Source organism: Tachyglossus aculeatus, chromosome 16 (assembly GCF_015852505.1).
Source record: "Tachyglossus aculeatus isolate mTacAcu1 chromosome 16, mTacAcu1.pri, whole genome shotgun sequence".
Lineage (NCBI taxonomy): Eukaryota > Metazoa > Chordata > Mammalia > Monotremata > Tachyglossidae > Tachyglossus > Tachyglossus aculeatus.
Genome location: NC_052081.1, coordinates 32321305 through 32373262, shown reverse-complemented (window position 1 = coordinate 32373262; position 51958 = coordinate 32321305). Strand labels below are relative to the sequence as shown.

At 41.1% G+C, this 51958-nt stretch overlaps 1 protein-coding gene across 1 annotated transcript; it reads left to right on the top strand.

Moving 5' to 3' along the window:
- Positions 1-11099: 11099 nt before the first annotated feature.
- SMC3 (structural maintenance of chromosomes 3) lies at positions 11100-51717 on the top strand. Its single transcript, XM_038757768.1, has 29 exons — positions 11100-11213; positions 22719-22794; positions 24236-24274; positions 24439-24506; positions 24947-25018; positions 25379-25458; positions 25781-25859; positions 26397-26514; positions 27420-27595; positions 29214-29294; positions 30758-30922; positions 31947-32068; positions 34483-34696; positions 35727-35830; positions 36011-36110; positions 36496-36656; positions 37140-37281; positions 37807-37957; positions 39847-39999; positions 43734-43885; positions 45092-45250; positions 45483-45590; positions 45860-45968; positions 47056-47303; positions 47417-47629; positions 48200-48391; positions 48591-48768; positions 49547-49653; positions 51244-51717. The coding sequence occupies exons 1-29, from the start codon at positions 11199-11201 to the stop codon at positions 51313-51315; spliced, it is 3654 nt and encodes a 1217-aa protein (XP_038613696.1). The 5' UTR covers positions 11100-11198; the 3' UTR covers positions 51316-51717.
- The last annotated feature ends 241 nt before the right edge of the window (positions 51718-51958 follow it).

Here is a 51958-nt window from a genome sequence, read left to right as displayed (position 1 = left end):
CCCCTATCTGTAATATATTTTAATGTCTGCTTCCTCATCTAGACTGTAAACTGCCTGTGGGCAGGAATCGTGTCTACTAACTCTGCCAAATAGCTGTGTGACCTTGGGCAAGTCACTTAACTTCTCTGTGCCTGTTACCTCATCTGTAAAATGGGGATTAAGACTGTGAGCCCCATGTGGGACAACCTGATCACCTTGTATCCTCCCCAGCACCTAGAACAGTGCTCTGCACATAGTAATAATAATAATAATAATGGCATTTATTAAGCGCTTACTATGTGCAAAGCACTGTTCTAAGCTCTGGGGAGGTTACAAGGTGATCAGGTTGTCCCACATGGGGCTCACAGTCTTAATCCCCATTTTACAGATGAGGTAACTAAGGCACAGAGAAGTTAAGTGACTTGCCCAAAGTCACACAGCTGAGCCCACTGTTGGGTAGGGACTGTCTCTATATGTTGCCAATTTGTACTTCCCAAGTGCTTAGTACAGTGCTCTGCACACAGTAAGCACTCAATAAATACGATTGATGATGATGACAAGTGGCGGAGCCGGGATTTGAACCCACGACCTCTGACTCCAAAGCCTGTGCTCTTTTCCACTGAGCCACGCTGCTTAGTAAGCATTTAACAAATGTCATCATTATTATTATTATACTTTCCCAAGTGCTTAGTATGGTGCTCTGCATACAGTAAGCAGTAAATAAATACTATCAACTGTTTGCTTGACTTCCCTGCAGGTAGTTGTGGAGACGTGGGACCAAACCTAATCAATCAATCAGTGGTATTTATTGAGCACTTACTGTGTACAGAGCACAGTACTGGGCCGATGGGAGAGTCCAGTACAACAGAGTGAGTAGACGTTAATGTAGGACAGAGAACTTCTAGTACTGGAAGTCCAGAGACCTGGGTTTTAATCCCAGCTCTGCCTTTCACCTGCTGCTGTGTGACTGTGGCAAGTCACTTAAATTATTTGTGCCTCAATTTTCTCATTTTTAAAAGGGGGATTAAATACTTATTTTCTTTTCCCCCTCAGACCGTGAGTCCCAAGTAGGACAGGGATTATGTCTGACCTGATTATATTGTAATTACCCCAGCATTTACACCAAGCTTGGCGTATAGTAACTACTTAACATACACTTCCATTTAAATAGGTGTTGACCGGACCATCTCCTTCCCACCTGGTTCTAATCCTCCCCTTTCCCCAATTTCCACCCCTACTTCCCATTGCATCATTTTTTTTTTAAATCCTGTGCATTTCAGTCAGAGGATAACCATGAAATCCTGACCAGGAATTAAGAACAGTACCTGCTTCTGAAATTTCAGGATTTTCAGCTTTAAAAAAAAAGAAATATGAGTCTTGACTCACACTTGTTTCTAATCTAAACTGATCTCTGTTTATTATTGGGACACAGTTTATTGTCTTTATTTATATTGAACCTTGGAGTGAGTTAAAATAACTCACTCGCAATGGACAGAAAACAATGGAGTAGCATTTGGGTAATTCTCAGTTGTTCTAGTTCCTGGAGTGGGGGAACATCAAATCAATGGAATTTGCTGATAAATAAGCCTTTTCTGCAGTGCTGCAAATTGCAAGAGTTCCTCTTGTTCCTCTGCTGAAGGTCTTCAGCCTGAAGTTCACACGCCTTTGGAATCTCTATTTCTTGTGGCCAGAAAGAAAGCCTTTTCCAGCCAACTCCTAATTGAATGGAGACTGATTATCCAGTTTTTGGAGTATCCAGAGTCTTTGTTTCTCCTCCTGCTGCCCACCTTTCAGCCATGTCACTGCTCATTAGGGAGAGAAGAGGAAAATCAAATCATTCAATTTAGCTACCGGTTAGTGAGTAGAACTAAAGGCCAAAATGAGGTTTTCGGATTATTTAAATGAGATTTCAGAATCTCCCCCCGGGGCCATAGATAATCACGAATTGGTGTCTTTATAAAACAAACCCCCATCCAGAACAACCGCACTGTAAATTCACCAGCCCTGTTTCCATGCCAAATCTATCTTGACCCAATAGGAAGTGTTAGGGAAGTGTGTGCTTAAACAGGGATAATGAGAATCAAACACTACATTTCATTTTTCTGATTGCCCATTTAAACCTGGCTTGAAAGCAGGGATTATATCTGCCAACTGTATTGTATTCTCCCAAGAGCTTAGTATAGTGCTGTGCACACAGTGAGCACTCAATAAATACCATTAATTGATTAACTGATTGAGAACAGCCATAGTTGGGGCCAGGAGGCTTGCTGAGATCACTGCTGCTTCTACATAAGTGGTGGTATGGGTGTTGCTGGGGTTTAACTCACTCATCTAGGCCACGACCACTTTCCTCCAAGAAGGAGAAAGGATAGAAAATAGAAATAGGAGAGGAAAACCCTTAATTCTCTTTTTCCTCACCTCTCTTTTCTCTCCCTTTTGCTTTCTCACTTTTCCTTTTTTTTTTCTTTAATTTATCTTCTACTTGCCTCCCCCCATCCCTCTCATTTCTCTGATTGTGTCCTTTTGGGACTAGCCGTGGTGACCAGAATGCTGACTGATTCCAGGTTCCTACTGTCCTCACAGACTGTTCCTTTTAATAAATATAATAATAATAAAAATCCATCCCTAATGGGTTGGACAGACTCCATTTCAGGATGGGTCAACAACATAGATTAGCTGAATGTGGCACTGTTCTAGTGACTTGGGGACAGGAGGCCATTTTCCTCATGACAAAAAGAGTCTTTTCCCTTAGATCATCAAACTTGTTGGGACTAGAAGAAAAGATGCATTGCTGGCTGTGAGTTGCTATGTATTTTGTTGGTTTTTTTTTTTTTTTTATCTGGGTTAAGGTTTACAAATAAGTGTTCTTTAAGGATAAAGTGCAGTGCAAATGATGATAAAGCTTGAAAATCCTGGTAGTTTAGCATTTACATTTTCCAATACTGTTGTGACATTGCTGAAATACTCTCAGGGCTAAATCTCAGTCAAAACAGCCTGTGCCATTTAGGAGAGCCCAGGTCCCTGATAAAATAGGAGGTTGAGAAATGAATGCCTGTGGAGAAGTCTCAAAGTGTTATATTCTTTCATCATCAGTCGTATTTATTGAGCACTTACTATGTGCAGAGCACTGTACTAAGCGCTTGGGAAGTACAAATTGGCGACATATAGAGGCAGTCCCTACCCAACAGTGGGCTCACAGTCTAAAAATTTATGTGCAGACTTCCTGTCTATCCTGTTTGAAACTTGTAGCAGATGATTAGTAAAATTAGCTTATCTGTACTATATTGTAATCAGGATCCCATGACTATCCACTATCTCATTAATGAAATTAATATGGAGAATAATTGCCTGGATTCTGTCTTCCCTAATCTCTAGTTAGCTGGCTGTGGGTAAAATGTCCATTAACTACTTTACGCTATTCATCGATACCTACATGTAGGTGATACCCACCAGGAGAGCAGGTCTAGGTGGGTGAAATATACCTGGCCAAGTCAGAATAATTGTACTGGTTGAAGAAAATGCACAGAAAAGCACAAATGGTCAAATCAATTGTTTATCGGGGGGTGTAGAGAGAGAAGAATCTAATGATGCCTAATTTATATTTTAGAATCTAGCATAGTGTCAATGTTCCTGTGTCATAATAACTAATAGTAATAGTAATATTTATTAAGTGCTCACTATATGTTAAGCACTGAAGTAGATAGAAGATAATTAGGTTGGACAGAGTCCTTGAACCTCATGGAACTCACAGTTTAAGTAGGAGGGAGACCAGGTGCTTATCATCATCATTATTATCATCATCAGTGCTTATTGGGTACCTGCTGGGTCTCTGTGCTAAAACCAAAGGAGCATTTAATAAAAGTAGAGGACAAGTCCCTGCTCTCAGAGAAATGTATGATCTGTGATAATGATTTGGATTCTAAATAGACAATGACTCCTTAGAGTCTATTGTTCTGGGTGGTGATTTTAAAGTCCCCTGCATTTGTGATGCCCGAAACAAAAGTTTACCAGTCAAGGTGTGCAATAGAGGTACATTAAGAAGCAGAGGGCAGTCAGTATCACTACTGTATCTATTTCTATTTTCATATTTGAAGATGTTGCTTCTGACGATGGTCTGTGTATGTAGAGTGTCCTTTCCTGTGCTGATGTGTAGGGTACTTTCAGCTTCTATCACTATTTAAAAATCTGCTTATTGGTATCTTGAGATCATCCCACAGCCGGTACTCAAGTTCCCTGATGGCTGCAGGCTAGTCTGGTCTGTTGGCTGCTGTTAGCATTCAAAAGCAATCAATGGTATTTGTTGAGTGCATGCTATATAATGGTATTTGTTAAGCGCTTACTATGTGCCAAACACTGTGAGTGTTTGGGAGAGTACAATAGTTTGCTGCAGATGAGTTTGAGTGAGTATAGTATGTTTTGTTTTGTTCTCTATCTACCCCTTTTAGACTGTGAACCCACTGTTGGGTAGGGACTGTCTCTATATGTTGCCAACTTGTACTTCCCAAGCGCTTAGTACAGTGCTCTGCACACAGTGCTCAATAAATACGATTGATTGATATAGTGGAACAGATCAATTTCACTACAGATTCAGGTCAAGAACAGATTCTTGACCTGCGTATCACCAATCTGCCATCTACTGGTGGCAGATCCCGGCCATGGCTTATTTGGGGAGAGTTCTTTTTTTCTTAATGCTATTTAAGCGTTTATTGTGTGTCAAGCACTGTGCTAAGTGCTGAGGTAGATACAAGTTAAGCAGGACAGTACAGTCCCTGTCCTACATGGAGGTCAAAGTAGGCGAGAGAACAGTTTTTGAATCCCCATTTTGCAAGTTGAGGAAACTGAGGCACAGATAAGTGACTTGCCCAAGGTTACACTGCTGGGATTAGAACCCAGGTCCCATGACTCCCAGGACCCTACTTTTTCCATTAGGCTGTGCTGAGCACTGTACTAAGCTACTGGGGGAGTATGATAAAGTTAATAGACAGGATTCCTGACCTCAAGGAGCTTACAATACAGTGAGGAAGATCCACACTACTTTTCAGATAAGATGAAGGAAATGGGGCTATGTAGATGAATTAATGCAGCATGGAACGGGGAATGTAAAATATGTACAGAAGTGCTACGGATGGTTCCAAGTGCACGGCACATAGCAAAGAAGGCCTGAGTTCAAAGTTGAGGGGTAATAGAACCTGGGGAAAAACCGAAGTGAATCAGGGAAGACTTTGAGAGATGTTCTATCAGAAGGGTTTGAAGAAAGAGAGAGTAGCGGCTTGGTGGATACGGATGGGGAGGGAGTCCGAGCAGGGAGAAGGACATAAGGAAGGAAGAGGTTGGAGGTGTCTACCCCTCAGTGCCAAGCCCTTAGACATCTGTCTGCTGCTAGTTACTTTTGTTGCAAGGTAGCAAAAAAGAGTTTAAAGTGATTAGATTTAGTGGTAGTGGCAGCATTTGAGTGCCCATTTGGTGCAGCACACTGAACAAGAGGTTTGGGAAGTACATGTTTCCTGCTCACGGGAAGCTGACGCCAACATGTAAGTAAATTCTTAAGAGTTGGAGTTTTTGTTGGGAAATCAACTTGGGAAATCCTTTTGGAGGTAGTGTAATTTTGAGGACTTCGAATGTGGAAGTGCTGTGGTCCCTCTGAGGTGGGGAGGGAATTCCGAGCACGAGCCAAGAGATGGAAGTGGAACAGTCCAACTTGAGGCATGGCTAAAAGGGTTGACTTGTAAGGGGCAATTGGGTGAAGAGAGCAGAGGGTTATCACAGAATTTTATTCAGTAGTCTTTATTGAGCACCTACTGGGTGCTGAGTGCTAAAGGTACATCTCCAAGAAGCCTTTCATTCATTCAGTCACTCATATTTGAGTGCTTACTGCGTGCAGAACTCTATACTAAATCCTTGGAAAGTACAGTTCAGCAATAGAGACAATCCCTGCCCACCCTGGGCTTACAATCTAGAAGGGGGGAAGACAGAAATTAAAACAATCAATCAATCAATCGTTCATTCAATTGTATTTATTGAGCGCTTACTGTGTGCAGAGCACTGTACTAGGCGCTTGGGAAGTACAAGTTAGCAACATACAGAGACGGTCCCTACCCAACAGCGGGCTCACAGTCTAGAAGGGGGAGACGGATAACAAAACAAAACATATTAACAAAATAAATGGAATAAATATGTGCAAGTAAAATAAGTAGAGCGATAAATATTCATTCAATCGTATTTATTGAGCACTTACTGTGTGCAGAGCACTGTACTAGGCGCTTGGGAAGTACAAGTTAGCAACATATAGAGACGGTCCCTACCCAACAGCGGGCTCACAGTCTAGAAGGGGGAGAAGGACAACAAAACAAAACATATTAACAAAATAAATGGAATTAATATGTACAAGTAAAATAGAGTAATAAGTACGTACAAACACATGTACATATATGCAGGTGCTGTGGGGAGGAGGAGAAAAGGAGGGGTAGGAACCGTCTTTCTCTGTTGCCGACTTGCACTTCCCAAGCGCTTAGTCCAGCACTCTGCACACAGCAGGCGCTCAATAAATACTATTGAGTGAATGATTGAGCGATTTTATTTGTACATATTTATTCTATTCATTTTATTTTGTTAATATGTTTGGTTTTGTTCTCTGTCTCCTCCTTCTAGACTGTGAGCCCACTGTTGGGTAGGGACTGTCTCTAGATGTTGCCAACTTGTACTTCCCAAGCGCTTAGTCCAGTGCTTTGCACACAGTAAGCGCTCAATAAATACGATTGAGTGAATGAATCCTTCCCAATTCCCCTTGTCCCCCCTCCACCCCCATCTTACCTCCTTCCTTTCCCTGCAGCACCTGTATATATGTATATATGTTTGTACAGATTTATTACTTTATTTATTTATTTTACTTATACCTATCTATTCTATTTATTTTATTTTGTTAGTATGTTTGGTTTTGTTCTCTGTCTCCCCCTTCTAGACTGCGAGCCCACTGTTGGGTAGGGACTGTTTCTATATGTTGCCAACTTGGACTTCCCAAGCGCTTAGTACAGTGCTCTGCACACAGTAAGCGCTCAATAAATAGGATTGATTGATTGATTTTATTTTGTTAGTATGTTTGGTTTTGTTCTCTGTCTCCCCCTTTTAGACTGTGAGCCCGCTGTTGGGTAGAGACTGTCTCTATATGTTGCCAACTTGGACTTCCCAAGCGCTTAGTACAATCAATCAATCAATCATATTTATTGAGCGCTTACTGTGTGCAGAGCACTGTACTAAGCGCGTAGTACAATCAATCAATCGTATTTATTGAGTGCTTACTGTGTGCAGAGCACTGTACTAAGCGCTTGAGAAGTCCAAGTTGGCAGCATATAGAGACAGTCAATCAATCAATCAATCGTATTTATTGAGCGCTTACTGTGTGCAGAGCACTGTACTAAGCGCTTGGGAAGTCCAAGTTGGCAACATCTAGAGACAGCCCCTACCCAACAGTGGGCTCACAGTCTAAAAGGGGGAGACAGAGAACAAAACCAAACATACTAACAAAATAAAATTAATAGAATAGATATGTACGAGTAAAATAAATAGAGTAATAAATATGTACAAACATATATACATATATACAGGTGATGTGGGGAAGAGAAGGAAGTAAGATGGGGATACAGTGCTCTTAGACTGTGCTTTTAGACTGTGAGCCCACTGTTGGGTAGGGACTGTCTCTATATGTTGCCAATTTGTACTTCCCAAGCGCTTAGTACAGTGCTCTGCACATAGTAAGCGCTCAATAAATACGATTGATTGATTGCTCTGCACACAGTAAGCGCTCAATAAATACGACTGATTGATTGATTGATTAGTCCAGCACTCTGCACACAGCAGGCGCTCAATAACTACAGCGTGGCTCAGTGGAAAGAGCCTGGGCTTTGGAGTCAGAGATCATGGGTTCAAATCCCGGCTCCGCCACATGTCTGCTGTGTGACCTTGGGTGAGTCACTTCACTTCTCTGAGCCTCAGTTACCTCATCTGTAAAATGGGGATGAAGACTGGGAGCCCCACATGGGACAACCTCATTACCTTGTTTCCCCTCCCCTGCGCTTAGAACGGGGCTTTGCACCTAGTAAGCGCTTAACAAGTGCCATCATCGTTATTATTGTTGTTCAATACGATTGAATGAATGAATGAATGATTGAGTGAATGAATGAATGATTTACCCCGGTTCACAAGTGCCATCATTATTATTATTATTATTATTGTTACATACGATTGAGTGAATGAATGAACGATTGAATGAATGAATGATTTACCCCGGTTCACAAGTGCCATCATTATTATTATTATTATTGTTCAATACGATTGAGTGAATGAATGAACGATTGAGTGAATGAATGAATGAATGATTTACCCCGGTTCACAAGTGCCATCATTTATTATTATTATTGTTCAATACGATTGAGTGAATGAATGAACGATTGAGTGAATGAATGAATGATTTACCCCGGTTCACAAGTGCCATCATTATTATTATTATTATTGTTCAATACGATTGAGTGAATGAATGAATGATTGAGTGAATGAATGAATGAATGATTTACCCCGGTTCACAAGTGCCATCACTATTATTATTATTATTGTTAAATACGATTGAGTGAATGAATGAACGATTGAGTGAATGAATGAATGAATGATTTACCCCGGTTCACAAGTGCCATCATTATTATTATTATTATTGTTCAATACGATTGAGTGAATGAATGAATGATTGAGTGAATGAATGAATGATTTACCCCGGTTCACAAGTGCCACCATCATTATTATTATCGTTCAATACGATTGAGTGAATGAATGAATGATTTACCCCGGTTCACAAGTGCCATCATTATTATTATTATTATTGTTCAATACGATTGAGTGAATGAAAGAACGATTGAGTGAATGAATGAATGATTTACCCCGGTTCACAAGTGCCATCATTATTATTATTTTTTCTATTGTTCAATACGATTGAGTGAATGAATGAATGAATGATTGAGTGAATGAATGAATGATTTACCCCGGTTCACAAGTGCCATCACTATTATTATTATTATTGTTAAATACGATTGAGTGAATGAATGAACGATTGAGTGAATGAATGAATGAATGATTTACCCCGGTTCACAAGTGCCATCATTATTATTATTATTATTGTTCAATACGATTGAGTGAATGAATGAATGATTGAGTGAATGAATGAATGATTTACCCCGGTTCACAAGTGCCACCATCATTATTATTATCGTTCAATACGATTGAGTGAATGAATGAATGATTTACCCCGGTTCACAAGTGCCATTATTATTATTATTATTATTGTTCAATACGATTGAGTGAATGAAAGAACGATTGAGTGAATGAATGAATGATTTACCCCGGTTCACAAGTGCCATCATTATTATTATTTTTTTTATTGTTCAATACGATTGAGTGAATGAATGAACGATTGAGTGAATGAATGAATGATTCACCCCGGTTCACAAGTGCCATCATTATTATTATTACTATTGTTCAATACGATTGAGTGAATGAATGAACGATTGAATGAATGAATGATTTACCCCGGTTCACAAGTGCCATCATTATTATTATTATTATTATTGTTAAATACAATTGAGTGAATGAATGAACGATTGAGTGAATGAATGAATGAATGAATGATTTACCCCGGTTCACAAGTGCCATCATTATTATTATTATTATTATTATTATTGTTAAATACGATTGAGTGAATGAATGAACGATTGAGTGAATGAATGAATGATTTACCCCGGTTCACAAGTGCCATCATTATTATTATTATTGTTCAATACGATTGAGTGAATGAATGAACTATTGAGTGAATGAATGAATGATTTACCCCGGTTCACAAGTGCCATCATTATTATTATTATTATTATTATTATTATCGTTCAATATGATTGAGTGAATGAATGAATGATTGAGTGAATGAATGAATGATTTACCCCGGTTCACAAGTGCCATCACTATTATTATTATTGTTAAATACGATTGAGTGAATGAATGAACGATTGAGTGAATGAATGAATGAATGATTTACCCCGGTTTACAAGTGCCATCATTATTATTATTATTATTGTTCAATACGATTGAGTGAATGAATGAATGATTGAGTGAATGAATGAAGGATTTACCCCGGTTCACAAGTGCCATCATTATTATTATTATTGTTCAATACGATTGAGTGAATGAATGAACGATTGAGTGAATGAATGAATGATTTACCCCGGTTCACAAGTGCCATTATTATTATTATTATTATTGTTCAATACGATTGAGTGAATGAATGAACGATTGAGTGAATGAATGAATGATTTACCCCGGTTCACAAATGCCATCATTATTAGTATTATTATGAATGAATGAATGATTTACCCCGGTTCACAAGTGCTATTATTATTATTATTATTATTATTATTATTGTTAAATACGATTGAGTGAACGAATGAACGATTGAGTGAATGAATGAACGATTGAGTGAATGAATGAATGATTTACCCCGGTTCACAAGTGCCATCATTATTATTATTATTGTTAAATACGATTGAGTGAATGAATGAACGATTGAGTGAATGAATGAACGATTGAGTGAATGAATGAATGATTGACCCCGGTTCACAAGTGCCATCATCATTATTATTATTATTATTGTTCAATACGACTGAGTGAATGAATGAACGATTGAGTGAATGAATGAAGGATTTACCCCGGTTCACAAGTGCCATCATTATTATTATTATTATTGTTCAATACGATTGAGTGAATGAATGAACGATTGAGTGAATGAATGAATGATTTACCCCCGGTTCACCCCCGCCCCCCGGGCTCCCTCACACTTGGCTTTGGCGCCGAACCTTTCCCCTCGCGTGGATGAGACCACCCGGCCTGCGCGCGCGGGGGGGGCCCAGGTAGGCCGGCGCCGTTCTGGCCACTAGATCCCGGCGGGGGAGAGCGGAGCTCCGCCCCCGGCCCCCCCCCTCGGAGGGCGCGCGATGGTTGAGTCCGGAGCGGGAGGCTCCGCCTCCTCGCCCGCCGCCATTTTGTTTGGCTGACTGGAGGGAGCGGGGCGGGGGGGGGAGGCCGCCCGCCTCGCCTCGCCTCACCTCACCCGTTTATCAATCAATCGATCGATCGATCGATCAATCAATCGTCTTTAAGGCTCGCCGACGGAGCGGGCGGGGCTCGGAAACATGTACATCAAACAGGTGAGGCCGTCGGGGCCGAGGGGAGGGAAAGAAAACAGGTTTTGTTGGCCGTGTCCCCCTCCGTTGTGGGGTAGGGGCCGTCTCTACATGTGGACTTCCCAAGCGCTTAGTACAGTGCACACAGGAAGCGCTCAATAAATACGAGCGAATGAAAAGGGGGGGGTGTCCCCGCGTGGGGCAGGGCGAGGGCCCGGGAGGACCTCCTCCTTGGGCCTCGCCTGTCAATCAATCAATCAATCGTATTTATTGAGCGCTCAATCAATCAATCGTATTTATTGAGCGCTTACTATGTGCAGAGCACTGTACTAAGCGCTTGGGAAGTACAAATTGGCATCACATAGAGACAGTCCCTACCCAACAGTGGGCTCACAGTCTAAAAGGGGGGGGGCAGAGAACAGAACCAAACATACCAACAAAATAAAATAAGTAGGATAGAAATGTACAAGTAAAATAAATGAATAAATAAATAAATAGAGTAATAAATATGTACAAATATGTATGCTCACTGTGTGCAGAGCACTGGACTAAGCGCTAGGGAAGTGGCGCCGGCCTGGAATGCCCTCCCTCCACACAGCCGCCAACACCGTACTGAGAGCTCACCTCCTCCAGGAGGTCTTCCCTGACTCAGCCGCCTTTTTCCTCCCCAGTATGTTTGGTTTTGCTCTCTGTCTCCCCCTCTTAGACTGTGAGCCCACTGTTGGGTAGGGACCGTCTTTCTATGTTGCCAATTTGTACTTCCCAAGCGCTTAGTACAGTGCTCTGCACATAGTAAGCGCTCAATAAATACGATTGATGATGATGATCCCCCCGCCCTACCTCCTTCCCCTCCCCACAGCACTTGTATATAATTCTACGTATTTACTACCCTATTTTACTTGTACATACTTATTATTCTATTTACTTTGTTAATGGTGTGCATAGAGCTATAATTTTGTTTGTTCTGACGGCCTTGACACCTGTCTACATGTTTTGCCCCCCCCCCCCTTTTAGACTGTGAGCCCCCTGTTGGGTAGGGACTGTCTCTATATGGTTCCCAAGCGCTTAGTACAGTGCTCTGCACACAGTAAGCGCTCAATAAAGACGAGCGAATGAAAAGGGGGGGGGGGGTCCCGCTTGGGGTTGGGCGAGGGGCCGGGAGGACCTCCTCACTGGGCCTCGCCTGTCAATCAATCGTATTTATTGAGCGCTCACTGTGTGCAGAGCACTGTACTAAGCGCTAGGGAAGTGGCGCCGGCCTGGAATGCCCTCCCTCCACACAGCCGCCAAAAGCCTACTGAGAGCTCACCTCCTCCAGGAGGCCTTCCCAGGCTCAGCCCCCTTTTTCCTCCCCAGTATGTTTGGTTTTGTTGTCTGTCTCCCCCTTTTAGACTGTGAGCCTGCTGTTGGGTAGGGACCGTCTCTATATGTTGCCAATTTGCACTTCCCAAGCGCTTAGTACAGTGCTCTGCACATAGTAAGCGCTCAATAAATACGATTGATGATGATGATGATCCCCCCGCCCTACCTCCTTCCCCTCCCCACAGCACTTGTATATAATTCTACATATTTACTACTCTGTTTTACTTGTACATACTTATTATTCTATTTGCTTTGTTAATGATGTGCATAGAGCTATAATTTTGTTTGTTCTGACGGCCTTGACACCTGTCTACATGTTTTGTCCCCCCCGCTTTTAGACTGTGAGCCCCCTGTTGGGTAGGGACTGTCTCTATTTGTTGCCAAGCGGTTAGTACAGTGCTCTGCACACAGTAAGCACTCAATAAAAACGAGCGAATGAAAAGGGGGGGGTCCCCGCGTGGGGCTGGGCGAGGGGCCGGGAGGACCTCCTCACTGGGCCTCGCCTGTCAATCAATCAATCAATCGTCTTTATTGAGCGCTTACTGTGTGCAGAGCACTGTACTAAGCGCTAGGGAAGTGGCGCCGGCCTGGAATGCCCTCCCTCCACCCAGCCGCCAAAACCCTACCGAAAGCTCACCTCCTCCAGGAGGCCTTCCCAGACTCAGCCCCCTTTTTGCTCCCCAGTGTGTTTGGTTTTGTTCTCTGTCTCCCCCTTTTAGACTGTGAGCCCGCTGTTGGGTAGGGACTGTCTCTATATGTTGCCAATTTGTGCTTCCCAAGCGCTTAGTACAGTGCTCTGCACATAGTAAGCGCTCAATAAATACGATTGATGATGATGCTTAGTACAGTGCTCTGCACATAGTAAGCGCTCAATACATACGGTTGATGATGATGATGATCCCCCCGCCCTACCTCCTTCCCCTCCCCACAGCACTTGTATATAATTCTACCTATTTACTACTCTATTTTACTTGTACATACTTATTATTCTATTTGCTTTGTTAATGATGTGCATAGAGCTATAATTTTGTTTGTTCTGACGGCCTTGACACCTGTCTACATGTTTTGTCCCCCCCCTTTTAGACTGTGAGCCCCCTGTTGGGTAGGGAGTGTCTCTATATGTTTCCAAGCGCTTAGTACAGTGCTCTGCACACAGTAAGCGCTCAGTAAATACGAGCGAATGAAAAGGGGGGGGGTCCCCGCGTGGGGCTGGGCGAGGGCCCAGGAGGACCTCCGCACTGGGCCTCGCCTGTCAATCAATCAATCAATCGTATTTATTGAGCGCTCACTGTGTGCAGAGCACTGTACTAAGCGCTTGGGAAGTCACGCCGGCCTGGAATGCCCTCCCTCCACCCAGCCGCCAAAAGCCTACTGAGAGCTCACCTCCTCCAGGAGGCCTTCCCAGGCTCAGCCCCCTTTTTCCTGCCCAGTGTGTTTGGTTTTGTTCTCTGTCTCCCCCTTCTAGACTGTGAACCCACTGTTGGGTAGGGACTGTCTCTATATGTTGCCAATTTGTACTTCCCAAGCGCTTGGTACAGTGCTCTGCACATAGTAAACGCTCAATAAATACGATTGATGATGATGATGATCCCCCCGCCCTACCTCCTTCCCCTCCCCACAGCACTTGTATATAATTCTACCTGTTTACTACTCTATTTTACTTGTACATACTTATTATTCTATTTGCTTTGTTAATGATGTGCATAGAGCTATAATTTTGTTTGTTCTGACGGCCTTGACACCTGTCTACATGTTCCCCCCCCCCCCTTTTTTTTAGACTGTGAGCCCACTGTTGGGTAGGGACTGTCTCTATTTGTTGCCAACTTGGACTTCCCAAGCGCTTAGTACAGTGCTCTGCACACAGTAAGCGCTCAATAAAGACGAGCGAACGAAAAGGGGGGGGTCCCCGCTTGGGGCTGGGCGAGGGGCCGGGAGGACCTCCTCACTGGGCCTCGCCTGTCAATCAGTCGTATTTATTGAGCGCTCACTGTGTGCAGAGCACTGTACTAAGCGCTAGGGAAGTGGCGCCGGCCTGGAATCCCCTCCCTCCACACAGCCGCCAAAAGCCTACTGAGAGCTCACCTCCTCCAGGAGGCCTTCCCAGGCTCAGCCCCCTTTTTCCTCCCCAGTAGGTTTGGTTTTGTTCTCTGTCTCCCCCTTTTAGACTGTGAGCCCACTGTTGGGTAGGGACCGTCTTTCTGTGTTGCCAATTTGTACTTCCCAAGCGCTTAGTACAATGCTCTGCACATAGTAAGCGCTCAATAAAGACGATTGATGATGATGATCCCCCTGCCCTACCTCCTTCTCCTCCCCACAGCACTTGTGTATAATTCTACCTATTTATTACTCTATTTTACTTGTACATACTTATTATTCTATTTACTTTGTTAATGATGTGCATAGAGCTATAATTTTGTTTGTTCTGACGGCCTTGACACCCGTCTACATGTTTTGTCCCCCCCCTTTTAGACTGTGAGCCCCCTGTTGGGTAGGGAGTGTCTCTATATGTTGCCAAGCGCTTAGTACAGTGCTGTGCACACAGTAAGCGCTCAATAAATACGAGCGAATGAAAAGGGTGGGGGGGTCCCCGCGTGGGCCTGGGCGAGGGCCCGGGAGGACCTCCGCACTGGGCCTCGCCTGTCAATCAATCAATCAATCGTCTTGATTGAGTGCTCACTGTGTGCAGAGCACTGTACTAAGCGCTAGGGAAGTGGCGCCGGCCTGGAATGCCCTCCCTCCACACAGCCGCCAAAACCCTACTGAGAGCTCACCTCCTCCAGGAGGCCTTCCCAGGCTCAGCCCCCTTTTTCCTCCCCAGTATGTTTGGTTTTGTTCTCTGTCTCCCCCTTTTAGACTGTGAGCCCGCTGTTGGGTAGGGACTGTCTCTAGATGTTGCCAATTTGTGCTTCCCAAGCGCTTAGTACAGTGCTCTGCACATAGTAAGCGCTCAATAAATACGATTGATGATGATGATGATGCTTAGTACAGTGTTCTGCACATAGTAAGCGCTCAATAAATACGATTGATGATGATCCCCCCGCCCTACCTCCTTCCCCTCCCCACAGCACTTGTATATAATTCTACCTATTTACTACTCTATTTTACTTGTACATACGTATTATTCTATTTACTTTGCTAATGATGTGCATAGAGCTATAATTTTGTTTGTTCTGACGGCCTTGACACCTGTCTACATGTTCCCCCCCCCCCCCCACCCTTTTAGACTGTGAGCCCACTGTTGGGTAGGGACTGTCTCTATATGTTGCCAATTTGCACTTCCCAAACGCTTAGTACAGTGCTCTGCACACAGTAAGCGCTCAATAAAGACGAGTGAATGAAAAGGGGGGGGGGTCCCCGCTTGGGGCTGGGCGAGGGGCCGGGAGGACCTCCTCACTGGGCCTCGCCTGTCAATCAATCATATTTATTGAACGCTCACTGTGTGCAGAGCACTGTACTAAGCGCTAGGGAAGTCACGCCGGCCTGGAATGCCCTCCCTCCACACAGCCGCCAACACCGTACTGAGAGCTCACCTCCTCCAGGAGGCCTTCCCAGGCTCAGCCCCCTTTTTCCTCCCCAGGAGGTTTGGTTTTGTTCTCTGTCTCCCCCTTTTAGACTGTGAGCCCACTGTTGGGTAGGGACTGTCTCTATATGTTGCCAATTTGTACTTCCCAAGCGCTTAGTACAGTGCTCTGCACATAGTAAGCGCTCAATAAATACGATTGATGATGATGATGATGACCCCCCCGCCCTACCTCCTTCCCCTCCCCACAGCACTTGTATATAATTCTACATATTTACTACTCTGTTTTACTTGTACATACTTATTATTCTATTTACTTTGTTAATGATGTGCATAGAGCTATAATTTTGTTTGTTCTGACGGCCTTGACACCTGTCTACATACTTTGTCGTCGTCCCCCTTTTAGACTGTGAGCCCACTGTTGGGTAGGGACTGTCTCTATATGTTGCCAACTTGTACTTCCCAAGCGCTTAGTACAGTGCTCTGCACACAGTAAGCGCTCAATAAATACGATTGATTGATTGGTTGTCTCCCCCTTATAGTAATAATAATAATAATGGCATTTGTTAAGCGCTTACTATGTGCCAAGCACTGTTCTAAGCGCCGGGGAGGATACGAGGTGATCAGATGGTCCCGTGTGGGGCTCACAGTCTTAATCCCCATTTTACAGATGAGGTAACTGAGGCACAGTGACAGTGAGCCCACTGTTGGGTAGGGACCGTCTCTATATGTTGCCAACTTGTACTTCCCAAGTGCTTAGTACAGTGCTCTGCACACAGTAAGCGCTCAATAAATATGATTGGTTGTCTCCCCCTTATAGTAGTAATAATAATAATGGCATTTATTAAGCGCTTAGTATGTGCAAAGCACTGTTCTAAGCGCCGGGGAGGATACGAGGTGATCAGATTGTCCCGTGTGGGGCTCACAGTCCTAATCCCCATTTTACAGATGAGCTAACTGAGGCACAGTGACGGTGAGCCCACTGTTGGGTAGGGACCGTCTCTATATGTTGCCAACTTGTACTTCCCAAGCGCTTAGTTCAGTGCTCTGCACACAGTAAGCGCTCAATAAATATGATTGGTTGTCTCCCCCTTATAGTAGTAATAATAATAATGGCATTTATTAAGCGCTTAGTATGTGCAAAGCACTGTTCTAAGCGCCGGGGAGGATGCGAGGTGATCAGATTGTCCCGTGTGGGGCTCACAGTCCTAATCCCCATTTTACAGATGAGCTAACTGAGGCACAGTGACGGTGAGCCCACTGTTGGGTAGGGACCGTCTCTATATGTTGCCAACTTGTACTTCCCAAGCGCTTAGTACAGTGCTCTGCACACAGTAAGCGCTCAATAAATATGATTGGTTGTCTCCCCCTTATAGTAGTAATAATAATAATGGCATTTATTAAGCGCTTAGTATGTGCAAAGCACTGTTCTAAGCACCGGGGAGGATGCGAGGTGATCAGATTGTCCCGTGTGGGGCTCACAGTCCTAATCCCCATTTTACAGATGAGCTAACTGAGGCACAGTGACGGTGAGCCCACTGTTGGGTAGGGACCGTCTCTATATGTTGCCAACTTGTACTTCCCAAGCGCTTAGTACAGTGCTCTGCACACAGTAAGCGCTCAATAAATATGATTGGTTGTCTCCCCATTATAGTAGTAATAATAATAATGGCATTTATTAAGCGCTTACTATGTGCAAAGTACTATTCTAAGCACCGGGGAGGATGCGAGGTGATCAGATGGTCCCGTGTGGGGCTCACAGTCTTAATCCCCATTTTACAGATGAGGTAACTGAGGCACAGTGACGGTGAGCCCACTGTTGGGTAGGGACCGTCTCTATATGTTGCCAACTTGTACTTCCCAAGAGCTCATTACAGTGCTCTGCACACAGTAAGCGCTCAATAAATACGATTGATTGCTTGTTAAGTGACTTGCCCAAGGTCACACAGCTGACAGTTGGCGGAGCTGGGATTTGAACGCATGACCTCTGGCTCCAAAGCCCGTGCTCTTCCCATTGAGCCACACTGCTTCCACGCTGCTTCTAGACTGTGAGCCCGTTGTTGAGTAGGGACCGTCTCTAGATGTTGCCAACTTGTACTGCCCAAGCGCCTAGTACAGTGCTCTGCACACAGTAAGCGCTCAATAAATACGATTGAATGCATGAATGAGGAGGAGCCCACCCCGAGGCCGCAGCATCCCAGGCTGGCCTCTGGGATTTGCCCCATTCCCTCGCCCGCCAAGGAGAATGATAATAATGTTGGTATTTGTTAAGCATTTAAGAGTTGGGATTTGAACCCATGACTTTTCACTCCCAAGCCCGGGCTCTTTCCGCTGAGCCATGCCGCTTCTCTAAGAGGAGAAGAAGAGAGAGCGTTTGCCCAGTTCCCTTGCTCCACTGAGGAGAATAATAATAGTAATAATAGTGTCGATATTAAGCGCTTACTATGTGCTGAGCGCTGTCCTAAGCGTTGGGGGAGATGCAAGGCCATTAGGATGTCCCGCGTGGGGCTCACAGTGGCTCGGAAAAAAAACGGGCTTGGGAGTCAGAAGTTGCGGGTTCTTATCCAGACTCCGCCACTTGTCAGCTATGTAACCTTGGGCAAGTCCCTTCTCTGTGCCTCAGTGACCTCATCTGTAAAATGGGAGTTAAGACTGTGAGCCCCACGGGGGACAACCTGATTACCTTGTATCTACCCCAGTGCTTCGAACAGTGCTTGGCACAGAGTAAGAGCTTAACAAATACCATCATCATTTTTATTATTGATCCCATTTTACAGATGAGGGAACTGAGGCCCTGGGAATAATAATAATAATAATAATAATTATTATTATTATTATTATTGTTTTGGCATTTAAGCGCTTACTTGGCACCAGTCTGTCAGTGCTTAATACTGCCCTGTGCACACAGTGAGTGCTCAATAAATGTGATCCAATGAACGAGTGAATGAAGGAGCGATTCCAAAAGATGGCATTTGGATGGCGAGCGCCCTGGCAGCAGGAAAATCCATCCCCCTCTTAATGCGTGTGCATGAAGTGTTTATTGAGATTCAACTCTGTGCAGAACGGCCCTTTCGTCAACCTATGGGAAGCAATAAGACCGTATTCATCATCATCAATCGTATTTATTGAGCGCTTACTATGTGCAGAGCACTGTACTAAGCGCTTGGGAAGTACAAATTGGCAACTTATACGTATCAATAAGATACCCTATTACTTGCCCAGCGGTTTCCAGCAAGCAGGTTGGTTGAGCTCCACTGCTCAGGCTTTCTAAGCTCCACGCTGAAGCTTCTACTTGAGATGTTAAAAGCTTTTGAAAATTAATTTTGTGAGAGTGAATGTGGAGGGAGCTCTTCATGAGGCGATCGTTTGAAAACGTTGCCCTGTAGAGCACAGAAAATACTGGAGATATTGGGTGTTTTTTCAGACACCTTAAATTGCTTCTCCACAACTGCTCCTCTCTCACCTTATGGTTTTCAGCATGAGGCGGCACACATCAGTGACACTGAAAGTTGTGATGGAGTTCATTAATATCAATCAGTGGTATTTAGTGAGTGCTGAATGTGGGCAGAGCACTGAAATAAGCATTTGGGAGAGTACAATACATTAGGGTTGGGAGACACGTTGGCAACAAGTTGTGCAATTAAAGCACTAATTTCCTTTATTTTCCTAATGTTCCCCACCAGGCTAGTTTAGTAGCCAACTGTTCAAACTCTTCGAGGCTAAGACCAAAGCAGATAATGAAAAGTTCAGCTACTCAAACAAAATGGGGTTTAGCTGTCTTGAACAGGTGCATTTACTCAGTTTTAATCAGTTATTCAAGTTTCTGTTATCCAAGACAACCTTAGCTAATGCTCCTGCATTCTCCGAGTGTATAAATATGCTATGCTTAGAGGGCTGATACATCTGTTTTGTAAAATATCGATGTGTTGCTTGTTCTCAGTTGATTGATTCATTCACTGTCGTATTTTTTGAGCACTTACTGTGTGCAGAGCACTGTACTAAGCGCTTGGGAAGTACAGGTCGGCAACATAGAGACGGTCCCTATCCAACAATGGGTGGTAAAGGGAGTTAAAGGTAGAATAATCAGTCAATCAGTTGTATTTATTGGGCATTTACTGATGCAGAGCATTGCACGAAGCGTTTGGGAGTACAGCAGAGTTGCCCACAAAGGAATTTACAATCTAAAAGGGAAACAGACCTCAGTGATCAAACAAGAATATTTAGTTAGTGCTTACTGTGTCTCCCCCTGTAAACTGTAAAATTCTTGTGGGCAGGGAATATGTCTACCAACTCTGTTGTATTATACTCTCCCAAGACCTTAATACAGTGCTCTTCATACAGTAAGCACTCAGTAAATTCATTGTCGTATTTACTAAGCACTTAAATTCCATTGAATGATTGCAGAACACTGTACTAGGAACATGGGAAGGTACAACAGATATTAAAACTAATCACAGAAATGGCAGTATAAGGATTTGTACATAAGTGGTGTGTGGCAGAAGCATGGGGTGAATATCAAAGTGCATAGATGGCAGAAGGGAGGGCGAATAAGGGAGGAAAATGAGATTAGCTGGGGAAGGCCTCTTGGAGAAGATACCATTTTAGTACATCATAATCTAATAATGGGCAAGACTGGTATAAAATTTGGAAGGAAAAAGACTGGAAAGTTAGGTGAATAGGTAGTGCTTAGAGTGCATAAATCGATATGTACAAAACTGGCTGCTCTGTGGCTGTAGATTTAAAAGTGCTGATGTGACAATTGAGAGGACATGGCCTGGGGAGAAGAAAACCAAGGAATGTCTGCAGAGGAAAGAAAGGATTGCGTCTGTCTTAAAGTCACTAGATATTTATAATATGCTTAGATTTCCCCAGTATTATAATACTTATCATCATCATCATCAATCGTATTTATTGAGCGCTTACTATGTGCAGAGCACTGTACTAAGCGCTTGGGAAGTACAAATTGTCAACATATAGAGACAGTCCCTACCCAACAGTGGGCTCACAGTCTAAAAGGGGGAGACAGAGAACAAAACCAAACATACTAACAAAATAAAATAAATAGAATAGATATGTGCAGGTAAGATAGAGTAATAAATATGTACAAACATATATACGTATATGCAGGTGCTGTGGGGAAGGGAAGGAGGTAAGGGGGGGATGAGGGGGAGGGGGAGAGGAAGGAGGGGGCTCAGTCTGGGAAGGCCTCCTGGAGGAGGTGAGCTCTCAATAGGGCCTTGAAGGGAGGAAGAGAGCTAGCTTGGTGGATGGGCAGAGGGAGGGCATTCCAGGCCAGGGGGATGACGTGGGCCGGGGGTCGATGGCAGGACAGGTGAGAACGAGGCACGGTGAGGAGATTAGCGGCAGAGGAGCGGAGGGTGCGGGGTGGGCTGTAGAAGGAGAGAAGGGAGGTGAGGTAGGAGAGGGCGAGGTGATGGACAGCCTTGAAACCCAGGGTGAGGAGTTTCTGCCTGATGCACAGATTGATTGGTAGCCACTGGAGATTTTTGAGGAGGGGAGTAACATGCCCAGAGCATTTCTGGACAAAGACAATCTGGGCAGCAGCATGAAGTATGGATTGAAGTGGGGAGAGACACGAGGATGGGAGATCAGAGAGAAGGCTGATGCAGTAGTCCAGACGGGATAGGATGAGAGCTTGAACGAGCAGGGTACCGGTTTGGATGGAGAGGAAAGGGCGGATCTTGGCAATGTTGCAGAGCTGAGACCGGCAGGCTTTGGTGACGGCTTGGATGTAAGGGGTGAACGAGAGAGCGGAGTCGAGGATGACACCAAGGTTGCGGGCTTGTGAGACGGGAAGGATGGTAGTGCCGTCAACAGTGATGGGAAAGTCAGGGAGAGGGCAGGGTTTGGGAGGGAAGACAAGGAGTTCGGTCTTGGACATGTTGAGTTTTAGGTGGGCGGGCAGGCATCCAGATGGAGATGTCCTGAAGGCAGGAGGAGATGCGAGCCTGGAGGGAGGGGGAGAGGGCAGGGGCTGAGATGTAGATTTGGGTGTCATCAGCGTGGAGATGATAGTTGAAGCCGTGGGAGCGAATGAGGTCACCAAGGGAGTGAGTGTAGATCGAGAACAGAAGGGGACCAAGAACCGAACCTTGAGGAACCCCCACAGTAAGGGGATGGGAGGGGGAGGAGGAGCCTGCAAAAGAGACTGAGAATGAAGGACCAGAGAGATAAGAGGAGAACCAGGAGAGGAGGGAGTCTGTGAAGCCAAGGTTGGATAGCGTTGGATAGCCAAATGAGGCAGTGTGAGGAATTGAGGTGCATTCATACATTCAATTGTATTTATTGAGCGCTTACTGTGTGCAGAGCACTGTACTAAGCGCTTGGGAAGTACAAGTTGGCAACCTATAGAGATGGTCCCTACCCAGCAATGGGGTCACAGTCTAGGGTGCAGGGGAGGGGGTGTGTTTGTGTGTGCACGCATGCATGCTCATACATCCCTTACTGCTGGCAAAGTATAAAGCGAGTCTGTGAATCTTTAAGAAAGTAATTTTAGATATTAAACATCTCCAGCATTATTTAAATATGAAAGTTGAAAGTTAGGAAATGACATTATTTTATTACTACTCATGATCATGCTTTTTAAAATACAGAGTTCATAGTGATTTTAATTTTTTTTCCATTAGGTTATCATCCAGGGTTTTAGAAGTTACAGAGATCAAACAATTGTCGATCCATTCAGTTCCAAACATAACGTTATTGGTAAGTGATGAGTTTGTTACAGTATTTAGTAAGCGTTTTCTCTGTGCCAGACACTTGTGTTGAGCAGTGAGGCGGATACAACATTAACAATTCATTTATCTCTAAGGTTTGTTCACATTGGTGGTGATGAAACAAGGAAGGTCTAATTATCAATCAATTTGAAATAATTCTTATATTTCTGAATTTTATATTTGCTTTGATATATGTGAAGTATTTTTCTGCCTCTGAAACCCTTTGTTAAATTCGCATTCATTTGCAGCTTCATTAAAAAAAAAGTTTTCTTAAACTTCCCTGGGTAAAGGATGAGTGTTTCCTAAGACACTCAGTTCTCCTTTAAGATGGGTGTTACATTCTTGGTAAACCCCATGTGGAAGAAACAAAACAGCATTATAGTTTGTCTTGCCAAGTGCTACCTGCATGCATACGACTGTTTCTTTTGACATTGCATTATGTTCTGTTCAGTTAGCAGTGTGTTGTCAGAAGAATGTTCTCCAGTTCCCTAATTACACTCTATCTCCCACCCCCCCACACCACACACACAATTTGTCTGCTCCCCAGAAAGGGAGAGGCAAGTAAAATCACATATAACTTGGGCTTTTTTTCCCAGCCCTTCTTTTTTTTTTTTAACATATATATATATATATATATATATATATATACATATAAATTATACATGTGTATATATATATATATAAATTATATATGTATAATGTAAGTACTTACTGTGTGCCAGGCACTGTACTAAGCACTGAGGTAGATACAAGATCATTAAGTTGGACACAGCCTATGTCCCACATGGGACTCACAGCTTTAATCCCAATTTTACAGATGAGTTAACTAAGGCAGAGATAAATGACTTGCCAAGGTCACACAGCAGACATGTCTCAGAGCTGGGATTAGAACCCAGGTCCTTAGACTTCTAAGCCCACGCTCTTTCAATGAGGCCCCGCTGCTTCTCTTCCAAGCTCTCTTGAGCCAGCTTTCTCCAGTTGCCACAGTCCTGCTACAACTACTCCCCTTCTGTCTCTAAATACTACCATCCCGTCATATGACTGAACTCCTAGTTTAATAACAGTTTAATGTACAGGATAGTTGAGGATTCAGATAATTATTGCAGGTGTTGGAGTAGTTAGCTTTCTAATAAGCATATAAAAACTGTAGACCAGCTACTGCTGCCAGTTTGTGTGTTTTTTTTCTGAGGTTCGATTTTGGACAAGAGCAAAGATTAATAATGAAATAAATTAGTTTCACTACTTGTGAGACCAGTTTTTTGTTGGATTCTTTAGTTGCCTGTGCTTTTGCTGTTGGCTTAATTTTTATGACTTGATTTAATTTTATAAGGCATTGGAAAAACTTGAAAATGTGGTTCCTAGTGTATTTATGGAACCAAGTTCAAGCTGTTTTAAAATATGTTTTCATAATATGTGTTCTTTCATTTCAGTGGGCAGAAATGGCTCTGGAAAAAGCAATTTTTTTTATGGTAAGTATTTATGTCCAGTTATATGGCTGGTTATCTAGAACCTCAAAGAATAAACGTGTCAATGGCAATTGTATGTGCCGAGCAAAATTGTATATCTTAAATATAAAGAATGCTAAATGACTTGTTGGCCCAAACACCTTTGGTTATGTGTGTTTTATTTGCAGCAATTCAGTTTGTCCTCAGCGATGAGTTTAGTCATCTTCGTCCAGAACAGAGATTGGCATTACTGCATGTAAGTGAGAGTGCTCTCCAAAGTAATTAAATCTGTGGGGTGATATATACTTAATAAAATTCTAAAGACTGTAAGAATATGTTATGGGTATTTTCCCATTTAGTTAATTGTGTGGTTATGCAGTAAAACCTCAGATATCTCTTCTGAAGATTCAAATTTGCCAAGACACAATGTTTTGTCCTGATATCCTAAATGTAAACTAAACCCTGTGGAGGGTTAATTAGGAAAAAAGACACAAGGGGAGATGAAAGAATCAGTGGTTTTTCAACAGATTCTTTAAAGCATTTATGAGGGAGGTAACTGCGATAAGATGGTTCTAGCTATTGTCTGTGATGAGAGTAAAAATGAAATATGGGAGAAAAAAATGGAGAAAATCATTTGAATTTAAGAAGATGAAAGCTAAATTTGCTAAAAAGACTAAGCTTATTCTTTTCCTTTAGGAAGGCACTGGGCCTCGAGTCATTTCTGCTTTTGTGGAGATTATTTTCGACAACTCAGACAACAGATTACCAGTGAGTTATCAGGTTTTCTATTCAGAAACAGAAGATTTTTCCAAAGATTTGCTGGATGGATTTCTAGACATATTTCCTTGGTTAATAGTATTATGAGGCATTTTTGTAGAATTATCTACCTTGCTTTCATTTTCTGGTTTTATCCATAATTGTTTTAGGCGATAACAATGATTTTCCTGCAGAGTACCAGCTATTTAAATGTAAAGAACAAAAAAAGTACAAAAATGTGAGTCAAATGACATCATTAAAGTAAATAAATTGAAGAGTAGCAGATTGCAAGATTCTCCAAAAATCTGAGTGGCTACACTTAAACTTCCCAATCTTTGCACTATGGTAAATTTTTCCTTCTGTTTTCTTTAGATTGATAAAGAGGAAGTCTCTCTTCGTAGAGTCATTGGTGCCAAAAAAGACCAATATTTTCTAGACAAGAAAATGGTGACGTAGGTACTTCTTAACTTCTCTTCATGTACCCAGAATTTATGCTCAAAAAATATGTTTTTAGCATATATATCTTTTTCTAGAGCACTTCCTTAAAGCTAGCATTTGTAATTAGACTTTGAACAGTTACGCTCTGAGAGTACAAAACATTATTAGATTCTTAAAAATAATACTGAAATTTAGTCAAATCTCAAAGCAAAGGGATAGCAGGCCTCTCGTGTAATACTTATGTTTTATGAATCAGTGTGGTGTTGGTTTACTCTGTATATTGAAATTTTATTATTAATAAAAAGATTTAGCAATTTTTTTGGTTTTTTTTTACAGGAAAAATGATGTAATGAATCTTCTTGAAAGTGCGGGTTTTTCTCGCAGTAACCCATACTATATCGTCAAACAGGGAAAGGTAAAATTATTTCTTTTGTATTTTTCTGAGAAATGCTCTTAATTTTGGCTCTTAGGGGAATTCAATTTATTGAGACTGGTACTTGCAAGTTTAAGTATTAACCAGTTTTATATGTATTATGAGCTCACTGTCCCCATAGTTTAAAGGGCGCATGAGTTTAGCAACAATGTATTTAGTGTGTGAGAAGTGTTGCAAACTAGAACATAGTGATATTTTTGTCTTAAAATGTCTTTGGTCCCATGAAATCTTAAAGCTGGATTTGCATTCCCTTCAAACAGGGTAGAAGATGTTAATTATACCTTCATTAAATTAATCACTTCTCCACTTGAAATAATCTACTCTAGATATTCCTTCAAAACATTTCAAGATGGGGTTACATACAGATCAGAATAATAGGTTCTGAATCTTCAAAAAAATCACTTCTACTAAAGCATTCATTACTTAAATGTTTGCTGTTATGTTAGAATTTACTTGATCGGCCATTGATGATGCATAAAGGAAATTATGTAGCTAAATAATTATTTTAAATTTTCATAGATTAACCAAATGGCAACAGCTCCCGACTCTCAAAGGCTGAAACTATTAAGAGAAGTGGCTGGTACTAGAGTCTATGATGAACGTAAAGAAGAGAGTATTTCCTTAATGAAAGAAACAGGTAAAATGACTCTCTCCGCTTACTCTGTCCTTCTGATTTGTAAATCAGTCTCCCTGAAGCACATTTCCTTGAGAAATAAACAATTGGGTAATTTGACATAAATCACATGGCAGAAATTTAAATTTGCACTGCTTTTTTAATCCAAAGAAATAAGCAATATATGTGTATATGTAAAACTTGTGAAGTTTCTACCTCCTAAACTGTGAGCCCCATGTGAGACAGGGGTTCTCTCCAAACTGATTAACTTGTATCTATCACTGGAACTTCAAGCTGTGCTTGACATAAAGTAAGCACTTGGCAAGCATGATGGTAATAACAATAATAATGTGAAGATTTTGAGCCAAAGTTCAGAATTAACTGCCAGAGAGAACTTTACTCACAAACTTCCCAACATCTATTAGCTATATTTAATGTATTCTTCCTGTGCCTAAATTCAGCTCATTTGAAAGATATTAAGATATCCGCAAAGTTTATAATTTATTGGTTTTGCAATTTAGCAATATTTTGGGAGTGCCTTTAAATAGAGTAGTGTTTGGATAGAAGACCTTGTTAGATTAGTTTTGCTGTAATAAACGTAATCTGTCATTGAGTAGTTCTGTCTTCCTGGTACACTAGTAATGAGAGTATGTATCAGGAATGGGTATATATGCACTTTAGGAGGCACCACATATAGACATTAAAAGTCCAGTGACATTATTTGCAAGCAGGGGAATGCTTATTCTGATTAACTTTCTAGGTAAATAGACACTGCCTTCATTCCTACTATGATTTAATGCCTTCACTATTGTTAACTTCCTATCTCAAATTATGAGGAACTCTGCTTTAGGCATGCATAACATTTATTTGAGAAATTCAATCCCACACATACTTTGAAAGTGAGAATTCTTTTTGTTTTTTTTAAAAAGAGGGTAAACGAGAAAAAATCAATGAGCTGTTGAAATACATTGAAGAAAGATTACACACCCTGGAAGAAGAAAAAGAAGAGCTAGCACAATACCAGAAGTGGGATAAAATGAGGAGGGCTCTGGAATATACCATTTATAATCAGGAACTTAATGAAACCCGTGCTAAACTTGACGAGGTAAGCATTTATTTACATTTGTCACTTAATCACAATATTTTGTTATGAGTTTGCCTATCTCTAAATATCCAATTATTTTCAATAGTCTTTCCAATAGAATCTCAGGAAAATTTTAGTTTTCTCTCTTCCTTTAAGTAAACTGACCTAAGAGGAACATTTTAAAAATCTGTTTTGAAATAGTGGCATTTCAATTCCTAAATGAAATGGATCACAAATTCTTATAAAGTCATTTGTCATAGTGCTTTTTCCCCTGGAGTTCTTAACCAAATTGTAGCAAGACGATAATTATCTTGGGCTGAATGGGAAACTCTCTAGAGGAGGCTTCCTTCTGTCTGGTGTGGGAATCTGGACAGAAGTGGAATTGTTCTATTCTGGAACTAATATAGAATCTATTCCTTTAAGACCTAGGCTAAACTCAAGGTAAATTGATTCTCGAACAATTAAATCTAGCTCCCTTTAGCCACCTCAGTCACTCAGTAGTAAATACTGAGCGCTTACTGTGTGCAGAGCACTGTATTAATCACTTGGGAGAATACATTCAGTAGTGTTGATATCAATCAGTGCTACTATTGAGCACATTCTATGTGCAGACTACTATACTAAAACAGTAGGGAGTGTACAGTACGACAGAATTGGTAGACACATTCCTGCTCACAAGGAACTTACTGTCTATAAGGGGAGACAGATGTATTTATATTATGGATATGTACATAAGTGCAATGGGGCAGAGGATGGGCTGAAAACCAAGTGCTCTAAAGGAAGCAGATCCAAGTGCATAGGTGAAGCTGAAGGGAGAGGGAATCAGGGAACAGAGGACTTAATCAGGGAAGGCATCTTGGGGGAGATGTGACCCTAGTGTGGATTTGAAGGTGAGGAGAGTGGTGGTCTGGCATATGTGGAGGGGCTGATGAGGACCTCTTCCAAGCCAGAGGGAGAATGTAGAAAAGTGGGAGGTGGTCAGGGATGAGAGAGATGAGATTGAGGCACAGTGAGCAGATGGTGCTAGAGGAGAGAAGTGTGAAGGCTCTAAGCTGTGGGAGGAAATCAATGAGCTAGTTTATTTAAAACTGATGGTAAGGAGTTTCTGTTTGATGCAAAGGTGGATGGACTACCACTGGAGATGTGGACTGAGTGTTTTCTTTAGGAAAGTGATCCATCGGGGTAGCAGAGTGAAATGTGGACAGGAGTGGGGAGAGACAGGAGGCAGGGAGGTCAATGAGGAAGCAGATGCAATAGGCAAGGCCGAATATAAGTGCTTGGATCAGCAAAGTAGCAGTCTGCATGGAGAGGAAAGGGGGGAATTTTAGCAATGACGTGAAGGTAGAGCTGACACAGTTTGGTGACACTGAATACATAGGTTGAATGAGAAAGATGAGAGGCTTGTGAGACAGGAAGGATGGTGGTATTATCTACAGTGATGGAAAAGATGGGGAGAAGATATGAAGTTTAACTTTGGCATGATCCCTGCCCACAAGGAGCTTACAAATCACCTCTTCTCTAAAATTGTGATAGTGTCTTTGGTAACCCAGGAGGTATTTTCTTTTTGTTCTTCAATAATACTTCCGATTAAATAACCCCAACACTTCAATAATGGGTAATTGTACTGTTTCCTTTTCAGCTTTCTGCTAAACGAGAGACTAGTGGAGAAAAGTCAAGGCAATTAAGAGATGCGCAACAGGATGCTAGAGATAAAATGGAGGTAATGTTATGGCGTTGCAGATTTATAAACTTGAGCCGTATTACCCAATTATACTGAATAAAATATATAAGCCCAAATGTTTTCCCATCTTATGATGTAGAAATAATTAAGATATATTCATGATAAACTTAATTATACTGTTAATTTGGACTTGTATGAGTGCATTTGTTTATTGTGTTCAGTTATTTTGGAGGATGCATTAATTAGCTTAGGTGTAATGACACTTATTTTAATGTTCAACACTAGAAATATGGTGAACCAAAAATCGCTCTGAGCATGTGCAACAAAACATTCCCATATTCTTCTCAATCAATTGATCAGTCAGTTTATTGAGCGCTTACTATGTGCAGAGCACTTCGGAGAGTACAGTGCACCAGAATTAGCAGACATGTTCCCTGCCCATAATGAGCTTACAGTCTAGAGTGGGAGACAGACACTGATATGAATAAATATATCATTTAAAATACGTACGTCAGTGCTGTGGGGTTGGGGTTTTCTCTTCCCCATTTTTCTCCCCTCCCAGCCCCACATGGTGACCTACCCCTCACTGCACTTAATACTACAGGTATGGACTTCAACATAACAATATAGTTTTGTGCCCCAAACCCGGAGGTGAGCCTCCGTCAGAGACCTTATTTGTTACTTTTTAGGTTAATGTTCTTGAGCACCCTAATGGTTAAGCCCCCCCAAAAAATCCCAACTACAAGGTGGTGATCAGACTCAGTTTAGTCTGGGCTCTTGGAGTGGGACTCGGAGGGGCCTGGAGACAGTGGAGAAAGCCTAATTGCCAAAGCTGAATTCCATAGGTCTCTCAACCTCCTGAACATGTAACAGGGAACATGTAGGATCTTGGTCTTTGGAGAGGTTTCAAAAAATATATAATTCATACATCTTGAATAGGTTTAGTCACCTGCATAGATTCATTCATTCATTCATTCACTCACTCATTCAATCGTATTTATTGAGCGCTTACTGTGTGCAGAGCACTGTACTAATCGCTTGGGAAGTACAAGTTGGCAGCATATAGAGACGGTCCCTACCCAACGGTGGGCTCACAGTCTAGAAGGGGGAGACAGACAACAAAACAAAACATATTAACAAAATAAAATAAATAGAATAGTAAATATAAGTAAAATAGAGTAATAAATATGTACAAACATATATACAGGTGCTTTGGGGAGGGGAAGGAGGTAAGGCGGGGGGGGATGGGGAGGGGGAGATGCAAGGGTCTGGACCAGATTAGCTCCCAAAGTCCCTTCCATCTCTAGGAATCTATGATTGCAAGTTGTCCTGCTGATGCCCAAGAGCCAACTGGCAGCTGGTGGCACTGGGAGGGAATGGCAAAATGGGTCTGGGAAATGGGGAACAAAGGGGCAGGAGGAGAGGACATTGGAAAGTGGAATCTAATAAGGAGTTATACTTTTATTTGCATCGTAATTTCCACTGATGATTACTTTCTTCAGGATATTGAACGACAAGTTCGAGAGCTGAAAACAAAAATTTCAGCTATGAAAGAAGAAAAGGAACAGCTTAGTGCTGAGCGACAGGAGCAGATTAAGCAGAGGACTAAATTAGAGCTTAAAGCTAAAGATCTGCAAGATGAATTGGCAGGCAATAGTGAGCAAAGGGTAAGTAAGATATCTCCCCCCCACCCCCTTTTAAAATTAAAAGGGGTTTTCACTTTCAGCTTCTCAGCCAGTAAACAAGACTTCATCCTCACATCTTCCTGTCACTCCTGCCTTGACAAATATTAGCCCAAATTTCCCCCATATTCCACTTCCTTTGCTGTTACGCTCAAAAATATTGGAAATTCAAAACTCTGCCAATTTATTCCATTGCAAATATACTCTTGAATTGGGGTGTGGCCTTTCGTTTTGAGTACGGGTGTGAAATTGGGAGAATCAAGTTAAGGAGGGAAGGAGAAAGGGAAGGAGAGAAAGAGGTCACAAAGTGTACTTATTCATGCTGCTCTTTCTCCTTTGCCATCTTTCTGATCTTTTCTGCATGTGGACCAGGGCAGAGCATGCCCTTTACCTTTTGCAGAATCCCTGTGAACGATTTCTATTTCCCATCTCCTTGCCCTGCTTTGATCCTGCCTGATCCTCTCAAGTAGCTGGAGGGATCCACTGAGGGTGGGTTGGGGGTTGGAACCATGGAGCTGCCACGTTGGCAACATGCACCCCATGGGACCACACAAATGGCGTGCCACTTCTAGGCCAGGTTCTGTTGGCCACAATCTGATAATTAGTGCCGCACAAGCATCCCAGCAGAGGCTGGCATAGCCTGACCCAAAAGTGGCATGGTATCAGTGCAGCTCCCTGGAGTATGCACTGCCAGCCCCGAGCTCGGACTCCCACCCCATTCACAGTGGATGCTTCAGGCGACTGCGGTAGAGTGGACAGGGGCATGGCATTTTTTTCCCCAGTGCTCAGAAGTGGGGCACAGAAGGATTCTTGCTGCCAGGTGGTACCCTTTGTATTCGTATTTAAATTTTGGCATTGCAGATTTGCCAATGGAAATGGAGTCCTTTAATCCTAATGATTATTTGCCTTCTTGTGAGTAATTCTTGATGATTTTGTTGCTTCATCAATAACGTTTCACCTTCTACTCCCGGCTTACAAGAGTTAATTAATGAGTGACTTTTATATTTAGAAACGGCTGTTAAAAGAGAGACAGAAGCTTCTTGAGAAAATTGAAGAAAAGCAGAAAGAATTGGCAGAAACGGAACCTAAATTCAACAGTGTGAAAGAGAAAGAAGAGCGAGGAATTGCTAGGTCTGCGTTTTGTTTTGTTGTTTTTCTAAAAATAGTAAACTGCAGGTTAACTGTCTCTATCAAGTCATTAAGGATCAAAATTAAGTATGCTAGGCCTTGGGTTCTCTGGGTGGCTTAGGGCTGGGCCCAGTCGAAATAAACAATGAGCCAGATCATCTCGGTTCATGGAAGCTTCAGGAGACTTGGCACATGAGCCGATGATCTGGGCTCCCCTCTGCACTCTAATCTCTGTGGATCGCTCATGGTGCCCCTACTGCTAGAGGTGGTGGCAGGAGCAGAGGCTACTGGTAGAGAGTATCTGAACCCTGGAGTTTCTGCAGTCCCATAGTCAATCTGAAGCTCCACGTCCCTGGAACCCGTATTGGGAGCCTGGACACCCACAGTCAGTCAGTGACATTTATTGAGTACGACCTGTGTGCTGAGCACTATACTACGCACCTGGGATAGTACAGTATAATAGAGTTGGTAGACACAGTCTCTGCCCAAAGGAGCTTATGGTCTAGAGGGAGATATACACATTCAAATAAGTTACAGATAGAGGAAATGGATATGTACAAAATTGCTCTGTGGCTAGAGGTAGGGTGAATCAATCAATCAATCAGTCGTATTTATTGAGCGCTTACTATGTGCAGAGCACTGTACTAAGCGCTTGGGAAGTACAAATTGGCAACACATAGAGACAGTCCCTACCCAACAGTGGGCTCACAGTCTAAAAGGGGGAGACAGAGAACAGAACCAAACATACCAACAAAATAGAATAAATAGGATAGAAATGTACAAGTAAAATAAATAAATAAATAAATAGAGTAATAAATATGTACAACCATATATACATATATACAGGTGCTGTGGGGAAGGGAAGGAGGTAAGATGGGGGGATGGAGAGGGGGACGAGGGGGAGAGGAGGGAAGGGGCTCAGTCTGGGAAGGCCTCCTGGAGGAGGTGAGCTCTCAGCAGGGCCTTGAAGGGAGGAAGAGAGCTAGCTTGGCGGAGGGGCAGAGGGAGGGCATTCCAGACGGCGGGACAGGCGAGAACGAGGTACAGTGAGGAGATTAGCGGCGGAGGAGCGGAGGTTGCGGGCTGGGCAGTAGAAGGAGAGAAGGGAGGTGAGGTAGGAGGGGGCGAGGTGATGGACAGCCTTGAAGCCCAGGGTGAGGAGTTTCTGCCTGATGCGCAGATTGATTGGTAGCCACTGGAGATATTTGAGGAGGGGAGTAATATGCCCAGAGCGTTTCTGGACAAAGATAATCCGGGCAGCAGCCAGTTGCTTAAGGGTATCCAAGCATGTAGGCAAGTAGGAGAAATGAGGGCTTAGTCAAGGAAGGCCTCTTTTGGAGGAGAAGTGATTTTAGGAGAGCATTTGAAGGTGGGGGCAGAAGTGGTCTGTCAGCTCTGCAGGGGGAAAGAGTCCCCGGCCAGAGGGAGGACTTGTGCCCCTCCTAAGGTGGCCAGGCCCTGTGTGAAGTGGCATAAGATAAAATGCCATTTTCCTTTCTTCCTTTCTCATCCCTGACAAAGGAACACTTCAGAATAGCTCCAAATTTGTATTGTCATAGTTCAGAAAACAAGGTCCTACCACGTTACGTAGCTCTTAAAATGAATTAACTTTGTTGTTACCATCTTCCATATATATGCTTTTCCAGAGTTACTAAACTTGTTGTTTAGACCTTGCTGAAGGAACTTTTTCTGCTCTAGAAAAAACTACCAGTCTTTAGCTAAGCTATCCTCTGCAGTGAACTTTTTCCACCAAACATATTCACTGGCTGTTCACCAGTAAGAGTAAAGGCCTTCCCATCCCCCCTGCCCTACCTCTTTCCCCTCCCTACAGCACCTGTATATATATTTGTACAGATTTGTTACTCTATACTTTATTTTACTTGTACATATTTACTATTCTATTTATTTTGTCAGTGATGTGCATTTAGCTTTAATTCTATTTGTTCTGATGACTTGACACCTGTCCACATGTTTTGTTGTCTGTCTCCCCCTTCTAGACTGTGAGCCTGTTTTTGGGTAGGGACCGTTTCTGTATGTTGCCAAATTGTACTTCCCAAATGCTTAGTACAGTGCTCTGTACACAGTAAGCGCTCAATAAATATGATTGAATGAATGAGGAGAAGTGTGCATGGTTTTTGTTAAGAAAAAGGCAAAAATAGAAATGGGAAAATTTTATATACAAAATATTTTAATTATCTTTTCCACATAGGTTTTTTTAAGTTATTGTCAACATAGTAAAAGTAAGGTTAACTGCATACAATGTTTTGCAGTTACTTTAAAAGAAGTGGAGCATCATTCATTTAGTAACATCTTGTTAATGTCATCTGCAGTACTTTAAAAAAATGAAACAGCTTGTCTCTCCTTTGAAACATTCATTATTTTTTTGTCCTGTTATCACTTGTACCAATCTTGATTAGGTTGGCCCAAGCTACCCAAGAAAGAACAGACCTTTATGCAAAACAGGGTCGAGGAAGCCAGTTTACATCCAAAGAAGAACGAGATAAATGGATTAAAAAGGAGTTGAAGTCTTTGGATCAGGCCATTAATGACAAGAAACGACAGATTGCTGCCATACATAAGGACTTGGAGGATACTGAAGCAAATAAGGAGAAAAATCTGGAGCAGTACAGTGTAAGACGTTATTCACTTTTTCTTTTTGTCAAGTCAGAGGAATTGGATCAAATTGTAATAAATATGTTATTTTGATTAGATAAAATAAACCGAAACAGAATCGTGTATGCCTGACAGCGCTGAAGGACTGTTGGTTGAAGGCATATTACCTAGCAATACAAACAGCCAGTGTCCTGGAGAAATGGCAGGTTGTCAGTATAGTAGTAATTGTGGTATTTGTTAATCACTTAGTATGCTTTTTGAATGGAAATACCCTTTTAACTTGTGTAATACACTTTATCAGTTCCATAGTCTCCAGTCTGCAAAATTCTAAACTCTAGAAAGGCCAGTAGCAGTTTCACAGTCTCCAGAGCTGCTTTGGAGGCAGGGAACATCTTAGCTAAGTAAGATGTAAACAGATAAAACTTCATAGATCGAAATCAAATTGTAGAAATGCTCTGAGACAAAAATTCTCAGACAGAAAGTTGTCCTGTCTCTTTCCCCTCTCTCTCCTCTGGTAGGGATATTACTGACCAATCAATCAATGGTATTTATTGAGTGCTTACTATGGGCAGAACACTGTACTAAGTGCTTGAGAGTGCAGTACAAAAGAATGAAATAGCCTGAAGATGGCCAGCAGATAGAAAAGGAGGAGAAACTAAGGGTACCTAGGTAATCTTTATCCTTAGTAATTAATCCATAAAGAATCAAGTGGATTATTTTCCTGAGTTGGTTTTTTTTGTTTTTGTTTTGTGGAGTGCCTTCAGGGATGAAACACTGCATTTTACATTGGATAATGACAGCTGCCATCCAATGAGCTTCATGTCCAGAAGCAAAATTTGAACTTGCCAACTGTCTCAAGAATTATTTTTTAAGGAAGTCCAGGACTAGTCAGGATCTTTTCAGTAAACATTTGTAGAACTATGTAGGGATGAATTATTTTCATATTTGTGTTCCTTGGTAGAAGTAAATTATAGGATCTCTTGCTGTTTCTGTAGATGCTTAAAAATAAATTTAGTTATTAAATAGTGTTTCATTTTATTTGCATTAGAAATTGGACCAAGATCTTAATGAAGTGAAGGCTCGAGTAGAAGAACTGGACAGAAAATATTATGAAGTGAAAAACAAGAAAGATGAGTTACAGAGTGAAAGAAAGTTAGTAATGTCCTAAAATTTGTCTTCATTTTATGTATAAAATTAGACTGCTAAATATTTAGTCTCAAAACATCCTATTACAGATACTTTTCTCCAGATTGTCACATCAATTGCTTTTAAAAGTTTTCTTTTAATATATTATTCTGCAATTTTTAATTCTATCTTGTTTTTATTTAATAGTTACTTGTGGAGGGAGGAGAATGCAGAGCAGCAAGCCCTTGCTGCTAAGCGAGAAGATTTGGAAAAGAAGCAGCAGCTGCTTAGAGCAGCAACCGGGAAGGTGGGCAGTAATTCATTTTTTTTTTTTCCCGCGCCCCCTGTAAGCCCCAACCAAGGAACTGTTCAGTAGTCATTTCTCACTATTCTTACTGTTAATTATTTTGCTAGTGGCAGTTGATCTGTTGAGTAACATTAGCATCAACTAGTAAAATGGAGTAACTGGCAAATCATTTTGTTACCATTGAATTAATAGTAGTAACTCTAGTAATCAATATAAATAGCTGATACGTGGACACAGGTGTGGAGACGTTTCTTGAGGTAGGTTGCTAGTATTGGGGTTTGTGGTTTTTGAACTTTAGGTTCGGTCTTTCTGATGAAACATTGACTAGAAACAACTGGATGAGTTTCTTTGCCTTGTTTTTACTCACCATTGTTTTTTTATTTAGGCTATCTTAAATGGCATAGACAGCATAAACAAAGTCCTGGAACACTTCCGTCGAAAAGGCATAAACCAGCACGTTCAAAACGGATATCATGGCATTGTGATGAATAACTTTGAGTGTGAGCCAGCTTTCTACACTTGTGTTGAAGTAACTGCTGGAAACAGGTGAACTGGAATGATCTTTGGACCCACTGTTGCAAAGGAGGAGGGAGACAAGAAAGGCCGAATGATTTTGTAACTTGTTTGAATACAGTGGCATTTTTGAGGTTACCTTCTTTGCCCTCTCCTTATTAAATTTTTATCAGTGGTATTTATTGAGTGTCTTCTATGTAGAGAAGACTGTACTAAACATCTGGGAAACATCAGAACTACTATAAAAAATGATCCCTGAACTTGAGGAACTTACACTGTACCTTTTTCCCTGAGAAAACCATGGAACAGTACCTAATTATAAGCTTTGAAACACTTCCCCCTCTTCCTACCTTTGTTGGTTTTGCTTTCTTGTTTAAAATCACACAGGAATTGTTAAATTCCTAACATTGCCAACATCAAAAAGAGAAAAATAAATGCTGCTTTTGTAATTCTCTCAAAGTTGATGTCTCATTTGAAAATTAAGCAGTAATGCAGCTGCTTCTGCTTAAATTTTAGGTTGTTTTATCACATTGTGGATTCAGATGAAGTCAGTACCAAGATTTTAATGGAGTTTAATAAAATGAATCTTCCTGGAGAAGTAACTTTTCTGCCACTCAACAAACTGGATGTCAGAGATACTGCTTATCCTGAAACCAATGTAAGTGCTTGTGTTCGTTTTAGCACACCCTGTATCTTTATTAGTTTTTATATTGATATAAAAATTAAACAGCATGTTACTCATACTGATTATCTGAGGAAGACTAACATCTGGTAGTATAGTATGTTTAGTATTGTGTACTACTTATTTCTGGAGTATTTGAATTAAGAAATCCTTTTAGCTTCTGCAGAGTAAATTTCCAAATCTGAAAGTTAGTGTGAAAGGGTTTGTGTTTTACCGTAAATCTATAATGCAGAGGTTGCATTCTTAAAAAACCTGGCATTAAGGAAAACTCAACCTATAGTACTTTGCCATTTTAAAGGTTCTGAAGAATCGTTTCTTCCATCCCTGTAGCATATCTGAACAGTCTCATGTGGCTGGATAAGCAGTCCCTAACAGCATTCTAGCCAATATATGCAGTGGAAACCCAAGATATGGTAGAACTGAGTACATTTGATAGTCCACCATAATGTTAGAACAATTAGTTGTTAATTCTGCTCAGTAAAGAGATGATGTCATTTTCAGGACGCTATTCCAATGATCAGTAAACTGAGATATAATCCCAGATTTGACAAAGCTTTCAAACACGTGTTTGGAAAGACACTTATTTGTCGGAGCATGGAAGTGTCTACTCAGTTGGCCCGAGCTTTCACCATGGACTGCATTACGCTAGAAGGTATGTAGTCTACAGTATTACCATTTTGGAAAAACAAACCGCTGAGATTTCCAGAAACTATACCTACTGCATAATTTGACATATGTAGTTATCCATGTTATATATCCACAAAATTAGGCACCACTGATGGTGAAATTCATTTCTGAGTGCATGTGTGTCCAAGTAGGCTAGTGTGGGATTCATAGCCTTGGCCGCATTGAGCACACAGGGTGTTTCTTGTTGTGATGTTGTATTTAATGTTTGGAGCACCTGGTGGTGTTTTCTCTCTTGCCTCCTTGTCTCTCTTTCCGTATATATCTACCAACTTGTATCCTGTACTTATACTGTACCGTAGTTGTATACTGTATTCTCCTCTTTTGCAGTGTGGCACACAATGCTGTAGTTTTCAGCTGAGAGACGCAGCACTCTGTGAGGCTGTGTTTAAGTGTATTATTAAAAGTCTTCCTCTCTTCCGTGCTTTTGGTTTCCCAGTTTCAGCTGACAATGTAGCAGCTCTTTAGCAGCTGTCGTCCATTCTCACGTGGCCCACCCAGCATAACTGTGTTGAGGTGAACATATGATAGGAGCCTGACTTTGTCCTAGAACCTTGTTGTTTGTAATCCTGCTGAACCATTTTAGGTTGGAGAATGGCCCTTAATCAGTGCTGATGGAAGTGCTCAAATAGCTGGATGTGTTGCTTTTGGAGAGTTCAGCTCTCAGAGATGTGGAGAAGGTTGAATGGTGCTACAGCTCTGTACTCTGGTGCCTCCACATTCTGTTTGAGAGTCTCCCAGAGTATGCTGGCCTTCTTGAGCCCACTGTTGGGTAGGGACCGTCTCTATATGTTGCCAACTTGTACTTCCCAAGCGCTTAGTACAGTGCTCTGCACACAGTAAGCGCTCAATACGATTGATTTGATTTTTTTTACTTGGCTATTGTGACAACTTAATCAGCGGGCTGCCTCGGTATCAATTTTGAGACCGCTTTGAGCTCACTGTTTCCATTGTAGTGTTTTCATTTTGTGTGACTTCCCTGGTACATTCAGATACATTATCTTTGGGAGGGGGGGGGGGGGGTTGTTGTTTTTATAAGACTTACTGATAGCTCATAATATCTGGCTGACTCAGTGAAGTGGTTAATAATCATTGGACCTGTCTTTTACGGTGTGTGCCTCTGGAATACAATTATTTGTTTACAGCTATTCTTGAATGTCTCTAGGCTTTTGCTCAGTCTGAATTTGAGGCATCTCTCAGAGAAGCAGATGCATATTCTGGCCCCTCCCTCTTGTTGTATCCCCCAGCATGGCTGCATAGAATAAATTATACAGGAACGGAGCCACTGTGCGTCCCTGCTTTTCCCAGTGGTGACGGGAAATGGATGGGACAAGACGTCCTCAGCTCTGACCCATCCAGACATGTAATCATGAAATCATCTCAGAAATTTTATTGAACTCCTTAGAGCAGCCAGAATTATTAATCAGTTTCCAGAGTCCAACTGACCTTTTCCAACAATATGAATTGCTAGCCTTGAAAATGTATAACTTAGAGAAGTATTGTAGGATGATGGAGAATGTTATGAACGGTATTTTTTTTGTGTGGGGAGGAGCACAAAAAGAAAATACAAATGGATTTGCATGACTCAGGAAAGTTAGTTTCTATTTATCAGTACTCCTTGTCAAGAAAAGTAATTTTTTTTTAAAAGGACTATTGCCAGTTTTATTTCAACTCTGGGGGGAAAAATGTGTGGCATTAATCCTGCAGTTTCTATGTTAAGTGTCTACATTTTCCAGGGAGAAGATTCTATTACTAATTAAGATACCAATACTGATGAGCTAGATCATCAAGAAGCTGATCCGATGATCCTGTAAATACACTGGACAGAGTCATCAGATTCCATAATTTTGTTCCTAGGTGACCAAGTCAGTCATCGTGGTGCTCTGACTGGAGGTTATTATGATACAAGAAAGTCTCGACTTGAATTACAGAAAGACGTAAGAAAGGCTGAAGAAGAACTCGGTGAACTTGAAGCAAAGCTCAATGAAAATCTGCGTAGAAATATTGAAAATATCCTTTTATGTTGCACTCCCCAATTTTGAGGAATGGGTTGCTTTTTTGTTTTTTATTGCATCGTGTAGGTGGTTCTTTTCCACCTGGTGGACTATTCATGGGTTTTCATTCATTTGCAAGCACATAAAACATCATACCTCATTAGGTTTCTTAATTTCTGCAGTTGGTGGGAGGATAAAGAAAATTACTTTTGTGGTGGTAGCTTTCCTAAACTAATAGCCGTGATTCTCTTGGAGATGATGTAGGTGCTTGAGTGGGTGAGAATATAAATGTTTCTTGCGCCTTATGAAAGAACAATATTGATCCTAAAAATGCATCATTCATTTGTTCACTCAAAATGATGGCACTAAATTGAACACCGTGCAGATTAATAAATGTTTAAATTTGGGTAATTGAGTGCTTTTTCTGATCCTGCTGCTTGTCAGCAGTTTTAACTACTGCTGAATTTTCTGAGGGTGTGGCAGTCCCCATAGACTGCGAGCTTCTTGTGGGCAGGGATTGCGTGTACCGACTCTGTTGTATTGTACATTTCCCAAGCATTTAGTATAGAGCTCTGCACGCAGTAAGTGATCGGCAGATGTCATTGATTGAATTAAAGGTCCCTGCTTGATGGTGGGACGCTCTCCTTCTGTCCCCCTCATAGAGCTCTTTAGAGCTGCCATTGTCTGAAGAACCATTTTGGAGCATTGTTGGCAAAGTAGCAAAGTATCATTTGCCTTTTAGACCTGCCGATGTGTACGCAGGTGGCCAGGGTTGTTGATCCCAGAAGCACATCTGGCCACTCACATTTTTCTTTCCCTTCCCCAGATGCTGTCAGGAACTCAACTGTAGCCCAGAATATATGAAATCGGAGGCAGGTTAAGAGGAATGGATTTTCTTATTTTGTTGTTAAATTGACCTTACATGTGTTTCTACCTATTGCATTATCATTTCTGTTTTTCGGTGAGAAAAGTTGCTTGGATTGAGAGCTTTTGTTGTTGTTGTTTTTGTTAATTCCAGTGGCATTTATTTGACTTCTGTGGCTGTATTAAGGAAATATAAAATTGTAATATGCCTAGAGGGGACTATTTAAAATACATCACCCCTTTCTTCAAGGTAGCAGAATACATTTTAGAGTGTTTTCATCTACAGCAGAATTAATAGAAAGATAATTAATTTTGTGAACCACAAATTCAGCTTAATTTTGTTTGGGTTTTAAATGAAAGCAGGGAATTAATAGCTGCAGCATTAGAAATGTTAAACAGATACAAATGTAAAATTGTAATTAGGTCCTTGAAGACATTGCTTTGGCTTTCATCAGTGTCATAGTCATCTCAAGACACCCTTATGTCTGTAAATACGTAAATTACAACCTTCTCAGATGTAGAATAATAAAGAAGAAAGTACTACCAAACTCTCAAAACTTGTCAAACTGTGATGCAGATTAGGTGATTCATATTGCAGATAGTACTGTGGCTGGTGAGAAGGTGGATTTCCTAAGGAATTATACAGTTCTGTGGGTGAATCATTCTGTCTTAAATTTTGGGTGACTAAATAGCACTTCTTTGTCAGGATTTATTCTGATATTAATAGCAAGGCTCTTTTTTGTTAGCCAGGTAGTCTCAGTGATTTAGAGAAGAGCCAAAGGAACTGAAAAGATTCAACTATTTTGAAAACTAATTATACACATTTAAAAAATATTTGGTACTTGATTCAAATTTAATATCATTTTTATGTGTGAAAAGTGTAGCTCTCCCCTTCTCTCCATCCCCCTCCACACACATGGTGAGAAAGAGAACTGTCCATATTTGTGAGATATTTCAGATGTCAGAAAAGCCTTAGGTGACTATCATTTATTGAATACAAGCCCTGTAAAACTTGTTAGTGTAGGAGGCATTCCCATATTAATTTTCATCACTTTGGGTCATGACAACCCAACAGTCAACAATTGAATACCCGTTAGGTTTATAGTAAATCACTCAATGATATTTGAGTACTTACTGTGTGCAGAGCACTGTAGTAAATGTTAAGGTTATCCTTGCTATGTGTATATATACAGTACTCGTGTGCTTTTTTTATTTATATACTATCTCACCATTCTCCTGCTACTATTGTAGCTTTCATCTCTATATCCACTTTTTGTAAGTAATTTGTATCTACCTATTTCCCCCACTATATTGAAAATCCTTTTGTCAATCTTTTGTTTTATTGTATTCTCCCAACTATAATAATAATGATGGTATTTAAGCGCTTACTAGGTGCCAAGCACTGTTCTAAGCACTGGGGTAGATTCAAGAGGCTCACAGTCTTAATTCTGATTTTACAGATGAAACTGAGATGGAGAAGTTAAATGACTTGCCCAAAGTCACACAGCTGACAAGTGGCAGAGCCGGGATTGGAACCCATGACCTCTGACTGCCAAGCCCAGGTTCTTTCCACTAAGCCACGCTGCTTCCCGCTGCTACCTGTCCCGTGGGCACTCACATCTTACTGACTGTTTGACTGACATAGAATTAAGATTCCATTCCCTTTGGAGTCATCTAAATTTAACAGTCAGGAAATTCACAAATACAGGAAAAAAAGTATGAAAATATTTAGGGGGAAAGGTGCTACCAGGACAAGAGCATAAGAGTGGGAGAATTGTTTTTATTGAGTCAGGCCAGTGGACCTTCATTTATTCAAAAATATTTTTTTGAATGCCTATTGTGTGTGCAGAGCACTATATAAAATGTGGAAAAAACTTTATGGATGAGAACTATATACAGTCCTTGGCCCCCAAGATCCTTCCAGACCAGACTGTCTGCAATGTCAATAGTAAAGAAAGTGTGGAGCAACACAGTGATGATTGCTTTCCTTGATGTCTGTCATCTTTGTTATAGATTTACCATCAAATACTTCTAAATATTCCGATTTTTCTCAACTCTGAATTTATGCAAATCCTCTTGATTCTGTCCAACAACAGTCTATAGAATTTCCTGTGCCAACATTTCATATACTTATCATAGTATGTAGTATTTCCTTGTGTTTGTTTTGAACCTTCTATGTTTAAGTTTTAATGCGTGCCTTCTAATCTAGATTTTGTGGAATTTGCTGAATGATAATTTCATGTTTGCCCTTTCCACATTCCTCAGGATTTTGTAAACTTCAGTCATGTTACCCCTTTGCCCAGCCAAAGAATCATAAACATTTTCATCCCTGGGCTTATCTCATCATTTTTTTATTTTCTTCACATCTAATGTCCAACCTAAAATATGGCAACCTAAAACCCACCTTTTATTCCAGGTTTTCCCATATAGCAACCTCACTGAGGGCCAGGCCCATGTCTTCAACTTTATCAGTTTCCCAAGTGCTTAGTACAGTGCTCTGGACATAATATGCCTCCAATAAATATTGTTAATGATGGAGATGACTGAGAAATGTTTTTAATTTTTTTTATAATTTTCTATACTGAGCTTAGATTTGAGTTTATTAAAGTGAACATGGGTTTAACAAAAGAATGCATTTTTCTTTCAACTGTCAGTGAAATAGCACATTCATAACTTGAATTGGAAATGGCAAGGTGGAATTCCACTGACTTGTCCCACCTTCCTGATCTGTTGACTGAGTCCAGTAGAAATATTCAGTTCCTCAAAAGCTTGAAAATTGCTCAGATGTACAGCCTTTGAAGCTGAGTAGATAGGTTAGAGAAATGAATAGAAAGATATCTGGTATATTTTAAAAGCATGAATAGAATTTTCCTTAGCCCACTGTATGGATTAATAATGAAATTGACCAGCTCATGAACCAAATGCAGCAAATTGAAACCCAGCAGAGAAAATTCAAGGCTTCTCGGGACAGCATATTGTCAGAGATGAAGATGCTGAAAGAGAAGAGGCAGCAGTCTGAGAAAACCTTCATGCCCAAGGTACAGTAATAGGAACTCTTTTTGGATACATTTTTATGTACAAATATTTATTTTGAGATCTTTTTGGTATCTCCAGGTGGCATTAGAGATTAATTATATTTCGTATCTATTATATTGTCTTCTGAATCGACCTCTGCAGCCCTGAACTCTCACCTTCTCTGCAGTCTTGCATTTCCTCTTGCTTTCAGGACAGCTCCGTTTGGATGTCCCACTGACGACACCTCAAACTTAACATGTCCAAAAAAGAACTCCTCATCTTACCCTTGGTTTTCCCATCACAGTAGACAATACCACTATTATTCCTCTCTCAGAAGCCCACAACCTGGGTATTATCCTTGACTCTTCTGTCTCACTGAACCCAGATATTCAATATGACACCAAAACCTGTTGGTTTTACCTTCACAACATTGCCTAAAATCCACCCATTCCTTTAAGTCCTTCTACATTAATCCAAGCACTTATCATATTCCTGCCTTGACTACTGTATCAGCCTGCTCTCTGACCTCCATGCCTCCTGCCTCTCTGCTCTCCAGTCCTTACTTTACTATGCCTCCCGTATCAGTTTTCTAAAAAAAGTTGAGTTCACATCTCCCCACTCCCTAAAAACCTCCAGTGGTTCCCCATCCACTTCTGCATCAAACTCCTTGCTGTTGGCTTTAAATTAGTCACCTCATCCCCTCCTATCTTAACTGATTTCCTCCTACTCATCTGTACCTCTGTCTCATCTATCTTGCTGCCGACTCCTGCCTCTGGCCTGGAGTTCCTCCCCCTTCATCTGCGACACTCTCCCCACCTTCAAAGTCTTACTAAAATCACAAATCAGCCAAAAGGCCTTCCCCATCTAAGTCCTCTTTTCCCCTCCTGAATCTGTACCTTTAAGCACTTGTTCTTTATCCCGTCTTCAACCCCACGGCACTTACATACATATCCATAATTTGCTGTCTGTCTCCCCATATAGACTGTAAGCTCCTTGTGAGCAGGGAATGTGTCTACCAATTATGTTGTACTCTCCCAAGCATTTAATAAAATGTTCTGCATAAAGTACTCAATAAGTACCATCTATTAGTTTATTAATTTCTTCACTTTCACTGTGGTATTCTTGAATTTAGTGGTTCAGTGATTTCGTGTAAGTAAATGAGGGTAGATTTTTAAACACTTGAGAAATGTTGTTTTGTAACTTTTAACTGTTTAATAATCCCTCTATAGCAACGGAGCTTGCAGAGTTTGGAGGCAAGCTTGCATGCAATGGAGTCAACTAGAGAATCACTGAAGGCAGAACTGGGGACAGATTTGCTTTCTCAGCTCAGCCTTGATGATCAGAAGCGAGTAGATGCACTTAATGATGAGATTCGTCAGCTTCAGCAGGTAAGAACAATTCACTAAGGAATTTTTATGATTTGGATGATGTTCCAGAAAGCTAAAATTGATGGCATTTATTATTAGTGTGTATAAAGAATTTGGACCTTGTTTACTGTCCTCTGGTCAGTTATCCAGAATTATCAAAATGTAAAACTTATTTTCTTGCATTCAATCCCAAAGTGTCAAGACTTAAACAGAAAGGCTTAAATTATATCGGGTATTGTTTTCTGAATTCTAGGAAAACAGACAGCTGTTGAATGAAAGAATTAAATTGGAAGGTATCATTACTCGAGTAGAGACGTATCTCAATGAGAATCTGAGAAAACGCTTAGACCAAGTGGAACAGGTGAGATCATTCATCTTCTAAAGAGTCCTGTTCTGGTAAAGCTGAATTTATTTCTCTATAGTGTAGTAAAAAAAAAAATACAGCCGATTCCCGCTACTAATATTTTTAGAAGTCTTTTTTTGTTAGAGATTTAGCAAATCCTTGATATGTTCTAAATGTGTTTTCTTGTGTACCATAAGCGTAATTAATGGAGAAATGCCTTGGAATCTTTGAGCATACTTTGATATATTCCGGTCAGTATTTTAACTCTTGTTTTTACGATGATATAGGAATTGAATGAGTTGAGAGAGACAGAGGGAGGTACTGTCCTCACTGCCACAACATCAGAACTTGAGGCCATCAACAAACGAGTAAAAGATACTCTGGCACGATCAGATGGTTGGTTATTTTATTTCTTGGATTAGTTGTGATGTGTACATTTTGCATATTGCCAAAAAATTTTAAGCACATTTATTTTAAAACAGACTTAATGACTGCAACAGATTAGTAGGGAAAATTATGTGCTTATTATTTTTGACTGTTATTTTGATACTTGACTGTAGCTTGCTATTAATGTGCCCTAGAGTATTACAGTAGAAGAATCTTTGAACAAAGACAGTCCTGGCCAATTTGCAAGAGTTAAGGTGCCTGTGTTCTCCTGAGTGATAATGCAGCGTTACTGGGCCATTTGTTTTTCTGCTAATGTGATTAGCAAATGACTTCAATTCTTGGGCGATCCCTGAGCTCCTTCTCCCCTCAGCCATTTTCCTGTAGCATCATAATCACAGATAGGCAGGCTGCCTAGTTTTCTTCTTCCTGGGATCTTTACTCTCCTCTTCCACTTGGGTCCATAGCAGCTAATGTTCTCTCACAGTCGTTTTCCCCTAAATTCCTCTTAAATCAACTGCATCTGGTTGTGACATGATTTAGAGGTAAAGCATTTACCGTCATACCATTTAAATCTAACCCTTAATTTTCTGACCTTTGTTTAAAGTTGCAGGTATTAGAATTTTTTTTTTTTGGTTTTTCCCATCAAGCTAAGGTGTATGCCCTTTAGGAATATTGAAACACCTTCTCCCTCCGACAATAACTTCAGCACTATATTATCTATACTTCTTCCTAAAGTCCCTGATGATCATCCCTGGTATTATTTAGTGGAAATTTTTAACTAACAGCCACATCCTGTTTGGACAGTAAAACTCTTTACTGTATTGCAGGAATTGGGGAAGTTGAAACACTTTTTGCCTCCCAACAAAGGTGTGAATAAGTTGTAATGACAAAGGCACACAATTTTGGGGGCTAACATTATAAAGGGTTACGAAGCCAGGAAAGAAAAATTATTTAATACGTGTTCCTTCTGCTGTAGTTTGAGTGGTTCTTTAATTGTCATTGGTTTTGAGTATATATTTTTTAAAAAATGAAAATATTTATGAAAGCTGAATATGTGAACACCAATTGCTAATGAAGTCTTTTCAACTTAATTTAGATCTGGATAATTCAATTGACAAAACAGAAGTTGGAATTAAGGATCTGCAGAAGAGTATGGAGCGCTGGAAGAACATGGAGAAAGAACATATGGACGCTATAAACCATGACACCAAGGAGCTGGAGAAGATGACAAATCGGCAGGGTATGCTTCTGAAAAAGAAAGAAGAGTGCATGAAAAAAATCCGCGAGCTTGGGTCTCTTCCCCAAGAAGCATTTGAAAAATACCAGACATTGAGCCTGAAACAGGTAAGCCATATTTTCAGTTTGAAGCCCAGGAGCAGACTGTGATTACACCTTAAGACTCCTGTTATAATTCAGCCTCTTATTCTCAGTGATTGTTTTTTAATTCTCTTTTACAGTTGTTTCGTAAACTTGAGCAGTGTAACACGGAACTGAAGAAATACAGTCATGTCAATAAAAAAGCTCTGGACCAGTTTGTAAATTTCTCAGAGCAGAAAGAGAAATTAATAAAGCGTCAGGAAGAGTTGGACAGGGGCTATAAATCGATTATGGAGCTGATGAATGTCCTCGAACTCAGAAAATATGAGGCTATCCAACTAACTTTCAAGCAGGTTTGATTAACTCAGTGTTAATTCTTTAAAGAAAATCTTGCAACCATTACTTTTTTTATGTTCTTAAACTTTAAGCCATCTCAGGTTGAGGGTGGGTTTGAGATGCTGTCATTTTTTTTTTTCCTTAATAGTACTTAAGTACTTACTATGTGCCAGGCAGTATACTAAGCCCTAGGGTAGATACAAACTAATCGGGTTGGACACAGTCCATGTCCCATATGGAGGTCACAGTCTTGGTCCCCATTTTACAGATGAGATGACATCCACAGATGAAGTGAAGTGACTTCTCCAAGGTCACACAGCAGACAAGTGGGGGAGCCTGGATTTAGAACCTCAGGTCCTTCAAACTTACAGGCCCATGCACAATGCACTGGGCATGCTTGCTTCTTTATTTGGGTTTATTAAAGCTAGGAATGAAAAGAAAAAGTATTGCCAAAATCCTTTGTTATTTCATTTCCCTGCCCAAAATAGAGAAAGTTACTTCTGCTTTTAGCTGCTTTTTTCAGTTATTAACAATAAGGGTTGAAATGACAAGAAGTCTAAATTTAACTACCGCTTTTCCCCCTCAAGGTGTCAAAGAACTTCAGCGAAGTGTTCCAGAAATTAGTTCCTGGTGGCAAGGCTACTCTGGTGATGAAGAAAGGAGATGTAGAGGGTAGTCAGTCCCAGGATGAAGGAGAAGGGAGTGCTGAAAGTGAGAGAGGCTCCGGCTCACAGAGCAGTGTCCCATCAGTTGACCAGTTCACCGGCGTTGGAATTAGGGTAAAAATAAACTATTTAAAATACGTTTTTTTTCTCATATCACTCCCATGGAAAATGTGTTGACATTTAAAATGATAATTGGTCAGTTTTGTGTGTGTTATCAGGAAAAAGAATATCACCCTTATTTCACAAGTGCCTCGAGGGTGATTTTAATTCTCTACCTTCAGGGTGTTCAAGTCATTATTTGGTATTTTCATAGGTGTCATTTACAGGAAAGCAAGGTGAAATGCGAGAAATGCAGCAGCTTTCAGGTGGACAGAAATCCTTGGTGGCCCTTGCTCTGATTTTTGCTATTCAGAAATGTGACCCAGCTCCTTTTTACTTGTTTGATGAAATTGACCAGGCCCTGGATGCTCAGCACCGAAAGGCTGTGTCAGGTATATATATTTTTTTTTTTTTGGCTTATATGTTTTCGTGCTTATCTTTTAGTGATGCCCTGATTGGGGGTGATAGTTCTTCGAATCAGTAGACAGACCTGATGAATCAGTAGTATTGAGCATTCACTCTGTGCAGAGCACTGAACTAAACAGTTGGGAGAGTTTACTAGCCTTAATAGGCATGATCCCTGCCCTCAAAGAGCATACATTCTAGTGGGGAGGACCGAGAGTAAAATAAATTATAAACAGAGGGAAGCATTGGAGATTAAAGATGTACGTTCATGCTGCAGCAGGAGTGGGGAGAGGAGTGAGTACTAAATGCCCAAGTGATGTGGAAATGCTGAAGTGGCAGTTGTGGGGGAAACAGTGTGGGGCGATGACAGATTAATCAGGGAAGGCACCAGGAGATTTAAAAACATGACTAAGTCTGAATTTCAGCCTCACATATTAATGTTCTCTTGTGGTACTATATGCAAGAATATATTCAGTGCAAGAGAAACTACATGGCAATGTTAAAGGACAAACTGCCATTCTAAGAAAATGTTTTGTTTGAAACGTTACAGTATTGAGGAATATTCAGTGCCATTATTAGACACTTTTTGTTCAGTTTATATACCCAGTCCTTCTAAAACCCTGGGGAAGCCAAACTCCTTGTTCCAGAAAACGCTACAGCACTCACACTTTTCACTTTTGGGGATAGGTATTGTGTACCTCTTAGATATGGTTTTTATACTAAAGAGAAAGGAAGCTTGTCATAAGTTATGACTTTATTTTGCAGATATGATTATGGAGCTTGCAGTACATGCCCAGTTTATTACAACTACATTTAGGCCTGAACTGCTTGAATCAGCTGACAAATTCTATGGTGTAAAATTCAGAAATAAGGTAAAAATTTAAATGAAATATTGGTTTCAATGTTATTTGCTACCTGAGAACTTGCCTTGTTTTCTGAGAAAACTACTATGCTGCCGTGGTAGATTTAGTTTCTGTCAGTGGTTCGAAATATGAGTTTCCCTGGGGCCCGTTTAAGTTCTGTAATTGCTGTGGCAGTCTTGACTGAAAACATTTTCTCACCCTCATAAGAAGAAGAAAAAAAACACTGTCACATTTATTTATTTTCTTTTTTTACCATCCAGTCTTCTGGTTTTCTCCCTTCTCTCACTACTTGCATAAATCAATTAGTGGTATTTATTGAGCACTTACTTTGTGCAGAGCACTGTACTAAGTGCTTGGAAGAGTGCAACAGAGTTAGCAGACACATTTCCTGCCCATAATGGTATTCATGACAGTTCTTTTTAAGTAGTCACATACACATGCTCACATTTTTCATACTTCATTAGTGGGTAAGTTATGCTCTCTTTGTCGCTCTCCAACCCTGCTTCTCCTATAAAGGAGAGTGAGGTTGAACGGAATCAAGGAAATTGCAAATAAAGTGTTACTGATGTACTTCACGGATGCTGGAGGACAGAGCAGATAAGAACATAGCTGGAAATTTGAGGCTTAGCCTGGTGCTGTCCACCACCAACGTGGACATGAATGAAACAGAGCAAACGAGAAGCCCCAAATTCACTTCTGGGGAATCATGCCACAAGTTCTCCAGGGAGTTATAGGCCACTACTGGACCAGCCTAGTTCATTTCACATCAACTCCTGTCTCCAAAATGGAAGCAGAAAGAGCGGTTGCTGATAAAGCAGTGGCATTTCCTTGGGAGGAACCTGGGGAAGTTGTTCAGATACCCACCTCACCTCACCGGTGTGCTGTAGCTCCCTAGTTTGGACAGAGCACCATTAGACTGAGGTGAGAGTAAGCATGATTGGCTACTTCCAGAAAGGAACAATGGATAGTGATTTTGATGAAGATGAAATAGCAAGTACATTTTAGGCCAAAATTGAGATGGATTGTACCTATGCTAGAGAGTATTCAGTATTTTAGCATGTACCATTCACCAAAGTTTTTTCAAACATTAAATCAAACTGGGTTTTCATATGACTGGATACAGTAAATTCTGTGTGAAAGTAAAAGTTAATTGGCATATTTGGTTAAAATTTGCATGAAGGAATGCTTAAAAATTGCTTCTTTAATTACCCTTAAACAGTGTTATATGGGACAGTTGCATCAAATAATACTGAACAAGAATCCAGAGAAGCAGCGTGGCTCAGTGGAAAGAGCCCGGGCTTTGGAGTCAGAGGTCATGGGTTCAAATACCGGCTCCTCCACTAGTCAGCTGTGTGACTTTGGGCAAGTCACTTCACTTCTCCGTGCCTCAGTTCCCTCATCTGTAAAATGGGGTTGAAGACTGTGAGCCCCCCGTGGGACAACCTGATCACCTTGTAACCTCCCCAGCGCTTAGAACAGTGCTTTGCACATAGTAAGCGCTTAATAAATGCCAGTATTATTATTATTATTATTGAATGAATTGCTTTGCCAAGCAGATTGAAGATCCAATTTTTTCTCTTTGTGGTTTTGTGTTATCAGGTTAGTCACATTGATGTGATAACAGCAGAGATGGCCAAAGACTTTGTGGAAGATGACACCACTCATGGTTAAATGGAAGTGTGTTGCCAATTTGGAAGATGTGAATAGTGTGATGCCTATACCCGGGAACTGTAAATTTAAACCTAAATATTTGGTCATTGTTAAAATAGTTTTTTGAACTTATATTTTAACTAAGAAGGCCAGAGGATTCTTAGTTGGAGAGGAGCTTGAGTATCCATTTTATGTTTCTGTTGCTGTATTCTTTTATAAGACGCCTATTAATGTTACCTTTATACTTGTAGTTTGAGAACTTTATCTCCCTCCGATCTTTTTGTAAAGTGTCCTGTTGCTGTTTTAAATCTTTTTGAGAAGTGCTAGATATTACCTCTTAATTATAATTTTATTGATTATAATGCCTCACATGTTTTTTTAAATAGCTTCAATTAAACAATTGGTTTTATGGCTGTATTTCAAGAGCATTGTGTGTGTGTTTTTGTTTTTTTTTTCTGAAGTAGGTAACCATGAGTTTATATTTGTCCTTAATGCAGAAACTTATTTTACCCTCAGGATATTGAAAAATTGAGTTGGGAATACATGCAGGAAAATGGAGTTCTGTGGGGGGTTTTGTTTTGTTCTGATTTTTAAGGCATTTTTCAGGAAGTGTGATACCTGCTTTTTTAACTTAGGAAGTTTCCATTCATTTGTGTGGAAGGAC

Excerpts from the sequence above, each read along its gene's own strand:
- SMC3 (XM_038757768.1), top strand. Across the intron at positions 30,923-31,946 it reads CAGGCAATAGTGAGCAAAGG|AAACGGCTGTTAAAAGAGAG; the intron begins GTAAGTAAGATA and ends TTTTATATTTAG. Across the intron at positions 45,251-45,482 it reads AGATTCGTCAGCTTCAGCAG|GAAAACAGACAGCTGTTGAA; the intron begins GTAAGAACAATT and ends TCTGAATTCTAG.